This window comes from Tachypleus tridentatus, chromosome 9 (genome assembly GCF_004210375.1).
Source record: "Tachypleus tridentatus isolate NWPU-2018 chromosome 9, ASM421037v1, whole genome shotgun sequence".
NCBI classification, from domain to species: Eukaryota; Metazoa; Arthropoda; class Merostomata; order Xiphosura; family Limulidae; genus Tachypleus; species Tachypleus tridentatus.
The window spans coordinates 26,444,213-26,510,126 of NC_134833.1; the positions used below are offsets into that span (position 1 = coordinate 26,444,213).

Consider the following 65,914-nt stretch of genomic DNA (forward strand, 5'->3'; position numbering starts at 1 on the left):
AGTCAGAATATCATCGTCAACAAGGTATGTAAAACGTTCAAATATAAAAAAAAAAAAATGTAGTCGTCATTAAGATGATTTAAGATGAAAGGGAGGAAGCCAAACTGACACTGTCGACCTTTTCGTATTTGTGCATATTGTCAATTTTTTATGTTTCAAGACTTATCAGGTTGTGATGATATATGGCTTGAAAATAATTAATAAACGAATAAGTTATATTTATTACATTAGATTCAGAAAAATCCGAAAGTTAAATAAATATATTCTTTTTATAAAATTAAAACTACGACTTAGTATGAAGAAATATTCAATAGGCCTAATGGTCAGGTTTGGTTTGTTGTTTTATAGAATTTCGCGAAAAGCTACACGGGAGCTATCTGCGCTAGCCGTTCCTAATAATTTAGTGTAAAGAAGGTTTGTTTGTTTGTTTGGGCGCCCCCCGTTAGTACGGCGGTAATTCTACGGATTTGCATTGCTAAAATCAGGGATTCGATTTCCCTCAGTGGGCTCAGCAGATAGCCTGATGTGGCTTTGCAATAAGAAAACACACACAAACACATTGTTAGTTTGGAATTTCGCACAAAGCTACTCGAGGGCTATCTGTGCTAGCTGTCCCTAATTTAGCAGTGTAAGACTAGAGGGAAGGCAGCTAGTCATCACCACCCACCGCCAACTCTTGGGCTACTCTTTTACCAACGAATAGTGGGATTGACCAACATATTATAATGCTCCTCACAGGTTACAAATTGAGCACCCTAACCACCTGGTCATGCCAGGCCATACACTGTGAATTACTGTATTAATAATAAAGCCCCCACGGCTGGGAGGGCGAGCATGTTTGGTGCGACCGAGACTCGTACCCGCGACCCTCGGATTGGCTTAACCATCTGGCAATGCCGGGCCCCGACAAGAGAGAAAGCAAGTAATGCAAAAAACTGCTCAACAATATCATACGGTAAATCTATATTTTTATTCTTTAAGTTATGTTACATTTTGAAATGTAAATGATAACGTGATCAGTTCATAATAATGTACTATAGAATATCCTGTATGCAAAATCAAATTTGACATAAATATTATTCTTGCCTCTTTTCCCATCATTTCAAAAGTAAATGCTGACCTTTGCCTGTGTGCGAAACTTCACAAACACAGTGAGGAAAGTGGCCGCCATAAACAGAAGACCGACAAATAAATCTTATATATTGTGGCCCGTGGTGTTTGTTCGCAACATGCAAGTTTTCTTGTACTGTTGATGATCTCTTAATACTGCGGTGACAACATTCTATATCAGTGTCTTTTGACCTGATTTTATGGACAAATAATTTACATACAGACTAGAAAAATTTTGTATTCGAATAATCATGTCAGTGATAAAATTTAAATTTATTTTTTTTCTCTAAACAATGTCAGAGTAGTTCTTTACATTTTGAGATTGTATTATCAAATATAAAAAAGTATTTTGTGTTAACACGTTTAAAAGCTACCAAAGTCCTCTAATTAGGTTCTTAAAGTTTGTTTTCAAGTGTAGGGCTTTGTATTCTTGCCTCCCCTCTCCCATCAGGTTCTTAGCTGTGTACCCTGGCTTTTTTAATTGTCATGGCTACTAGAGGTTGATACCTATGCACCCTGTATCTTATATCAGATGCCTTTACATCAGTGGTTCTTAACCTTTTTCAGTGTTTGCACCCCTTTCAAATCAGTAATCATTTCTCGCACCCCCTGGAAACTTAAATATAAAAATATTAAGCATACTCTTATGTAAAAATATAGATTTGCTTTAATTATTCATGGGCATCCTCGCACCCCTTGGGAATCATCTTCGCACCCCTAGGGGTGCGGGCACCCCTGCTTTACATTGAATTTTTAGATAGATATATCTAAAACCAATATTAAAAAGCGCCAGGTGGTTTTTAAACAACGTCAGTGTCAGATAAATTTTGATTTGAAAAAACCGAAAAAAATTAATTGCGAGTGTGTGCACATAAAAATAATTTATTGAAACTTTTCAGTCCTGTTGTTAAAAACAGTTATCACAAGTGAAATATCTAGTAATTTCATCATTCCATCTTCAATATAAAATATATTTTTATCAGGCTATATTCGAGCAGTTTCTAAAATATTCATACAGTTCTGCATTTAGCAATGGCACCGTTATTAACTGAACATTGGAAAAGTGAATATATCCTGATCTACACGGGTAAATGTTACATATTACACCTCAAGTTATAACATAATGCATTTTTAATGGACAGGTAATGCAGAATCTGTTTTGAAATGAATGTGGGCTAGTGGTTATGTTAGTTAACTTGAGGAATATTCTTTTGTCTGAATATAAAGTGGTATAGCCATAAATTTGTGGGTATTAATTTTGTTGGCAAATTGATATTTAATTAATTTCTAAATTTGAATTAGTAATTAACTCAGCTTCAGGCTATTTGCAATTGTAAATAATATGTAATATAATAAATCGAAGGCTTGTCTGAAATAAATTATAATATGTAACAAACATCTACAATAAATATGATTATTATACTTGTAGGACTAATACTCTTTGATTTGACATCTTAAAGAACTTTACAGAACAGAATGTTTTTTCAAGTGTTATACCTGATTGATGTTCAATATCATTTCTCACTTATTTACCTTCTAGAAATGAATTATCAAAATATCATTTGAGATATAATAAAATATCCTTCTGTAATTCTACACTGGGTTAAAATTACTTTTTTTTCAAAATGTATAACAAAGCTGCAGTGGTAGATAGTAATATATAGAAATGTATCTTGTTTAAATGACTTTAAATCAACATACATGTGTAAACGGATACTTTAAAATTATAGATTTCACAACTTTTTCAGTGTTGAAATATAAGTTCCAAAACTGTACTCACAATCCACATTTTCTCTTTATATTTAAGTAATCACAAAATGAGAAATATTTCTACTCAGTGAAGCAATTGTAAAATAACTTCATACTAGAATGAGGCTGGATACATTCCACAAAACAGCAGAAAACATTACTCAGCCAACTCAAACTAAAGAGAGCGACACCTAGGGTTGAATTAGCACACCCTTGTCCAGATGTATCAGGTTTTTCATTAAAAAAAAAAAAAAAAAGTGTTAAATGTATACAAACATATACTATAAACGAGTGAAATATATTCTGTCTGTAAATACAAATTTAAGAAGCTGTTCAATGTAAGATGATCATTCAAAATAAATATCTATTCTTAAATTTCAAAATTTTCAAACTGGATCCTTAAATGAGGGATTGGTAGGGTTTAGGGGCATAAGGGTTCTATGTACTGATTTTCATGAAAAATTGCATGAACATGTATGGAAATGTTCAAACTGATAATCTACATTTAGCTCTTGTGAAATGTTTGTACCATGTCTTCTAATGGGATTCTTGGGTTTGACTGCAAGGAACAAACCACGGAAACTCAGATTTAAATTTCAAGTATGCTAACCACTCAGCCACACCCAATCTACAAGTCTCATTTTTTTGTTTTCTTAGTAGGTTTTGTGATTTTTTTGCTAATCACTCAATAAATGGAAAATTTCCTTGAATTCAATCAAAATAATGCACAAGTAATAAAAGCAAGTGTAACATAAATGCAGTTATTTCTTAATAAAACAGGTTAATTTAGGATAATGTTTTCACTATCAGTAGAAACTTGCACTTTCAAAAAATAAAATTAATAACTTTCAAAATCAGTATAAAAATATTTTAATTATTTTCAACAATAAGGAATATTTAAATATCTTGTTGAAATTAATGGAAACTCAAAAATTAAAATTTTTAAAAATTCTGACATATAAATGAAAATTATTTCAATATTGGATCTTCTAATTTAACTTCAGTATCAATTGAAATTTGTTTTTACAGGTGTTGTTGTGAGTTATTCACACTTGTAGAAATAAAACAATATGCAAGTCAACAGTGGAACATGAACCAAAAACATCTTTTTGGTATAACTAATACTGTATTTTACCTATGAATAATTAAACATACATAGAGGCATCTACTATTAAAGAAATTGAAACTTAATATTTTTGTTTGAATAACAAACGTTTTATTTCATTTAATCAAATAAGTAACTACACGAATTTTATATGATTTTTCAAGTCATACATCAATTAAGTAATTCTAGTAGGAAAATGGTTAACACACACAAACACAATAAGGATGGTATGACAAGGTTTGTTTGTTTTGAAAGTAGTGACTTATAGTATTTGAAAAAAAACTGCAGTTTAAACATTTTTGATATATGTCAATAAAATATTTTACTTTTTTAATACTGTTTCAATAATGTATGTTCCAGGTATATGTGATGGATTTTTGTTTCTATTATTACAGATACTTTGGGGTTTACTATATTAATCTACTACACTTAATTTTTCATAAAAATACAATTCTCAGTTATACGGATGAGACCTGAAGATACATTTTCTCTTTAAATTTTGTTTTTCCAAATTTCAAGCTGATGCATCATTGTGAAAATGTTTTGCTTTTCACAAATATATCAGATTATTTATTTGAAAAACTAAATCATGCAAATTAAGTATGTTACTGATAATTTTTATGATTTCAGTTTTACTATGATAAAAACATATTTCAGAAAATTTTCTTATCTTTATATTACAGTGGATTTCATTTTAAGGTATTTCTGAAAAAAAGCTAACAAATTGAAGCACTTAATCAGTATGTATAAGAATTTAGTACACCAAACTCATCACAAACTTGATTACAAATGAAAATTAATATTAAAATTTGTTGAGTAACATGGCTAGACTCTGCTAGGAACCTGCAGTCTGACTGCTAAATCAGTAAATGCTTGTCCATCTGGTTTCATTCCTCTCTTCTTCACAGACTCTAAACAACGAACCTGAAAGAAAGTTATAATTTACAATGTGTGAGTGTTTATTGTTAGTTTATCATTACTACAAAAGTTTGGAAGTATATAACATGCAGGTTGGTGTCACTGTTTTTAATACATATAAAGTTAACTTTACATAATATGTTTCTGTATTTATGGGTTTAGTACGATTAAAACAGTCTTACAGATGAACATTACTGGATTGGTAATAAGATAGTAATAAGTCATGAGATATATTTTTATGTTTTCATTTGAATGTTTACATTAAAAACCTCTAGACTATGATAAAATTAAGATAAACAAAGTTAATAATAATGGAGGTCTATGTAACATGGAAACAAATTTATGATATAAATATGAAGTTAGTGCAAGTCAGTGAAGAGATTACAGTGAGTTATTTCAGTGTTAGTAATGACAGTAATTGTATCTACTAAGTTTCTGAATTGATTAACTGAGGAAGGAAACTTATAAGTTGTTCATCTCACAATTTATATTGAAATAAAATATTTGAAGTTAGGCCTACACTTAGTTGTGATGTTTATGTTGAAAAGTTTATTTACAAAATTGGCCTACAAGTTAATATGGCTGTAGTAAACACTTATTGTAGGAATAATGTAATTAGTTATAATCAAGTGAACTATACTTGCATTAATTTTGTAATCTTAGTGAACCAATCAATGCAATAAAACAATATGTTACAACATTATATTTACTGGAGAAACAGAGTTAACTGTGTAGTTTTGAATGTCTCAGTATGATTATATTCTCTAGGATTTAAACTTGCAGCATAAATCTATGGTTTTCATTTTTGTAATTTCTAAAAATACAACTAAACTAAGCAAATAAATCCAATAAATCTCAATAATTCAAATTACTAAATTTGATATTTATATTTATATGATATTTATATCATATGTAATTTTGTAATGTAGGTTTCAGTTGTTTTTTCCATAGAACATCTTCCTATATATCAATTACTCATGCACATTTATATGTTACACATCATTCAGTTTGTATACATTTACAGATGTTTGTCCTTAAAAAATTCTTCTTAATTAGAACTTCTTTAGTTTAAATTAATGAATGTCAAGTTATGTGTGTGTAACTACAAATATAACTTACAGAATATTTCATATCAACAGTGCCGTGTTTGTGAACCACACCCCATAGATTCACAGCTAATGTAGCTAAAGAATTATCATTAAGATCTCCATGAGAGACAATTCTGTTGAAGAAATCCATAGCTAATGATGCTTGTCGTTTAAAGATCTGTAAAAATCAGAATCTTGATGTTACTTGTAACTAATAATAAAAATAAAACATATTAGTATATAGGGCTCTACAAATAACAGTCAGTCTAAACATATCCTTCAATTAAAAACAGTAAATTGGATAATACTGGTAAAACAGATGTTTAAAATATCAGGAGGAAAAATAATGTTATTCCTACATTTTATGTCTGGACATCTCCAGTCAATTATATTAAAAAAACAAGAGAAGAATAAATGTTGACAATTTTTACATTTTATGATGAATAAGCTTTAAGCAGTTTGTCTTTTATTATTCAGCACAAAGCTACACAATCTGTGCTTTGCTCACCATAGGTATCAAAACCCCAGTTTTTAGTGTTTCAAGTTCTCATACTTGTCACAAGGGGAATTTACTCATTAAAAGTTTTATTGTCTGCAAGTAGTTTGGGATTTCTTAACATTAAAACTAAATAATAACAGAAAGCAAAATATCATTATAATAATTGAATTGTAAGCATTACAACTTATTCAAAACCAAAAAATTAATAGTTCCTGTTTACAAAAAGAGATGCCACTGATAACACTAGAATTATTCACAGCAGTATTTTCAGGAATATTGTGATTTATATACGAATGGCCGATAATCCTGTGCAATGTACAAAAAAGATATAGGGAAGTAAGATCAGAATGTCAATTCCTGGGGTGGGAAAGCCTTAAGGGTTATAATTATTTCAGTGATTCACTAATTATAAGCTGACAAAATACACAAGGAAGACTTAGGGGCTACCTGGGTGGTCTGATATAAATTCCAATCACCTATGTCACTCCCTTTGGGTCATAAAGCATATATGCCAAATTGAATTACAGTAAGTCTTAGAGGTTCAATACACACATACAGACTTTTGTCTAATAATGGTTCAGATGAAGGTTTTTGTTTTTAAACTTAATTATTCATGTCTACTGTCATATATAATTTAATAACTTTCCATCTTTATAAGGCATGCTTTTGTAGTTCTTAATGAACAACAGATCCTAACACGTTCTTGATAAGTAACCCGGAAAAATCAAATCTGACTGTATTACAAAATTAGTGAATTCCTATCTTATACAATCAGCCACTTGAGAGTGAAGAGTTACTACCTTTACATAATATCGAACAAATAAAAACAATAAACAGCTATAATCCAGGATGTCCATGTTTTGAGAATGACTTTCATTGTACAATATGAAAAAATATTATTGAAAACATTTCTGTAAAGCTGAACTTTATTAAATTAAAACAGAAATGTTTATTGAAGTCACACAAATTGTATAAAATATCACCATATATTCAACTCCATCAAACAAATCATTTATAGGATCATAACAAACATACTTACCCCTTTATCACCAAGTAACTTCAAATGAGAAAGTATTTCATCAACCAAAGTTGAACCAATTTTGTTTACCATAGCTAAAAACTTTGGGTCACTTCCATACAAAGCATCATTAGAATCCACTGGAAAGTATGAAAAAATGTTTCCAATTTAATGTTTGTGTTTAGTTTTCCTGATTCAAGCACACACAAAATATTTATATCACTATCACATTCTTGCAGAGTGCAAGTTTTTACAGTTCTCCTTTAAACTTTTGGCTAACTTTAGACCAATGTTATGTTTTTTAATAGGTGTAACTTTTCCAGATGAGGATTTCACTACAAGAATAATAGGATGACGTGTGTACATTTCCTATACCCATTTTTGTCCTTCTGTTCCCATAACATTAACACCTGTCAGTGATCAAAAATCACAGCTCCCAAAAGAAGTTGTCCTTGTTTTTTTTAAATTGATATAGCTAGTAGAATAGTTCAGAATATAAGTTCTGCACATAGAAGTGAGTCAACTGGATCTGTTGGGCCAAAACCCAAACTTGGGCAAATTAGACATGCCACAACAGCAGCTTCCCAAACATGTTTCTTCTGAAAACAGTTGTTTCACCCATACGGTACTAACTATTCTGGTATACGTGTTATTCAGCCATCACCACTACTATGAGATCCAACATCATATCAATGTTGAATGTTTTGATTTATAAACTCATTGATTCGATGTACATGAAAGTAACCGTTACCTCTGGAAGCAAGACTTTGATGCTGAACATGTGTAGAAAGTTTTTAATGCCAAAACCAATATCCTGCACTTTGTTTTGGAAACAAACTGCTTTAATGGGCTCACTAGTGTTTAAGAAACTGCCAGTTAAAAGGTTAAAGAAAACTTCTAAGTTTATAGTTAAACTTGATATCAAATGTTTTGACAAATGTATTTAATCAATAGTAAAGTCACAATTTCTTAGTGTGATTGGTTAAGAGAACAGGGTAACGATACATATTTTGCATATCCACAAAAGCCTGTTTACTAACCTAACAATAATTACTACCTGAATATAAGAATTCATTATTCTCATTAGTATCTGTTATTCAACAGAATGAACCACTTGAACTACAAAAGCTTGAGGTTCTGAGTTAAATTAGACAGTTATACCCTTCTCAATATGGTAAATGTAGGATTCTTGTGTCATAGACGATAGTAGATTCAGCACATTTAGATAAACAATGACACGAGCATCACTATTGGAGTCCCATGTGTAATCTTGAACAACATTCAGTAATCCACGAATCAAATACAGTGGTTCTTGTTCTGGATGATCCTGAAACAAGAAAACAAACATTTGTGGTTAAAGTCTTGATTCAGTTGGTCCCAAAATAATAAAACTGATGTCTCTGGTCACGTCATCATTCCAAGTAGTCCTAAAACAATAAAACTGGTATCTTTCATCAAGTCATTGTTCTGAACAGTCCTAAGACAATAAACTGGTGTTTATAAAGTTATTGTTCTGAGTAGTCTTAAAACAATAAAGCTGATGTATCTGGTCAAGTCATAGTTCTCAGTAGTTGAAAAACAATAATATTGATATCCCCTAATCATATCCAATCTAATAAATACCAATTAGGTCTATATATGTATCAAATGTACAGCTCCTAATAACTGGTACTGTTTATGATAACAAAAATTTTAAGGCTGTATTACAATGAACAGTTTTGCTGACAATAAATGTACTACAAATTACTTCCACAAAAAAAATTATATTAATAGCTTATCTGTAAATAACTTACATTTAATGAAAACTTTCCATGTACAACAAATATTTAGTTAGAATTGTTTTGTAAAATGTATATATATATACTTACAGGTATCACCAAAAGAGCTGACAGAAAATTACTGATATAAGAAATAAGAAAGGATTCAGTTGAACGGTGTTTTCCATCAACTTCCACTGTCTTTGGAACTTCTGGAAGTAAGCTAATAGCAGCTTTAAAGAAAGCATCCGCTGAAATTTAAAGAAAACAGACACAGTTCTTTTCAACAGCAGCAGCAGAAAGTGTTATAGCAACAGATACCAGTAAGTAGTTTATTACATTAGACAAATATCTCATCAAAATAAAGTTAAAATAATTCTTAACATCTTTGTTTCTACAAAGACTTAATCACACTGTATGAAACATATTACTGCTCTATTACACTGTGTCAACAGCAAAAACTTCCTGAAAGTTCAACTCCACTGTACACAGTTATGGCAAAATGTTTGTACCTCTGTGTCATGAGTAGTTTTTTCCTCATAACATAAGAAGTATTATGATTAGGATAATGAAAGTATAGTATGTTATAAATATTATACTAACACACATCTTCATAAATTTTTATGTAAATTGAATGACAAGTAAACTGTTTATAAACAAATAACCAAACATAGGAGGGACAGAAAGTGTTTGTGCATCTACTTTAATGGTCAGTTATGTAGCCTTTCAGGTGAATTACTTGGTGCAATCTCTCCTCATGGCCCTCCATGATCGTTTGATGGTACTCAACTGGTATTTTCTTCCATTCTTCTTTACAGAAGGCCTCCAACTCTTGCAAGTTTTTCGGATGATGCTGATGAACCCTGGTCTTCAACTCATTCCAAACGTTTTCAATTGGGTTGAGATCGGGTGACTGCGATGGCCACTCCAGAATGCTTATACGGTTCCTCTGCAACCAGGATTGCACATATTTCGATGCGTGCTTTGGGTCATTGTTGTGCTGGAAGATCCAACAACACCCAAGCCACAAGTTCCGAGTATCATTCTTGATATAAGTGTCTAATATATCAACGTACTCTTATTTTTTCATGATTCCATTGATGCAGTGAAGGCTGCCTACACCAGAAGAGTTGAAGGAACCCCATAGCATGATCGAGCTACCTCCGTGTTTAACTGTAGGGACGGTGTTCTTTGGAAGATTTCGTTCCCCCTTCTTACGGAAAATATAGCAAACATCATTGTAGCCAAAAAGCTCGAATTTAGTCTCATCTGACCAAAGAATACTCTTCCAATAGGTAAAGGGTTTATTTACATGCTTTTTTGCATACCTCAATCGTGCTTCTAAATGAACAGGCTTTAAATATGGAGTTCTACGAGGACGGCATGCTTTCAACCCAGAAGAGCGTAACATGTTCGTAACTGTAGAGGTGCTTACTTCAACCCCAGTTTCTGTATGTCATTACGTGTTAAACGAGGGTTCATACTAACTTCTCTAAAGACCTTCCTCTTGGTTCTTTCTGGAATTTTGGTGGGGTGTCCAGAATGAGGGAGTTTAGCAGTTGATCCTGTAAGCTTAAACTTCACAATTATGCTTTGAACAGTAGATTTTGGCACATTAAGTTGTGTAGCAATACCAGAAAGAGACATACAAGACTTGTATTTTACAATAATTCAGTTTTTTAAATCACTGGACAGTTGTTTCCTGTTCACCATGATGACCCAGCAGATAATGACGGAGACGGTACTAAATTGCAGGTAGTAAATTTTTTGCTGGCTAAATTACAATAATTATGAACCTAGTGTCCAGTTCTAGAATGGTATAATGTACTTTATTCGCCAAACTAAATAAAATTTTTTGCAAGAATATCAATTTTTTCACAAGTTCTGAAATGTACGAACACTTTCTGCATCTCCTATGTTTGGTTATTTGTTTATAGACAGTTTATTTGTCGTTTAATTTACATACAAGTTTATGTAGATGTATGTTAGTATAATATTTATATTATACTTCTATTAGCCTATTCATGATACTTTTTAAGTTATGAGCAACAAACCGCTCAGGACGCAGGGGTACAAACACTTTCTGTTGTAACTCGTATGTTCATGGTTCACTATGAAATAATTATAGTTGATTCTAGCTCTAACAACATTTTATTGAATTACTTTAGTACTAGAACCTACAACAAGCCACAGTAAAACAACACCTTGCAAATGACTACCTCAATAATTTGGATATGACTTTCACTATCTTCATGTTCTTCAGTATACCAACCTAGTTTTACTGATTATTTATCAATGGTGACATCATTACACAAATGGATGATAAAAATATTTAAGTTGGTCTCAATAATCAATAATTTAACTTTTTAAGCAGAAATATGCACTATTATTTATTTGTTTGTAGTTGACCACAAAACTACATGAAGAATTTTATATGCAAAAAACGGCTCGTTTGGGCTGAGAAAACACTTTACATAGAAGAGCGAACAACGTTTCGACCTTCTTCGGTCATCGTCAGGTTCACAAAGAAAGAGGTAACTGACCGGAAGCTGACCACATGTTTGAAAGGGGTTGTGTGTCGAAATGTAGAGGGCGGTATTAGATGTTTGAATATATAATTTATTATATTAATATAGGTATAAAGGGCGTTCCTTTATATTGGTTTATTTTGGGTTTAAGTTGTTGTATAAGTAAGGCTTCTTTAATTTTACGTTTGTTTATGTTTGTTTCTTTATTTAATATTTGAGTGTTTTCTATGGTTATGTTGTGTTTATTTGACACACGAGACTTAACTGAACAAATTACTACTACAAATGAAAAAAGCCAACACAATTTCACAAACACTTTATTCCTACCTACGTAAAACCGACTCACGCACACCGCAAATATACGGCACCCCCAAACCTCATAAACCAGATTGTCCATTACGACCAATAATGTCCACATATGAATCGTTTAATTACAACCTTGGTAAATACATAGCATGGGCATTCTCCAAATATGTAACATCAGCCAGCTCATTTATCAAAGACTCTTTTAATTTCAAGTCTAATCTAAATCAACTTAATCATAAAGCCTTAATGGCCAGTTTCGATGTTATATCCCTCTTTACAGAAGTTCCAACCACTGAAGCCTGCAAGATAGCCTTAGAACTCTATATCCGAGACCCTAACCCAACTATAGAAATTCCCAGTAACCAGTTAGCAACCCTCATAGAATTCACCACGATAAAGACAAACTTCATGTTCAACAAACAAGCGGCCTAAGCATGGGCAACCCAGTATCACCAGTTCTAGCCAATATTTTATGACACAAGTTGAAACACAAGCAATTAACACAGCATTACATCCACCACTATACTGGTATAGATATGTAGATGACACGGTTATGGATTCAAATCTACAGAACACATACTTAATTTTTTCAATCACATTAACTCTATACATCCCAACATCAACTTCACATGTGAACAGGAAGAAAACAATCAAATATCATTTCTTAACCTCAAAATTACAAGAACTGATACACAATTTCAAACAGAAATCCACCGAAAAATCACCCATACTGGACTATACATTCCTTGGGACTCAGCACATGAAACAACACAAAACTCAACATACTAAGAAACCAAATAAACACAGCCATAAAACTATGCTCACCAGATAAAATTAACGATGAATTAGACAAAATAAAACAATACTTCACCAACATCAATAAGTTTCCTCCACAAACCGTGAAAACATTATACGCACACACCTAGACAGAAAGCAAAATCAACCAACTAAAGTAAATACAGCTCACGAATCAAAAAACCACGAAACCATATACTGCTGTATACCATATATTCCGACATCAGCAAACAAATAACCAACATTTGGCAAAAATTAGTAACAAAATATGACATTCCAATTAATACCAAATTTATTCAAAACCCGCACAAAACTGAGGTCTATACTATGTAAAAACTACACTGACAAACACCACACCAACATTATTTATAAAATACAATGTGATAACTGCCACGACTTCTATATTGAGAAACAAGTAGAAAAATGGAAACCAGATTCAAAGAACATAAAAGTCACCTTCACACGTTTTCGAACACTGCAAGTCAAATAAACACAACATAACCATAGAAAACACTCAAATATTAAATAAAGAAACAAACATAAACAAACGTAAAATTAAAGAAGCCTTACTTATACAACAACTTAAACCCAAAATAAACCAATATAAAGGAACGCCTTTATACCTATATTAATATAATAAATTATATATTCAAACATCTAATACCGCCCTCTACATTTCGACACACAGTTACACAACCCCTTTCAAACATGTGGTCAGCTTCCGGTCAGTTACCTCTTTCTTTGTGAACCTGACGATGACCGAAGAAGGTCGAAACGTTGTTAAACTCTTCTATGTAAAGTGTTTTCTCAGCCCAAACGAGCCGTTTTTTGCATATAAATTTCTCAATAAGTGGGTTTCTCGTCATCACTGATTACATGAAGAATTATCTGTGTTTTGCCCACAACTAGGGGGCAGTTTGCACTATTAAATTCATGATATAAATAAAGCCTGGTGAGCATATACATCTGCGAAAAGGAAACAATATCTGATGTGAAAACTACACAAATGTAAGGAAAATAATGTTTGGCATGAGAACTTGTGGTTTGCAGAATTTCCTGGTTCACCAAGTAATATTTTCAAAACACTCGTGCATTTTTCTACTTTCATTTAAAAAACTGGAAACTTCACAAAATATGGCACTGCACTTCATTTTATTATGATACAAAGTAACTGAAAAAAAAAAACTTTCTACTTACTACAGCAACATTTCAAAAATAAACAACACCATGAGAACAAACAGCTTCTAAATAATTTTTACAAAATATGGCAGTTGGGAGTATTTAATGACCATGTGTTTGTTTTTAAACTTTGTAACTTGAATATAAATTATTCTCATACACAGATACAAGGTTCAATTCCCTAGAAATCTGCTTAAAGAATTTTTGGTTTTATTTAACTCGTACATTAAAAATGCATGGCGTTTCATTTAGTTTATTATCTTGTATAGCATTTAGACTATAAAAGAAAACTACTGTGCAAAGTTTACTTCATTATAAGCCAAATTCTGAATAATGAATTATTCTTAATATATATTCATACAAATTAATATAGTTGTTACCATATTCTTATTTTAGATTCCAAAATATAAAATACTTGAATAAGGAAGCACATTAAGGTAATATAATAACAGGTTGGCAAACAATTTATAAGCATAAAAAAGAATTTTATTAATGGTAGAACATACTACATGTTTCAACAGAACATTGGTCTGTTTTCTTTTGGCAGAATGATATAAAATAAAGTTTACATCTAATTAAGTCTTTCATTCTGTGTCTGTTTTTAAGCACAACACTGCATAATCTGAGTTGAACCTTAATTTCAGTATTATGAGCCTCAGGCTTACCACTGTATCAATGAGAAGGTTTTGTTTGCAGATATAAGACCTTTGCATATGGAGGGATAGGATGAAAGCAACTGCCCAAGGAGCTGGGCAAATGAAACCTGGTTTTGCCATCAAGCCTGCAAGGCACCTTCAGGCTATATCATCATTTAAAAATAAAAAACAACAACATAGTTTTGGCTTTTTTTTTTGCATATAAATGCTTGACACATTAAGAATGATTGAAATAATAGTTTCAGCAATTATTAATATCTATTTATTTCTTTATTAACATTTTTACACTTATACTGTGAGCTAAAAATGTCTGCAGTTAATATTTTGCCTCATTTATCAGCTTGTTGCTGTCATAATTTAGGTTATTCCTCTTAATAAGTTTTTAAAATGCTAAAAAATGGAGAGAAAGAAATGAGGCCCAACAAGGATGTTTGCCCTCTCAATGTTCCTGCTTACATAAAATTACTACAAATAGCACATGCTCACCTATATAAACTTGGTTAAAAACAAATACAAAAATCAATTTCTAAACTCAATAACTTAGTTTTCGTATCGCTTATTTTTTGATAAGTAATTTTTAAGACTTTGTTTCCTTAATCTTTATTTTTTGCATTCTAATATAAAGCTATAAAACATAGCATTAACATTACAGGACTTGCTACACATGTAAATCTGCTCTCTTGAAATTTGTAATCTTTCTTTAAAAATGTTTCTTTTTCTCTGGTTCATCAGTATAGAAACACTTAGCCTACAATTCGAAAAATACCATTTAGAAACGTGTATTGGATACACCTGGGAATAACTTAAAACCTTAGCCTGTAGTTATTTTTAAAGCTATTCCTCAATAGTAGTTATTTCTATGCTTTTATGACTTTGTAGCATGTGATGAGATAAGAGGCTTTAATAAAAAATCTTCAGAGAGAGAGAAATAAAATCATGATAAAATAAAAACTCTTATTATTTGAGATAGGAAGGAAAATTATTTCAACAAAAATTCATAAATGCATTATTTACAGAGTTCTGCAGAAATGTTTCATATGTTTTACATTTTTCTTCGAAAATTACACTGAATGAAAGTTACAAAATTATAAATTTACAACATTTTTTAAACAAAAAATCTTGAGTAAACTTAGTGTTATCATTTTCACCTAATTTTGACATTTAACATGGAGGTGTCCACTCAGTATCTGAAAAGCACACCAACTGTGACAGGGTTAATCTCTAGATAGAAATGTATGATCACCCTACACCAGGTTTTGTGAATTGTCACATACAGCTTTTTACAATACATTTTACAGTAGTTACATACCTTGTGACAGACACTGATTTAACAAAGCAACCTGACCCGAGATCAAGTACATATCTAATCGACTGATGGCGTCTGTCAAAGAAGGAATGGTGATGAATGAATAAGCAGCACAAGCCTGGGTGGAAGAAAATGTAAAACCTTAAATTATTTCATGGCTACTTTTTAGTACAAGTAATTTATGTGTATATTTGTTATATATTTATTTCCTTTTCTAATGTCTTGTGTAATTTAAGAAGTTTTTCAAACTGCTAAAAACAAAGATTAGTTTAATTACTTATGAATACTTCATATTTGTTTTAGTGAGTGCATTAGAGAGCCATTTAGGCATAAAATATTAAAATGCTTTAAATGTGTATTTGACTGCTTGTTTATTTTTGGAATTTTGTGCAAAGCTACATGAGGGCAATCTGTGCTAGCCATCCCTAATTTAGGAGTGGCAGCTAGTCATCACCACCCACCACCAACTCTTGGGGTACTCTTTTACCAGTGAATAGTGGGAATAACTGTCACATTATAATGTCCCCATGGCTGAAAGGGGAAGTATGTTTGGTGTACAAGGATTTGAACTCACAACTCCCAGATTATGAGTCTTGCATCCTAACCACCTGGCCATGCTGGGCCTATTTGAACACACTATATGATTTACACTAACAATGGTTGGATTACAAACATTCAACAATGTGTTGTTTAAGCTACAAACAAATGGCTTTAAACAAGGAGTAACTGAATTAAATACAATATAAAAAAATGTGTTCCTTAAACTGAAAATAATTTATTGCTTAAAGATAATTCTTGTATACAGGTAGTTTTCAGTGTAATACATTAACTTACCAATTTTTTTTTTCATTACATAAGGTTATTTTAATTTTTGTAAAATAAATGCTATTTACCTCAACAATCAAAAGCCTTGTTTCTTTGTTGAATTACATGGGAAGCTACACAAATCATCTTTGATTTTGAAGTGATAGACAAGAAGATATTACCATTGGTTACCAACTCTTGTCATACTAAACAATGCAAATTAACCATCAATTTTATTATGCAAACACTGCCCCTTAGAGTAAAGTTCATGTTTATTATTTCTTATGGTAACATGACATAAAACATAGGTCCACAGTCCCTCAAGCTAATTATTGGACTGTCCACAGTCCCAACTAAGGTCTCAGAGATGAAAATAAAATAAAAATCTTATAGAAAAGCTTCATGAAACAACATTACTGATTCTTCCCTGAAAACGTCTGGGGATATGTTGGTTAAACTCCTAAGAGTTGCTTTGTGTAAACATATAAAAAATAGAAGTCAATCTTGGTTATTAGTGATTTTAGTATAGTTCAGATATATATCAGTAGAGTAATAATGAAAATGAACAGATAGTATTGCAGTATGTTATGTACCAAATATGCTTTTCTGGAACTAGTAAACACAACAACACTACAAAATCTTTGCAAGTTTCTCAGTTTCCATTTTCACAAGTAAACCAGGTAATTATTGTTTCAGAACACCAAAAACTTGATGAGTGGTAATTATATGAACTACCTGCCATACAAATGATACTTGATGAGTAGTAATTATATGAACTACCTGCCATACAAATGATACTTGATGAGTAGTAATTATATGAACTACCTGCCATACAAATGATACTTGATGAGTAGTAATTATATGAACTACCTGCCATACAAATGATACTTGATGAGTGGTAATTATATGAACTACCTGCCATACAAATGATACTTGATGAGTGGTAATTATATGAACTACCTGCCATACAAATGATACTTGATGAGTAGTAATTATATGAACTACCTGCCATACAAATGATACTTGATGAGTGGTAATTATATGAACTACCTGCCATACAAATGATACTTGATGAGTAGTAATTATATGAACTACCTGCCATACAAATGATACTTGATGAGTAGTAATTATATGAACTACCTGCCATACAAATGATACTTGATGAGTAGTAATTATATGAACTACCTGCCATACAAATGATACTTGATGAGTGGTAATTATATGAACTACCTGCCATACAAATGATACTTGATGAGTGGTAATTATATGAACTACCTGCCATACAAATGATACTTGATGAGTAGTAATTATATGAACTACCTGCCATACAAATGATACTTGATGAGTAGTAATTATATGAACTACCTGCCATACAAATGATACTTGATGAGTAGTAATTATATGAACTACCTCCCATACAAATGCTAATAATTTCAAAAAGGAAAGCAAATTATACCTAAAATGAAGATACTTTTGGAAGGTTTACAAGTTTCTTAAATTATTACCATGGTATTTCAAATCTGTGAAATTGTAAGTTGTAACTTTGCCAAAACAAAATTTAAGATATCATTTGTTTATAATGCACATAAATTTTCAAAATTTTTTTTTCCTCCTTCTGCTTGGATAAAAGCTCACACTATTTAGAGGAAATATAGTATTAGCAGTGCCTACCACATAAATAAAAACTGCAAGGTTCATTATCATAACAGTCATTTTCATAAGAATTCTTGAATCATTAATGTGTTGTTGTTTATACCCCCTCTATGAGGGTGGATTAATAAAGAGAAAAAACTATAACTAGTGGAACTTTTTTTTTTAACAAAAACTTTAAGATTCCACTGGGCTTCCAGTATACTATTCAAAAATTGTTGAACAACTAATCTAATGTATTTTAATGTGTTAAAAACAATGAATTATAGATTTAAAAAAATAGTTGTTTTGAGCCCAGTTACCAAAACAGTGTATATTATTTGTTATTCAATAATACAGTCGACATAAGATGAATAAAAACAATTATTATGAACTACCAATTATGGTTTCTAATTATGCAAAAGTAAAATCTAATTAACTTGTTCTTTTGTACTTTAAACTTTTTTGTAAAGTTTATACTTTCAAGGAATCTGCTGGAATTTTGCTATATATCTCATTCATTATAATAATGAAGGAGGCTAATTCATTTTGAAAAATGATCGATCAAATACAAATTTAGTTCACACTGAATTGTTCAGAACAATTTCAAGCACTTTCTAGCACTCAATGTTTTCAAGCACTTATTCAGAAGTTAAAATCCACAAAATCAATTGGATTTCACTGAAATTTTGTAAAATTTCAATTTATTTGTTCATCATATGAATAAAGAAAATAAAAAGGAAAGAAAAACAACTTTATTGTATGCAACTTTGCAATATGCTTTAAAGTTAAATATATTGATACATACTATGATTATAATATTTTCAAGAACTTTTGCAAAAAAAAAAAAAAAAGGCCCCTTTTCAAGCACTTAGAGTCGATGGATTCCATTCTCAATTTCAAGGATGTACAAGGATACATATGTACCCTATGGAAAGAACTGAATCTAATTTTGGTACTAGAATGAATAGAATAAACCAGCTGTATCCTAAACAATAAAATTTATCTTTTTGCAATGAAAAAATAGCCAACACAATCCGTTATGCCAAAAATGGTAAAGATTAATGTCTTTGATGAAAGAGGGTTAATTAGTGAATACTTAACTTCAAAAACACACACATGTATACACATATATGCAAAAGTATTTTCCACAGCAAAACATTAAAAACATGCATCAACAAAAATACACATGTGATGATTTTGTAGAATGAAGTTTTAATGAACAAAAATGGATTTCTAAATGTCGTACATTATATAAAAATGTAACTAATTATCGAGTAAAAAGTACTTAAGGTATACATTTTAAAATGAAAAACATTCTACCTTTACAAAACCAGCCGTTTTCCTCGTGTGGTGGCCTTTTATGATTTGTCTTGTTTTCATTGCCAAATGATTGACACACTGAAAAGTAAGTGTATAAGCAAAACTCCAATAATTTCACAAGTTTTTTTTATCTCTTTAAACAATGCTATACCATTAATAAAACAGACTTTCACAGTGAGGTTTAACAAGAAACATTTCCTTCATTTCATGAATTTCCATCTCTTTTAATTATGATACAATGACACAACAAATAGAATATTCTGTAATTAAAAATACCATTTTTAATGAATAACAAATTCTGTAATAATGTGTGTATTATACTGTTGCAAAAAAAAACTTGCATGGTCATAACAGTTGGAAGTTTGATATTGACGAAACATTCATAAAATTTCTAAAACAAACTGGGCTACCTTAATAACTAGCCAGAACCTAAATAAAACATGCTTGAGAAAGTTTATTGAAACAAACTTAAAAAAAAAAAGTTATCTAGAGGCTTGATACAATACTTTTTTTCCCTGGACTTCCAACAAGTATTTGAGAAATTGAAAAGAGCAAATATTAGTTTTGAATTAAAGAATAACAAGAACAAAAAAGATATTCAAGTTGAAACAAGTAAATTGGTAACAGTGAGTTCTATCAGCACAAAAGAGACACGGTGAAATTTATCATGAAAGTGCAATAATAGTTTTAATTATTGTTTTTACAAAATTAATTGAGCAAATGAGTTTCTGTGCAAACATATTTAACAACTATCAACTCCTTACAGATCTATCCTGTAAAAGCTAGAATATAACATCACATGCAATTAAATCATTTTAGTCTAGCCTAAGGAGCCCATAGTTTACACCTCTAATTATTTGGGTATCACAGTATATGACTGTGTTTTTTTCTTTTCTTAAGCATTCAGTTGTAAAAATAAACAGAAATGTTATGTTTAAACAGTCCATTTACCCTATCTGGACCAAAGAGGGATGTTACTCATACTCTCTGATTTGTTCATTTTCACAGTGGAAAATATTTAATTAAACTGCAAGAAATTTAGTACAAATTTTCTAAATAGTAATCTAGCTTTGGCTTTAAACAATCAAATAAAAAAGATTTATTGGTTATACAAGTCCTCACATCTCAAAATGGCATCACTGCTACCTTAGCCTGTGAGGCATCACAATTTTTGACATCAATATTTTTAGTTAGGATTAATTTATATCTAAAAAATATATATATTATTTTATATTATTGTTTGAATATTATTAACGTCTCTGTGGTGTGGGCTTAAGTTTTACAAGCTTCATATCAGAAACCCTTGTTTACTCATGTGGGATATCTAAGTAGACAGTATGACAACAAACTATTGCTAAAACCACTTTATTCTATACAGATATAGAGAGATTAGAATATTTTCTATCCACGGGTTTTAGCCAGTGGTTCTCTTTTCAAAGTTAAGTTTCATTAGTAATTGTTCACATTACGTGGCATGGCATTGTGAAATGGTGGAGGAGCAGTATTAACATACCACTAACAGAGAAAGATAATAACATGAACAGTAAAACTTGAGTTATTATAATTTCAAGGTAAGCCAGTTTACTAAAAAGTATAATCTGTATTTGGAAAAAAATCTGCACACAAATGTAAGGCCACTTTTTGTCTTTGTGAATTATATATTAATAAGATATATACTTCACAATATTTTTCAGTATAAACAGAGTTAGAATAATATTTATTACTCAAATTTCAAAGATTAATCTCATAGTTAGATATCTGTCCAATAAAAAACTGGATGAAACTAGCATACTGTAAAATAACATTAGCATTTTTATTTGTGAAACTAATTATACTCAGTATCAAATAGTTCTATCCTACAAATTGCTATGGAACTGTAAAACAAGATTTAACTTGAAGAAATTAAACTAAAAATAAGTCATGGAAGGTATAAATCTAATTTATGAACTAATCAAGAGATATATTACAAAATATTTTATTTTTAAATTGGTTTGGTAATTCACCACATGATCAAAACTGCTAAATATTCCCTGAATTATCTACAAGCAAAAAAACTGTGTCGAGAAACAAAAAACACAAGAGCAAACTGAACAACAACAACAACAACAACAAAGTCACAGACAACTAAATGTTCAAATAAAAATATCAATAAAGACAAAAAAGTCACCTGGACAAGTTGAACAAGTATAGGATCCAAATTACTAAATGTTGCTCTGGCCTCTACATAGAAGCTCAACTGTTGTTCAAAGTCCCTTCCATAATCAATCTGTCGTACAAAACGACAAATCAGTGTAGAAACCTGCCTCTTTTCATCATCAAGGGTTAAGGCACTGGAAACAGTATTATGAACTGTATATTTTTAAAAATAGTGTTAAAAAGTAAAAACCCGAATGTATAATTCTTTACAACATTCCAAAATATCACAATGTATTTCAAGTCAAATTCAAAAATGCTGTCAACACCACTCTGAACAGCAAATTATCAAAAAACATTTCCTTCACTGAAAAACACAAATTATATTAACCTCTATTATATTACAATTACCTCTGTATTATATTGTATTAACCTCTACTATATTACATTAATCTATTTATTATATTATGTAATACACCATGTTCACAGAATGTTTATGTTAAAAGTTAACAATTTCTTATATATGAAAAAATAACCTCATAAAATAATTCACTATACCTAAACTGTGATAAAGAAATTATCTAAAATGGAAGTACAACCATAATAGCACCAAATATAACTTCGCAAGAGATAACTACATTCAAAACTACATTCATTGCCCAACAGGATAGTTATTTTCAAAGCAAATTTTGATAACTGGTTAAGACAGTACAATTTTTCATTTTAATTTTTATCATTCACAAATGAAGTAGCTATTGGTTTCCCTTATTAAAACTTATACCAATATCACAGCTACACTTTAATATACTTAAGCTTGATCAATTAAAGTTACTTACTTCACTGAATCATGCATCGTTTTACAAATAAACATCAAAGCATTGATGACGACAGGATCATTTGTAGGCTCCCTCACAGTCCTATATAAAATATTTATACCTTAGACCAAGAAAAGTAAAGAAGTCTCAATAAACTTAAGTATTTCTATAAATAAAATATTTATTTTCCTTCTTTCCTAAAACATGAAAATAGTGGCTATTTTTCCAGCACCAATAACACATCATGAAGTGTATTAATGAAATGAAAGGTCTGGAAAAGACATGCTAAACAACAATTAGAACCAAATCTTTATTTTTGGGGTAGAAACTGTCATATTTCCCATTTATTTCAAAAGTATACAATTTGAAATTAAAAAAAAGTAAATGACAAGCTTTACCAGATAATAACAACAAAACTTAACACAGTTTAATTAAAAAGTAATGACATATTTGAAACTCAGCACAGTTGCCATACGTCATAATGAAAAAATAAGCTAACCTAACAAACGTCTCCATGACCATTTTACAAACATCCACTTTTACAGATTCCTTCTGCAGCATGTCAAGGAAGGGAAGAAAATGATCCATAGAAAAAAGCATCGCAAAATCATGCATGTGGGAAAGTATCCTATCAAACACGGTCACCAGTTGAGAGTAATGACTTTCAAAAGCCCGATCAGGATTCATGTGCTTTATGATGTCTCCAAGGAAGGTGTTTACTTCACGTTTCTGTAGTGATGCAGGAGAATGTTGATAAAATAACTATTCACTGACAACTATTTTGGAAAAAAATGTTTAAGTGTACTAGTCAAGATACTGCTGATATTGAAGGTACTATTATAAAAATGTTTAAGTATACTAGTCAAGATACTGCTGATATTGAAGGTACTATTATAAAAGGGGTGATGCACATTATTATGAGCAGATAGTAAATGAGCATTTAATCCTATGACCAGTTGAACTTTCATTTACAATACTAAGGTTTTCTTGTTGTTAAGTAACAATCTGCACAGTGGGCTATCCGTGACCTATCAGTCATGGTTATCAAAACTCCACTTTTAGAGTTATAAATTGTTAGTCTTAGCACTGTGTGACAAAGGGGTGATTATAAGGTGATAATAGTGAAATAGCTGCCAGATTCATTTCTGTGATTCTTTATCCACTGTTAAGTCGGGGGCTACCCGAGTTCCTCCACTAAATTTCATTGAAACTTATTCAGGCAGTTTCTCACAAGTTATAGTTATTATACAATACAAGCAAAGAACACAGAGAGAGAGAAAGAGACAGACAGATATATAGATTGGTTTTGTTTCTATTTCTTCCTGCCATATCTGAGTGTAAAAGTCTACTTTCTTTATATTAAATTAGTAAAAAATACTGAATATACAATACACATACATTTAAAACCATCAGCACAACACAAGATCTAGGCCTTCTTTATACTTTGCATTTGTAATGGGTTACATTCACTAAAATGTTTACAAAATAATTATTTATCCATCATTAATGAGAAGTACTCAGCTGAAACATCAACTCATTTTGAAAAATAATGTTTACTGATGCTTAATGCCTAAAAACATTTTGACACTGACATTTCATATTTGCTTTGACCCTTAACTGGTCTTAATGTTATTGGACATAGAGTAATATGAGAGACAGACCAAGGCTGAAACACAGCTACAGGAAGTACCAATTATTTTCAGTTTGCTAGTAATAATGTTTGAAGTTACTGCTAAACATAAAATCTTAAGCTCTGTTCAGTCCAGAAAAAACAAATACAAGCTGCACAGAAATCACGGTTTGAGGATAATGTTGCCTGTAAACTCACAAAATATAATTATCTACTACAGTAAGCTTCAGTGCTAGTAAATCGTTCATATTCATCACATACACATTTTAAAAAATGAAGCTTTGGAATGAAAACCAAAAATTATCAGTAATTGAAAATACTTAGGCAACTAATCCATAAAGAAACTCATGGACTCTCTTTCTTTTTTTTAATATAATGACTCAATCTATTGTATTAAAACACTGTTTTCATATGTGACTACTGTTGTTCATAATCTTAGAGAGAAAATTTAATATTTAGTTAAATGTTTGTCTCATACTCACTGAAAAGTGTTTGACTGGATATTCTATCCATACTTCAGCACAGCTCATGTAGTCCTACATAAGGAACATATTAAACAATGGTACAGTTAGTACACAACAGTCAATTTAATTTGAGTGAACCATTCATGTTTTTCATGTTGTTAAAAATTTTGTTCATTTAAAAACAAAAGCATGATTACTGTTAATCGCACAAGTAACCTGTGGGCTACATATTAGTTTTTAAAAATACCAATTGTGTTATGTGCAAGTAATAAGCTTTTTTTTTTATTTGTTCTTAAGACTGAAACTTCAATTTTCCATTCTGTTGTTCTTGTTCAATATGTAGTGTGATTCACCAGTTGCCCAATAAGTGCATCTGTAAGCAATCCCAATTATTCTTTGGTCAAAGTGAGAATAAAAATGTGAACACTTTTGACTCTATCCGTATTTGATTAGATTACAATTGTGACTTAATTAATTGTTTGTTTGCATATTCTGAGGCACATAGTTTTCACTTTCAGTGTGTCTCATATTGTCACCATAATCTTCAACATGTGACATAACCACAAGGAAATGAAATACATTATTAATGAGATACAAGCTTTACTTTCTAAGTTTAAGCATAACATATTTAATAACAGTCCTTTTTGTATGTTACACGAATATACCTGATTCAATATGAAATAGTCAGATGAGTATAACAAACAATAGTTTCTTTCTAAATAAGTAGTTGTTTTTTTTCTGTATACAGTGTGTAGCATCAGAAGGAAATTAAATCACGTCTTACAAATTAAAATATATGAACAAATGTTTACAACCTGGCAATGTTTTATTTAAATCAAAGTGAAAAGTAATTTGTCTTTCAAAAGTTGTCTTTGTCAGTGGCTCGCAGGGTATACACAAGTGCAGATAAAACATGCCTAAAGTTTTCTTAGAGCACTTTTCTCCTCAGGTGTGAGATATATAATGGAATGGGTTATTCACATGAAAGTATGGTACACAACATCTGGAGATGCTAAAAGATATTCATTTTGAATAAATGCCACATATTTTTGAAATAAAATGTGATTTTTTTTTACAGAGTTTTCATCTAGGGACACCTATATTTTCATGTATTTTTGAAGTTAAATGCTGCTTAATGTGTTGGGAAGCTGAATACACCACTGAAATGAAACATACAAAGTAAAGTAATACAGACAATTTGCCAGGTTAACTTATATGATGTCTTGGATTACCTTCTTGTTCCTTCTTCAGGTCACCATCATGAGGTGATTATTTTCATAGTTTTCCATGGGTAAAGATATTTCCATTTTGTACTCACTTGTTATTGATCAGCAGCTCTGGACCTTTTGCCCAGTTTCCTGAACCTAATGTGAGAAACTGAACCCAATGTGAAATTATTTTTTTAGATATTGCCACTATTACTGGTACAGTTTCAGATCCGGTGAAACATCTACAAAAAAACTAAAACTAATCTCCATGAATACTCTTCTTATACCTGAACTGTGTGTCAGGATGAAATACTACATTCCAACACAGAGATTACTGGAAGTGCTATTTATTCCAAACAAGACCACATCTGTTTTGTTGTCAGCTGTGACAGTGAAAATGAACAAGTACTTGAATGTTCATTAGATATAGCAGTGCAATCTGATGGAAAGATAACTTTAGTCAACTGTAGAAGTAGAGCCTTCCAATTGAAAATTAGTATGGGCAATGATATGATGGCTGTTCTACCTCATCTGGTCATTACACCAGACTACAAACATAAGTGAAAGATTTTGTTCCAGAGATTTATTAATGTGCACTGCTTAGTACCTCATCATGAAGAAGTCTAAAAACTGTTCATATTTATTGTAGGCAGCAGCACAGAACAACATTGTCTTTTCAAGAACATTCAATGATAATTGCAACTTAAATGAACTACCACGCTGCAGCACAATCACTTGGTCAAACTGAAAAGAAAACCATATTTCTCAACATAATTACTGTTGTGAAACCTACATTAGAATCGATTGTGCAAGAAGATAATTTTGACCATGAATCTGCTGGTGATGTTTCATTCCTCTTGAAATCTACAGACTTTGAATTCTATTTCTACGAGTTAACTTTTAAAACATGTAATACAACTTTCAAATGTCTGTAATTTTAAAATATGAACTCTGCAACAGTAATATCTCCAACTCAACCATTAATTCCAGAAATTAAAGGCATAAAAAATAACAAAAAGCATTTACAGAAAGGTTGAAACAGCTAAAACGAAGGCAGAGAAAATCTTTATGTTGCAAAACTTCATGTAAGCAACATTATCTATGACTTATGGTTTCCAAATAAAAGATATGTTTGACCAGTTGTAAAAGCCATCCAGCTTTTCAAACTAAAGAAACTTCATCAGATATTGTCTGCATATGGTGAAGAAAGATCTTACAAAAATGTATCCAAACATGGGCTATCCTTACAGCCCTGCCAGTCACATCTTGAACTTGTGAACTTTCTTCCATATTGAAGCTTGTCAAGAGCAAACTCCATAGCACCACTGCAAATCAGTCTCAATAATTTTATGGTGCTATCAGACTAAGTGTGGTTGTTCAAGTTAGATACTATTCATGATTATTATGGAATCATTCTGCTATAGATCACTGATGAAAATAGATGTGCCTTTGTCCCTTGAATAATACTTTCACTGAGCATATTGTGTGCACATGGTGTATGTATTATTAGTGCACATATTACATTCAAGTACTATACGTACAGCATTATGTGTACTATGCATCATATTTTGTGTATTATACATTCTTAGACATACACATGTGAAATAATATTTTGGATTACACTGTCATGATTGTTATTACATAACTTGTCACTTTGTACAAAAACCTACAACTGCTACACACGTATAAGTTTATAGAAACTAGAAATTTTAAGTAAACATACTGGTTTATCAATATCCACAAGACATATTATTCAATATTTTAGTTCAACAGCCAAAATAACTGTGTAATAAAAACAATTATTGTTAAAATAAAAAACAAAACATAAATGGTACACATAAAACATACTTTTAAAATACTTTATAATTCAAAAAATTCTTATTTAGAACACACACAATAAGATTAAATTGTCAATTTTTACAGAAGTAAAAAATATCCCTTCAATAAACAGTGTAAAATAAAATGCTTGTCTTTTTTACTTGACTGATTTAAAATAGTTAATCAACACATAAAAGGTAAGTTTCATGGAAAACTAAACGAACTCTACAAAAAGAAAAAAAAAACAAATATTTGTCAAACTCACAGCAAAATACAATAGTAAAATAAACTATGTTACAAAAAATAAGACCAAAGTTATGTATCACATTTATTTTTTACAATAAAAATGTAAAACTTAAGCTCCAAATTTGTAAAATTCAACATTTTGAAAAAAATCAAAATATATATACTTTTTTTACCTTTTCATTGTTTTTATATTTGTTGTAATAAAAAGAAACTTTGAAAAAAATCTCTACCCCCCCATTATTTTAAAATGTATTTCTGAGGTACCAGGAACGATGGCTAAATGTATTTCTGAGGTACCAGGAATGATGGCTAAATGTATTTCTGAGGTACCAGGAACGATGGCTAAATGTATTTTCTGAGGTACCAGGAACAATGGCTAAATGTATTTTCCGAGGTACCAGGAACGATGGCTAAATGTATTTTCCGAGGTACCAGGAATGATGGCTAAATGTATTTTCTGAGGTACCAGGAATGATGGCTAAATGTATTTCTGAGGTACCGGGAATGATGGCTAAATGTATTTTTAATCTTCTCCTCAAATACAAAGAAAAAAATAGCTTTTGTACAACTTACAGCTGGATTTTTAAGTTTAGTTACAACTTTCCACACTTCATTTAGCATCTGCAGACGTTGATCGTCTGGTGGGTCAGCAACTACAAGGCACAGGCCAAGAGTACGATACAAGAGATGCTACCAGAAAAGAACATTTCATAATGCATTAATATTCAATATAATCATAATTAGATATAAAATATATAAAATTTTGTGAGTCTCTCTGCCTGTTTATTAGAAAATTAGGTGATGAAATTCTAGTTTTTTTCTTCCTACACACTTAAGTTCTTAATGTAGCAATGTGGTTTGTATCCACTGTGTGAAAAATTTTTAGTTTTATCAAGATTAGATATTTTATAGTGATAAAAGACACTAAATCTATCACTAAAAACAGGTTTCTATTAACAAATTAAATCTCACAATTATAAATATTAAGGATGTAATAACCAGGTTAGATTCAACATATCACCTCTCTGGATCCTTTTTGATGTCTGTAGGCTTTCCAGAAACATTACTAACAAAACAATTCTCTTATTAGTATATTCATGGATACAAAGACTATGAATTTGATGCCCTTTGAAAAGATTGCCTCTTACTAACAAATTGAACTTTCAATAATTATTCCTACAGAAAAAAAACTGTTATTTATTATTATTTTATTTTTCAAAGTATATCTCAGCTATTTTGAAAGTTAAGAAGACCAAAGAAAAAAATTCTCTACAAATCTGGGGAATGATTAGCTAAGACTAGAAAGCTCCATCCAATTAGATTTCAGTTATTTCCTTTAAGCTCCTATAATATTTACTTCTATTATTATAGAATTATATTACTCAAAGTTTTTGCTCTTTAAAGATAAAAATATTTTTATAAATGTAAAGGAGAATGAGATTCAATTAGTTTTAACAGCACTAACTTGGAATCAAAATAATAAGCATAATAATATTAAGTTTCATAAAAAACTTACCTTTTTCTTCTCATAATCAAGTGCTTATTAATGATAATGATAACAAATGCAATTTAATTTCCTGAATTTATTTTTGTCTGGACTAATTCGACCAATATATTCAAAGCAAATTTAAAACTTAAAAAGAAATCAACTTACTTTTGGAAATCCAGCTTCATCACATTCTTTCATCATTTCTACAAAATCTAGAGCTCTCTTAGCAATGAATTCTGGTTTGAAAGCAGTCATGATAGAGTTGAGAAGGAGGGCACTTCAAATATAAGAAACTGATTTGTAATTTCCTATTTTGTAGCTTGGTGCACTTATTATAGTTAATTCAAAAGAACAATATGATTGTAAAGAAAACAAAAACATTTTAAAGGAAATATACTATTTACATTTCTTTTGTTATTAGAAGATAACAAAAGAACCTACCTTCAAAAAGGAAGCTTAAAACTACAAACATAATAAAATAAAATTATGGACATATGTTTTTATTCTCCACATGACAGAATCTATCAGACTTTGTTTTTTATTAATAAAAACAAAAATTTGATCAAGTTGACCATTTTACCAGAACTAAAAATAAGTCCAGTAAAACTGTTTCTAAGAACAGAAACAAAATAAATCTTTCAAAGTGCTATCTTCTTTGATAGCTTTGTCAAATTGAATCTTTCTGGAATAAAAAAATGTGAAGATGAAATGTAAGTTTACAAAGAATTAACATTTCTGAACATTAATTAATCTAAACAAAACTATTTTGTGATGATGAGAAACCCACTTGAAGTAAAAAATGTATCTCAGGGCAGATGGTATGGGCACTAACACTTTTACAAATAAAGCAGAGAACAACATTTCGACGTTCTTAGGTCATCTTTAGGTAACCTGAAGATAACAGGTTGAAATATTGTTCTCTGCTTTACTAGTAAAAGTGTTAGTGCCCATACCATCTGCCCTGAGATACATTTAAATAAAAGTATGTCACTCGTAAACAGACATTTATTATGAAAAATAGACACAGTTAGACAAGTCCCTCTGAAAAAAGTTTGAGTAAAATTCTTTTGAACAGAAAATGTAGTGAGAAAATAAAAAGGTTTTAGTAGAGTGAATTTTCTACAGATGGAGAAATATGGCCATTTTAATTTTTTGAAACCTAAATAGGTTTAAGCCACTTTCTGAAACTTAAACAGTGTTTTGTCCAAGTTGAACTTTATCTGTAGTTATTACAGAAGATGATTCATGCTGCATTCTCTCAGAAAGCTGAAAACAGGATAGGGAAGGCTGTACTATGTTATCTATAACATGGTCTAGGCTTCTCTCATTCTGGAAACATAAAGAAACAATTTTGTTCTGATCTGATTGGACTTTTAACTACAAAGGATAGTAGTACTTTTTTAAAGGTTAAAAAGAATGGTTAAACAAGATTGTTTCTCTTTCACAAACATCTATTAACTTTCACAAACATCTATTAAATACAATAACTTAATGAAACATGTATACTTATTGAGTACTTACACGTTGTTCTATAGCTTCCTCTCACATTAAACTGCTATGGTTCATAACAAACATTTAAAAAACCCTCACTTGTCAAAACATGTATCTCCTCAAAAAATGTATATTGTAATAATGTCACTTCCACTGACATCATGTAGCATCTAATTGGAAACCCACAAGTCTCTTGTTCACTTTGATGTCAAAATTAGGAATCATCAATGGAAGCAAAAGGAAAAAAAAATGAATTATAAAACTAAGTACTTTAGCACAAATTGTATCATAAAATGTATTTACTTTCCATTTACCATCACCCTAGAATACATACAATAAATAAAAGGAAAAAGGAATAAAACAGAAAGAACAAGACAAAGAATAAGCTGAAAACAAAGCTTAAAAATAAACATACAGTGGTAGTTTAAAATATATAAGTAAAAACGGCTGGTACGGGTAGAGAAAAACTCTATGTAGAGGACTGAACATTTCGACCTTCTTCGATCATTGTTTTTACATATATATTTTTCTCTCCAAGTGGGTTTTCTTGTTGTCACAGGCTACAGTGGTAATTGTTTTAACACATTTGGAAATAATAAAAAGTCAAGACAAAGAATAAGCTTAGAACAAAGAAGATCACTGCTTGAAAATAAACCTACAGTGGTAGTTGTTTAAACACCTTTGCAAAGAAGAATAAAAATTAAAAATAAATCCTTCTTCTACAAAGATTTTACAACTGGAAATACTAAACATTGGGTGCTGTGAAACAGAACCAGAACAAAACAGACTTAACATATTTTACCTAACTAAGAAAATCTATGAGTTCCATATAACATTTCAATTAGAACAAAGCCTCATTATAATATTCTACTTAATACTAGTTTTCTCGCAAATCTAACCTGTTGCACTGAGATCGACATTTTAGAAGCACTTCTTTTAAGACTGATTCTGAGGCTCTGTAGGCTACACAATGAAGTATCCAATCAAGTGCTGGAGAGTACAGGGTTAAGTAAGTTGGAAAGTCAATCTTCTGTTCCACCAAGGTCCTCTGGACAACAGGACTCTGAAGCTTAAAAAAATGAGAAAACTGTAAATTGAACTCTCTCTTAAACACTGACTCAATCTACCTAGTAACCTTGAACACAAATACAGACAACTGAACTTGAATTGCTAATGTCCTTACTTAGATGACAAGAAAAAGTCACTTTGACAAATCAACTTAATATCATGGAATGTCTTTTGATAACCAACCAGCCAGATGTATTTTTTATGAAATGATAAGAAGGTGCAAACGATTATGGTGACAAAAACAAAATATTCATTTAAAGCAAACTAATCAACTGGACATTGGGGTTTAAATATCAGTAAGCAATCTTAAAATACTTTTCTTTCAATCAGTATCATGTGTTAACCAGTTCCACACAAAGCTAAAATAACACTAAATCAAAAACTGAATTTTATTTGATGATTAAATATATACTAATTTTTTTGCACAAAAGGATGTGAAACTGAAAAATTATCTAATTTGGTTAAAGAACTTACTCAAGTGTAATCTATACAGACTGTTCCTATAAAGCTGCAGAGTGCTGCATTTAACAAACATGTGTGCAGGGCCAGATTATTTATGAGGCACAAAAGGCCTAGGGCCTACAAAGTTCCAAACCAGAATTTTGTAATTTATGTATCTATAATTTATCTAACTTTAGCTTTAACTTATACAGCTGGTGCAGCCTACGAACATATCATCATCTTGATCCATTACTACATGTATGTATATGTATATGTGAATAAATAAATACATTTACAGCATAACCCAACCAAGTCAATACTAGAACATCCACTAAACGTAAATCACCAACAGCCTTTAGACTGATGACAAAAAATGTCACACCAATACTTTCTCAAAATAGCAAGTACTACTTTTTGTGAAATACGAAACTGAATACAAAGACAACTTTGACTGCCCTCATTATTATTAGACAACCATACGCTACATTACATTGTATTATCAGATAACCATACGCTACATTACATTATATTATCAGATAACCATACGCTACATTACATTATATTATCAGATAACCATACATTACATTACATTATATTATCAGATAACCATACATTACATTACATTATCAGATAACCATACATTACATTACATTATATTATCAGATAGCCATACATTACATTACATTATATTATCAGATAGCCATACATTACATTACATTATATTATCAGATAAGCATACATTACATTATATTATCAGATAACCATACATTACATTATATTATCAGATAACCATACATTACATTATATTATCAGATAACCATACATTACATTATATTATCAGATAGTCATACATTACATTACATTATATTATCAGATAACCATACATTACATTACATTATCAGATAACCATACATTACATTACATTATCAGATAACCATACATTACATTATATTATCAGATAACCATACATTACATTATATTATCAGATAACCATACATTACATTACATTATCAGATAACCATACATTACATTATATTATCAGATAACCATACATTACATTATATTATCAGATAACCATACATTACATTATATTATCAGATAACCATACATTACATTATATTATCAGATAACCATACATTACCTTCTCTACACCAGTTAAGAAAAATAAGAAAAAAAGCCAATGTAGTAATGATTTCAGTTATAAAGTTTTCTTACATGTCTTGGCAACACTACTGACAAATATCTGCAGAATTATTCTGCACTTTTTCTATTACATATATTCTTGATATGAAACATAAAATCAAGGGTGATCTTGTATGTTAGCAAAGTTCGTTCTAATTCTTTAGTGACAAACAACAATACAAATACATTATGATCAGACCTTAAACAGTAAGGATTTTAACAAAGATTGAGATGACTTTGAGATACTCTATAACAAAACTGAAAAAAAAAGAGTTAGGCTGTATAAAAATGTATCTCAGAACGGCTTGTATGGGTATTAATACTTTTACTAATAAAGCAGTAAAGCAGAGAACAACATTTCGACCTTCCTAGGTCATCTTGTTGTTCTCTCCTTATCAATAAAAGTGTTAATACCCATACCAGCCGTTCCGAGATACATTTTTACTTCAAGTGGGTTTCTTGTCATCAAGAACAAGCTGCACAGGTTCTCCTTATCTGAATAAACAAATATAATGATATCATATCTTATGGAATTATTTCTTTAAATAGATTCATACATTTTAATGGTAACAATAAAGCTTCACCAAAACAGTACAATTATTCTGTGCTCAACAGCATCAAGCAGTGAACACAGTTGTAGTAATGAGTAATACCGAATCACTTGACACTAGAATAAATACAGCATCAAGCAGTGAACACAGTTGTAGTAATGAGTAATACCGAATCACTTGACACTAGAATAAATACAGCATCAAGCAGTGAACACAGTTGTAGTAATGAGTAATACCGAATCACTTGACACTAGAATAAATACAGCATCAAGCAGTGAGCACAGTTGTAGTAATGAGTAATACCAAATCACTTGACACTAGAATAAATACAGCATCAAGCAGTGAACACAGTTGTGGTAATGAGTAATACCGAATCACTTGACACTAGAATAAATATTAGAATTCATAACAGTAGATAATTTCCAAAATTTGATACATTTCAAATCAGATCACTAATTAACTTTACTTTTAAACATTAAAAATACTGTAATGCCCTATCTATCTATGTCACATATTGGATACTTTGTGTTAAGAAGAACCAAACATACAGCTGTCTGATTAAAATGACAGGATGTAGTATATGAAAGCCTAGGTGTAATGGTTTATTGCAGGAGAACTGAGAAAATGAAACAAGAGAGGAAGTTGACATGAAATATAAACACTTTATTTTCAAAGAAATTCACAAAAAAAAAAAGTGACAACATGGGATGATCACCTGGTGGGAGAAAATTTGGTTGTGGGGAGTGGAACAGAACACACTGACTTAAGATTAAAGTATTAACTAAAATATATGAAAGAAGACACATTTATTAAAATATGGAACTAAACAGTTCTTGAAAGAGAACTGAAAACTAATGGTGGTGATTAATTAGAGGAATATAACATACACATAACTGACAGGATGAATAAAGAAATCATAAAGCAAATTTCGAAGTGAGCCCAACTCTTCCAAAACAAAAATAATTCTGATTGAGAACACCAATACTGCTCTCATAATCCACATTCTCTTTGTAGCCAACCAATCACAACCTTGGATCACAAATATCTAGAAACATCCCTGCTATATATGAAGCTCTAAATTAGTTCCATACCCACAAGACAATAAATCTTCCTATACAACATAATACCTAGGACTTAATTAGTAAGCAATCTTCATTATATTAACTAAGTGTTAAATGAGAACTACTGACAAAATCTTAAGGGAAAGTAGCTCCATGTACTACAAGATAACTGTCTTATAAGACAGTGGACAGCTTCCTTGACCTAATCCTTCTAGAGAATGTGACACCTAGGACTGAATTATCACAACCTTGACCAGTTACCACATGTAACTTACAAGTTATAGACAAAATATTTATCAATTTTATAAATATTAAATATGTATTATAGGAGAATATATGTTGTATCTGTACACCACAAATATACAGTTTTATTATCTAATTTAAATTATTTTTAGGTACCTGATTATAACTTGACAAAAAATCCCATAAGTTTTCCAGAACATGCTCCTGAACTTCTGGTGCTACTGACATTCCAACCTGAAATATAAAGTGTCCATTTTTCTTAAACACTTATAAAAGCAACAATAATATGAGTTATATTGTTTTCTTTAACTAATAAGGTAAACGTAAAATATGGGAAACATTTGAATTTCATGAAATGATGTTTACCCTTTATACATGCAAATTAAGCAAAAGACAGATCATGAATGAAACTTGCTTTTAGCATTAAACATATTTCTGTTACAAATATTACAATGCAGATGATATAAACAGGAAAAAAAACTAACATCATTTAACATAAAATTTCTACAATGATTAAATCACAGAAAAAAATCACAATATTAAAAAAAGTAGAGACAAACATATCTTACAACTAATAAACTCATTTTGGATAATAAAAACACCAGTTTTATAAATATATGATATTAAATGAGGAATGTTATAAGCAAAAATCTGTATCAAAAATTTAATTATTTCTGAAATAACAACAAATATATTTTTGTCAGTCACATCACACTCTTTAATAGCTAATTCACCAGAAAACAAAATACTGTGTTATTATATGTACACATTTGCAGAAATAAATGCTCATAATTTACTCATAGTACTTGGTTTTTGATTACACAACATATAAGTAAAGTTTATTTTCTATGTAATAAAATAATAGAAAAATAAAATAAATCAAACTCACTCTACATAGATAGCAACGAGCAAAAGCTGCCACCAGTGGGTCACCTATTCCTCTGATCATTTTTGTCAGGCGCATTAAAGCACGAGAATATTCACTAGATGTAAAAACAAGAAAATATTATACTTCAATACTATTAAAATAATTCTGTCTATGCTTTAGTGTGTGACTAAATTTACTTTGTTTTTATGATATTTTAACAGAATACTGTTTTTTATTTAAAATACACAGATATTTCATCAGATATTCTAATGTTCATAAGAAACTAAAGCAAAAGGAAGATCTAAAATAATTAATTAAAAAAATAATTAATAAAGCAAACCTGTCTGGTTTGGTTTGTTTTGAATTTTGCACAAAGTTATATGAGGGCTATCTGCACTAGCTGTTCCTAATTTAGCAGTGTAAAACTAGAGGGAAGACAGCTAATCATCACCACCCACTGCCAACTCTTGAGCTACTATTTTACCAATGAATAGTGGGATTGACCATCACATTATAATGCCCCCACAGCTGAAAGAGCAAGCATGTTTGGTGTGATGGGGATTCAAATCAGCAACCCTCAGATTACAAGTCAAGTGCCTTAACCACTTGGCCATGTCAGGCCAAACCTGTCTGGATATAAAATAGTATCATCCAATTTTTTAAATAAAAGCATAGTTTTAATCCTTTTACCAAAAATCCCACATGATTATTTAGATCAGTACATTAAAAACAGTCATATTGTTTATTAACATTTTGAGATTTACCATTAATTACTTTACATAAAACAACAACAACAAAACCATCTGGTTATTAAACCAATCACACAAAATATTTTCTATTCACATCTTCCACATTTAAAGATTTTGTTGCAAATAAGTATTCTTTTTTAATTTCATTAATTATTAATTTTTTGTTTTTTTTTCATCTACACCTGCTGTGTGAAAAATAAAAAAAACATGAATGTTTTAACACATCATAATGTCTCACTTGTTAAATACATCCTTACTGTACATCATATTACCCTTTTCTCCCTCAGGTTTTCAAATTTACATTTTGTTTCACAAGTTGTGACCAGGTTTTTAATTTTGCCACTCCTTCACTTTAAGTAATTAAAACAAATGCATTCATTTGCTACAGTACTAAAAACACCCTCACTGAAAAAACCCTCAAAAACCACCTTGAGAAAATTAGAAATAAATAATTATAAATAGTACACTTGATTTCCAAAATATTTATATTTTATTTTAATACTTAATGGTTAAAGATTTCCATACTGTCACAGATAAAATGTTATCACCATACGGGAAATATAAACACAAGTTGTATAGTTTTAAAAAACATGTTAAATGTTGGTGTACTGTAACAATACAAATACACACCCATGAGTCAAAAAGCTGTAAGACTTCAAGATAGCTGTTTCAACATAGAACCTTGGGATAAGTTCCCGAATAGAGGCAATTTTGAAAAACCAATTTCGACAAGTTTCTTTAGCAGACTCTGGGACCTGATCTGGAGTGAAGTTTTCTAAAAAAATAATAATAATTATTCAACAAAACTTCACTTCATAATTATTAATTAAATTTTGTAAATAAATTTACTCACTGAACATAATAATTAAAAAGAAACTTCTTTATTTCTTTAATATTATTTGCTCATTATTTAATAAAACTATACATTATACACATTTTAAATATATTCTAAAAACAATGATTAAAATGAAACAAAAACTTTAGTAAACCCAGCACAAGGAAATTTTTTTTAATTTTCTGGTCAATTATACTATAATGGAACTCTTGCTCATATGATATTAGAAAAACTTTATTATGCGATGTGCAATCTACATCTTTGCAAAATTTTTATCCTGTGTCCATGCAGATTTGCAACAGAGGTCAAGATTCTTCTGTTTCATCTCTGTTTACCATTATAGGAAAATTTTTCTCCATTCTCAGAGTGCTGATATGACGTCACAAATACGTCACAAGCAGATTTAATGCCCTGGTGCCATCTATATAAATATAATAGTACTGTCTATTGTACGTCCACATAAATACTTGGAAGGTTGTGGATGAATTTTTGTCAAAACTGGTATGGAGATTCATTAGGTTCATGGGAAAAAAACTGAAATTCTCAATTTTTACATTTTGCAGTTTGTTTATGAGTGTTTTTGTGGATTTTTTTTCAACCCTGTTGATGGATCTTCACTAAATTTGGCATGAAAGTTTGTTGGGTCCATGAGAAGATACATGCAAATTTATGGTTTAACATTTTGTTTTGATGTTTTTATGGGCGTTTTCTTGTTTTTTTTTGTAATTATATATAAAGGAAACAACTTCCCATGTCCTCAGATAACCTTTCATTAATCATAAATTTATATAACTTCCATCCTGGGTACGGGAACCCCAGCTGGTGATCATAATTTTTCAAATTTGCAAAGCTGAAAGATCCCAGTCTTCCACTATCTTCTGCAACATCAGATTGCTTTTAGGTTAGCAGTACCATTTAATAACAAGAGCTCCTTACTGTAGAGGCAAAGTACTGATAGATTTTCAATGTATTTTATTTCATTAAAATAATATGTGACAGAATCCTGACAAAATGTTTCAGTGTGTCTTGGCTCTAGAACTTTCTTTTAAAACTAATTAAAATTAAATATTTTACTTTAATTTCATGAAGTAATTTTAAATAAAGAGTTGCAATGTTAAGATGCAAGATGTTTGACCTACTCTAATGTGCAAAGTCTGGTTTTAATTGGAACTTTTAGGGGTATGTAGTAAAGGTCTGGTAGTAAAGGAGACAAGTACTAATCTACATTCTGAGCTAATAATTTACTACATGGTTCTTACTCTGGTGACTTGCTGGTGACATTCAGTCCCAGTGACAGTCATAAAAATTATACATAAAAAGAAATTAATACAAATATGGGAAAAACAATAAGAAATCAATTTGTGATTTAGAAGAACAAAATCTTTGCAAGTAATTATATGTATATACATAACCAATATAACAAGCACATAATGCTACTACAAAGCACCATAGTTTTACTTTGAGAAATACTGTATACATGTACTGTTCCTACAAACACTTAAATATGCTTGTAATGATGCTTTATTAAAGGTTACATCATTCTGTTATTAAAGTACTATTCATATGGCAATATTTGTTGTGGATACTAACATTACTTTATGTAAATTTATTGGGTTACTTAAAAATGTAAAAGTAATATACTTCTGATCTGCTTACTCAACTTTTTTTCCAACTTAAAAATAGTTGAAGATTCTGATTCTGATTTACTAGAAGTAACAGGTTCTGTAAATCTTTTTATCCCCTTCTTCACTCAGGAAGGTACATTCACAATAACTACGTAAAGTAACCGTTACCATGATCTAGTAATATCCCCTTTCACTCAAGAAAATACATTCACATTCTGTTATTGTGAAGCTATAGAATACTTACAAGAGCAGTTTGCACAAATTCAAATGGTGGTGGAATCTGTTGGTTATAAACACACTGATTTAAAAGAAAAATCAATTTTTTGTAAAGTTCTTCAAAATCTGTACAAATGCAATGCAGTTTATGTGTTTATATATGCACACATTTCTACACTGCATAATCAATAAAAGGTACAAGAATTATTTTTTTCATTATGGTATTAAATTTAAATGTGTAAAGAGCATTACCTGGCAAGGGTACAGGGTACTTGCTACCTGGTTTGTGATATTCAGCCTTCGAGTGAATTCTTTGGTACACTAATGATCCTGTAGGTTTAGAGCATATTCAGAATACTTAGTGACAGGAAAAACTATGCAAGCCATCGTAAAATAGAAAACCATTTGAAGTAAAGAAAATCGATTAGCACATTATAAAATTTAATCTTCTCCCTAAAAATATTGTTTGTATGAAACTGAATTTTAACTCTCATAAAAGTGTCAAATATTACAAGATTATATCAAAACCTTTTCAGGGACTGAAACTGGACTGTATACACAATGCTGTAAGGTCCCAACACTTCTTCATATAATATTCTGTTAAGTAATATATATATGGAATTTATATGTAATTTTCACAAACAAAAACAGACAGACAGATATTTATAAATTATATCTTCTCATACAGTTTGTCATAAACGTTTCTCAAATTTGAGGTAAAAAAACCATTCATGTATACTTATTAATTGCAAGCTCCCCACTAAACATTATACAGTTCTGTGTACACCACCTTCATCTATGAAACTCAAAATACAAAAAGTGTAATTACAAAACTCTTGGATGTTGTATTGTTTTTTTAGCAATCTTCACTTTTTAACTGCCATCAGAGATTTTAAAAAGAGATAGAGGTGTTAAGTTGGTTTAATACTTTTCATAATTTAAGACTGATTAATCCTAGTTATAAAGATGTAGATGTCTGTACTTTAACGATGATACTAAGGAAATCTACAATAACAAAAGTTTCCATTTTTCTCCCAAGGAGAACTTCTAAGACAAATCTTTTATGAATTATTACTGAAGTATCTTGGAGTGGCAAGTGAATCACAAACATTTTAATAAAACTTTACAATCACATAAAAATTTTTTTGTCAGATCTTTCATTAACCTACACTAGGGTTATCTGTTTTAACTGTCCCTACTTTTGAACTGATTAGGCTAGAGAAAAGGCAGCTATTAAACACTGCCCACCACCAAATCTTTGAGTATTCTTGTCAGACCAAATCTAACCATCAATCTTATAACCTACCAACATCTAAATGCAGGGTTTAAGTTGTTGTTTTTTTTATTTAATGGGATGTAAACCTCATCTTCACAAACTGGCATGATTGTCACTGCATCTTACTTGACCCAGTATAGAAATAAAAAAAATAATACCTAAGAATATTTTGCACAATATGTTTCAACTTAACCAAAATATTTTCTCTCAGGTATTAATGAAAAGTAATTTGTCCTTACACAAAGAAAACACTTACTTTACCATAGTTAATAAACATAGTTCTCTGTGTATTTATGTTTAGTACAGTAGCGTAAGGTTAACAGAACAATTCCAAACTCTACTTGCTCTGTACAGATATTCATTTAAATAACCTAGTATCTATAACATTCTAGAAACTTCTTTATATACTTATACAAGAACTATTTCTACTTTTCATATCACTAAAAACATCATTCCTAACAATGAAATAGAACAAGAGAAAAACAAATGATACACATAAAACTTATTAGTAAAATTATGGTTCTCTATTATGGTCAAGTTCAATCTGTTTGTTTACATTAGTGATAATTAAAATACTGTTTTCTTTGTGAATGCTAAATCGTGTGGAACATAAAAACAAAACTAAAAAATAACCATATTGAATAGCAAAGAAAATTAAACTAAAAACAAAAAAAATAACAAGTAACTGATTTATATAACCCATCACAAACTTATTTCTCTTAATACAACATATGGAGAATGTCAGGAAAATAAAACTTACCGAAGTTATCTAATATATCTGTGACGAGAACAAATTTGCTAGGATAAAACTGAGTAACCGAGGTGTCCACAAGAAGTTTGGCACACTGCAAAACAAAAAACAAATTTAAATACCATCCCAATCAACCTTATGCTATATTTGTCCAAATGTTTCACAAAATATACAGACAGTAATAAGGAAGAAAACTACTAACTATTGTACAACAATTGCAAAAATATATAATTAAAACCATGACAAATTACATTCATGTTAACTTTGAGTACAGTAGTATGCATTTCTCAGCAATATACAATGTGTAATTACAGTATTCCATATCTATTTAACTTTATTAGCCATTAAGATTCCTACACATAACATAACACAATATCTCCACTCAAATTATTTATTACTTACATCTATCTTTACATAGTATATAATATCTGCATAACATTAAAAGATCTATTGAAACTCATCAGTTCCAACATAATGTATGGAAAACAAAGGAGCTATTTGATCCTTCAAAGGCAGTTTTACACCTAAATTTGAAAAAAAAAGTAAAAATTTCAACATATCCTATATTTTTCAGAAAATTATTAACTCCACTTTAAAGATCTGGTAAACTGTGATCTCCTATTACTGCCACTTGTAACTCGTTCCCAATTATCCTCTCCTATTACTGCCACTTGTAACTCGTTCCCAATTATCCTGTTATGAAAATCAAATATTTTAGCTGGAGCCAAGAGTTTTTTTTTTTTTTTAACCTCAAACTTCCAACCTCTTGTTTTCAGTATACACAAAGAAATATTTGATTTCCTAACCCTAACGATTCTCTATGTAATCTTGCAAACTTCTATAAGATAATTGCTTTTCTTTCTTTTTTAAAATTAGTATAAATTAACTGATCTTAATTTATCCCTATAAATTAATCCTTCTATCTGTGAAATAATCCAAGTAGCTCTTTTCTGAACCCTTCTGAAGAAGATAGAGAGACCAAAAGTTACACATTATTCCAAGTGAGGCCTAACTAATAATTTGTACAACACTATTTTGAATAATTCCCAATAATCAAAGCCAGTTAAACTTCAAATATTGTTAACATCATTAAATTGCACATAGCACAACATTTCCATAAGATCTACAAACCACAAAATGTTTAAAAGATTCAATTATTTCACACTTAGTTACAATGCAACCCTGGTTGAAAAAAAAACCTCTTAAATGTAATAAAACATTTTTTTTAAACTAATAGTCTGTTAAAATATTCTCAAACCATAACACTGAAAATCAGAGACAATTCTTTAAATTGTCTGTATACTAACTTAGAGGTTATTACAAAATAATGTAAAGATGATACAGTGTCTTGGTGTTTTATTTATCTCAATAAATAAATGTGGGTTACCTGGATAGCAATTTTGAGAGATCTAACTCTTTGGTCTTGATCCCAGGACTGTTTCAAAGCTTGGTTGAGTTCTTCAATCCGATGAACATATTCTTGCTGAGATAGGTTTAACATTTCTCTCACTGATCCCTAATGTTTCATTACAGATAATGGTAAAACAAAATATTTATTATGCAATATAGAATATCATGTAAATATTTTCATTTTAATCCAAATTATATACAACTTTCACACAATTAGAACAGTAAGTTCATTCACGATCTTCTGAAAGTACATAAGAGTTCATTGAAACACTGATAGTAAATATATGTCCTGTTCATAGCCTTTTGGTATAAAGTAGAAAAGCACAATAGAATTGAAGTTGTTGATATTAATGAAATAATACTTGTACTCTATAAATTGCAAACATGACCATATGTAACCTATAAAACCAAAGGTTACCAAAACTGTTCTGTTTTAAAAGTAACAAATATTTTTATTTTTTGCTTTTTAAGTTCATGTCATACCATGTGGTAGCCTACAGAATGCATAATTTTTTGTGATTGATGGCATGCATGCATTTTACTGATGTCATGACAGTAAAAATTGCAATGTTAAGCATCCTATATGTGGTGTTATTTTAGTATCTACTGAGTAACAGAAAACAAACGACTGTACAGTGGTGCCAGTGTTTAAAACATTTCTAGAGTTTTAAAACAAATGCATCACAACTTATTAAATATGAAAACATGAAATTTCTTTTGTCATTTCTTGCTAAAATCACATAAATAAAACACCTAAATACATTAAAGGCAATTTTTCAGATTGAAAGAACAAATGCCATGGTAATGCATCAACAAATAATTCAATGAATTTAACAGAAAAACCATTATGTGTAAGGTATTAATGTGGGTGTACCTAAAAATTTTAATACACTTGGGTAGTTCTAATCAACAAAGGGTATGCCTCAATTTCAGCCACCTATGATAATACACTAGGTAACTCTAGTCAAAAAAGGGTGTACCCATAATTCAGCAACATTTGATAATACCCTAGGTACCTCTAGTCAACAAAGGATGTACCCAGGATTCAGCAACATCTAATAATACCCTAGGTACTCTAGTCATCAAAGGATGTACCCAGGATTCAGCAATCTAATATTATGGGCAAATCCAGTCAAATGTCGTTGCAGCTGGGATTTAGATACCTTTAACAAATACCCTTGACAGATCCAATCAAATATGCACATACACAGGCATTAGCTACCTTGGGTAGCTCCAACAAACAGTGAACATTCTCCAGGACATAGTTAACTTTAATAAGGGGTTTGTTCCAGGATTCAATTACCTTTGATAATAACCAGGATACCTATGACCAACAGTGAATGTAGCCCAAGATTAATCTACCTTTAATAATACCCTGGATAGATCCAGTTGACAGTTTGTCCCAAGAAACAATTAACTTTCATTATACTGCAAGAATACATGGCACATTACAGAATGAACAGAAGATTATATAATATTATTCATGGAAAAGTTAATAGAAACAACTTACAATGTAAGCACTATCTTGAAAATGTTCAATAATGATCTAATATAACCTTTACATGAAAGATGTACTTTTAAAAACTGATACACAAATTTATCAAATATGTCCTTGTAACAATTTGTTTTACCTTCACTTTCAATGGTAAGATTTTCAAGATTATCAAATGTATATTAAATTAGCTTTAGCAGGGTTTCTATGAACAAGGTAACTTACCTATTAATAGAAAAGTAAATTAAGAAAATATTTCATTTATCAAAACTTTAACTTGAGTGTTCTTTTAATACCATAACTCTTGCAAGTAATTCAACTGTATACTTAAGATTAACAACCAGAATACCATAATAGTACAAATCAGCTGCAAAACTGAAACTCTCGTGGGTTTGTTGTTTTTTTCAACCTAGATACAAATTTCAAACAATCATAATTTGTACACACAACAGTTTCAGGTACAAGAAATCAAAGCTTTTATTTGAAACTATATTACTGTATATATTAAGAAAAGGAAGGAAGGAGCAGTTATAAGAATGATTAAAACTTGCCTCTTCAAAGTCATCAAGTTGTTCTAGTCGGGTCTTGACCTTATCTGTCATTGAACTCTGTGTTTTAACTACAACTAAAGTACAGAATGTGTAAGGAAACATGATAACGTATATTTTTATAACCAAAACAAAACATAATTACTTTAATAATAAGTAACAGTACAATAAATATTACATAAGATACTGACAGAAAAAGTTGAAATAGACACTGCAAAAATTCAAGTATGAAATTTTTAACCTATAAAGTAGTAAGTTTGGTCTGTTTTGCATTTTGTGAAAAGTTACTCCAGAGACATATGCACTAACCATTCCTAGTTAAGCAGTGACATACTAGAATGAAAACAACTAGTCATCACCAACCACCATCAACTTATGGACTATTCTTTTACTAATGGACATCACATCATAATCCTTCCACAGCTGAAAGAGCAGCATGCTTGGTAAAAAGGAGATTCAAACCCAAACCCATAAAGCGGCACAAAAAACCAACCTGCTTATACAAATTTCTAAGCTCCAATGAAGTCTGGTCTTGAATATAATGACTGTAAAACTAAATTTCATATTTTCAAGGAAACTAATTTTTCAGCAGAAGCCTAAACTAATTAGATAGTCAAACTTATTAGTTACCAAAACTAAGCCATCATCATGTTGTCTACTAAAACTGGTACTTTTACGAAATTGTTAACTCAACAAAATAAGTTTCCTACCAATTCAAAAAGATAAAAAATGATATTCACACTGGAATTAAATGTCAGATTTCCCCTTTTTAATGTAATTTTTTTATGCAGCACGTATAATGATTTTCTTTTACCCTCAAATTAAATTTAGCTTTATCCAAATTCTTCAATGAGAATTAACAAAAGAAAATATAATGATACATCAATCTGAGCCATGTAAAGTTCAAAACATGCTACTTATACAAATCAGGTTTTATTTCCTGTTTTGGACTGAAAAAAAGAAACCAAAAAACATATTCTTATTACACAGATATTCTAATGACTGTTTTATGTAACAAGATCTATATTTCACAATTCTTTAACCACTAAATGTGACCAATAAGTTATAGCACCATCCAATAAACATGTCCATTAGAGTAACTGTTAAATACTGTGGTGGAAAATTAAACAAAGTTGTGGTGATGATTAATGTATAATGCAAGTTTGAAAGCCATCGATCATCTACATAAATAAATGTTTCATCGAAATAGTGTGTGTGCAATTAAAAAGTATTATCACATTGTTAAAAATTGGCTCCTAGCTCAAATTTATTGAACCAAGAAATCAAAACAATGTTCTAAAACATGAATTAAAAATTTATTTCATAAAACAAGAAACTGACATATTTCAGGAACTCCTGTAATTTTAGTCTCAAAAGCAATAGGCTCTTGAAATTCACTTTCATTTTTTTTTAAATGAGAAATCCAGAGTTCTATATGCTTACAAAGTTCAATTAATAACTCATAAATATATATTCAAAATGGATATTTTATCTTGATACAGAAATATGCTGTTTGCATAGAAATTATAATCTCTCAACAATACAATTCTTGAGGTTTTGTTTCCTTCACTTTCTCAGATCTTATTAGTAGGAACCTTTAGAGCCATCTTTTCATAGCCTTAAAACATGTGATGTGAACAATCACCTATGAAGCTCTGATTTCAAATTATCTACAGGCTGTTAGATAGAGGAGATAAATTATTTCGATCAGTACGTATGGAACTGATGTAAAGAAGTAATTTATGGTCTTGTGAGAAAGTGACAAGACTTGGCTTCTACGGAGAAGATCAATGCAATCTTTCAGCTAATAAAACCACAGCAAAAATATATGTACCATGAATAAATGTTTAAAACAATGGGTAATAATTAACAAAGGTAAAATAGTCAACTGAACTTTTATTACAAAATCAGTTCAAATATTCTTTTCATAAAGTTTATCATCAGACCAAACATGGCCTTGCAGTTCTGGTTACAGGGTCACTCTCTGAAACCAGGTTATATGATAAAAAACAAAACATTGATGAAGATGAGAAAAAACAATCAAAAATTTTTGTCATAAATATGACTCAGTTTTCATCTGACTAAGTCTTTATTTTTTTCTACATAACACAATAACAAAAATACAGAACAAAATTTTCATTTACTTTGACATGTATCTTACGATGAGCTTTGACTGATAACTTACCACTGCATATTTCATGTCACTTTTGTGGATGAAACCATGGTAGTAAATGAATGATTGGCAAAGTAAAATGTATAAATGCCGTGTTCTTCTTAGTTATGTAATTAAAAATGTCCTGTTCAATCATACCAATGTGCTTAATTGGCTGTGTTCTTCTTAGTTATGTAATTAAAAATGTCCTGTTCAATCATACCAATGTGCTTAATTCGCTGTGTTCTTCTTAGTTATGTAATTAAAAATGTCCTGTTCAATCATACCAATGTGCTTAATTCGCTGTGTTCTTCTTAGTTATGTAATTAAAAATGTCCTGTTCAATCATACCAATGTGCTTAATTCATTGTGTTCTTCTTAGTTATGTAATTAAAATGTCCTGTTCAATCATACCAATGTGCTTAATTGGCTGTGTTCTTCTTAGTTATGTAATTAAAAATGTCCTGTTCAATCATACCAATGTGCTTAATTCGCTGTGTTCTTCTTAGTTATGTAATTAAAAATGTCCTGTTCAATCATACCAATGTGCTTAATTGGCTGTGTTCTTCTTAGTTATGTAATTAAAAATGTCCTGTTCAATCATACCAATGTGCTTAATTGGCTGTGTTCTTCTTAGTTATGTAATTTAAAATGTCCTGTTCAATCATACCAATGCTTGTGTGTTCTTCTTAGTTATGTAATTAAAAATGTCCTGTTCAATCATACCAATGTGCTTAATTGGCTGTGTTCTTCTTAGTTATGTAATTAAAAATGTCCTGTTCAGTCATACCAATGTGCTTAATTGGCTGTGTTCTTCTTAGTTATGTAATTAAAAATGTCCTGTTCAATCATACCAATGTGCTTAATTGGCTGTGTTCTTCTTAGTTATGTAATTAAAAATGTCCTGTTCAATCATACCAATGTGCTTAATTCGCTGTGTTCTTCTTAGTTATGTAATTAAAAATGTCCTGTTCAATCATACCAATGTGCTTAATTGGCTGTGTTCTTCTTAGTTATGTAATTAAAAATGTCCTGTTCAATCATACCAATGTGCTTAATTGGCTGTGTTCTTCTTAGTTATGTAATTAAAATGTCCTGTTCAATCATACCAATGTGCTTAATTGGCTGTGTTCTTCTTAGTTATGTAATTAAAAATGTCCTGTTCAATCATACCAATGTGCTTAACTGTGTTTTGTGGATTTTCTCTCACCCATTTATATTCTTGCATTAGGGTTGGATTCTGTGCGTGTGAAGGGCGGGAGAAACAAATGTTAACATTTTCTTAGCCAGAAAAATGTATTTCAGATAGGTTCTCACCTCTTCACACATAGGCCTGATTACAAAACTAATATTATGTAATTTAAAATACATTCTTTGTTCTTTATATGATACATGACAATCACAGAAAGATCATAAACAAAGCTTGAGTAAATGCTCCGTAGAAACCGATTCATATTCAAATTGTTTGACAACAATCAGAGATAATTTATTATATGGCAAAGAGGAAGGCATTATCAGAGTTATTATACAAGATATGTGTGTTTCTTATACCAAAGCCACATCAAGTTATCTGCCAAGTCCACCAAGGGGAATTGAACCCCTGATTTTAGAGTTGTATATTTAAAGACTTACCACTGTACCAGCAGGGGACTATAAGATATGTCACAAAATGTTCAATAAAAGTGGGAATGCATTTAATATTAAACTTGAGAGTGAATAGGGGTGGATGCTATCACATTTGAAAAAAAAAAAATCCCATTTTTTTTATTCTTCCATCTTCTTTGTTATTTGTCTTAAATAGTGGTTTTGGATGGTTTGAATTTTGCTGTTTAATATCAATGTTGAATAATATTGTATGGTCCACTCACAACTTTATGTAAGGTTTTAATTTTGATTAACAAAATTAATGACATTCTGATAGAAGCATTCTTCGTCTCCATACCACTCCCACATAAACCAAACTGGCTAAAGATGAGTCACAAACGTGGAGAAAAAATACTTGGTTGGAAAAACAACAACAATTAAACATCCACTTTGTCCCAATACAAATATTGCTAAAACTGCATAGGTCTATACATGGAAATTGAGTAACTAGTAACTAAACAACTTGGTTCAATTGTCAGGAATAACACAGAATATTTGGAACAATATACTACAATCATACATTAAAACAAGGTATATTGCTATGTTTACAGCAAATGTTTGTGAACCTTACAATATAATTGATTTTCCCATTTTTTTTCTAACAATGTGTTTGTTTATAATTGTTTATTTGCAACTGGTGTATGCACATCAACTGTGCATTTACATAATTATTCCCAGTATTACATTTATCTCACCTTTTTCACCCCCAGAGAGAAAACTGGTAGTAATAGAGAGTTTCTCTGAAGTAGTATACTTATTAAGAATAGCATTTCGTTTAGATGTCCAGGGCTCAAAGTTTTCTTCATGTTTGCTCTTTTTACTACTAAAAAATTCCTAAATAGTGAGAAAATAAAGCTGAGAGTTTAAAAAATATAATTTTTTAAAATATTAATCAAACAAATTTTTACCACTAAGGGTTGAAATGACAATACTTTTACATCACTGTAATTATTGGTCTACCACTAACTTGTTTGACAGCTACATTGTTCATTCTAATAGTATATTCTGATAAAGTATATTGTTCATGTTCTCAATATATTCTAATATCCATACTGTTCATGCAAGCATATATTCTGAGATGTACACTGTTTATGTTAACAGTGTAATCTGGTAACTATATTATTTACATTAATATCACTTCTGATACCTACATGAACAACAATTAAAGGTTAAAATATAAGCAAATGATACTAGAACTTTACTATTTTGCATCAAATATCAACTGAAGGCTTGTGATTAATATCAAGTGAATAACTTAGTGTTTTAAGACATTAAAACAACTGAAAAAAATTAACTTCATACAACACTTGTTTTAATTTAGCACTCAAGTCTAGTTAACACTTCGGATTACTGCATACACAAAACAATGATTATTGTAAACACACACATGGACATTTTTCTAATCAACTTAGTAAATACTGTCAACAAACTATTCATATACAGAGGCAACATATATCCATTTGTAGGGCTCATACTTAAATTTCTTTAGGAAGTCAGCCAGACCTTCAAAACGTACAGTTGTATATGCCTACAAGTAGTTTTTGGGACCAATCATACAGCTCATAGTAAAATGTATACTATAGTGAAAGTTATCTGCTCCATTCTTGGTTTCTCATAAGTTCTACTCCATTAAGAACTGTTTAGATTAAATTAAGTGGAATTGAATTTTTAATGGCTCTTCTAATTTTAAGAGGCCACATGGGCTACCTAGCAGACACTTTTTACACACACACTGGAATTTTGAGTGGACATTGACTTCAGGCTTCCACTAATTTCAAACTCTGCAGTTATGTATGTCATAACACATTTTATGAAGAAAACCGTCTTCAATAAATAAGATCCACAATTATTTCTGACACAAAACCTTTAATTTACTTAATTCACTTTATTAGTTAAAACTATAATTTAATATCATAATCATCATGGGTTAAGTCGCACCAAAGTGAAAGTGTTCTTAATTTAATACCCTTTAACTCATTTCCTTTTATATTTTACTTTAATATTACAGATGGTTGAGTACATTATATTAAAATGACTTTTAATGTGCACATCAGCAAGTCACAAGACAACTACAGCTGATATAATATTGCAGGGGAACAGTAAGCAACAGAATTACATTTTCACACTGTTTTATATTTAGTAGGTAGTGTGATGCCACTGAAACTTAAGAAGGGTATACAACAGTCCTTTCTGATGCAAATTATACATACATTCAAATGATAAAAATGTGATTAGATTGAAGGTTAAGACAAAAATATTCCTTGTACTTAATGTCATTAGAAAACAAAGGAATACAGATCACAATAGTATTAAAACTAGCAGTGCCATGATATTGTGGTGACTGTAAAAATTCATGCCTTACAAAATAAATGTTTGGGTCCCACTGCATTATCGAAAGTTCAGCAGTTCAATAAACTGAAATTTACTATATTAGTATATTTTGAAACAGTAAAATTTCTCTTCTACAGTTGTGCATTCTCAACTTAAAGGTAGAACTATAGTTTCTCACAGTTAAAACTAGAAAAGATGAAGCACAATAGTATATGAAAATCTTCTAAAATAGGCAGAAATATAAAATCAAATTTAGACTACATCAGGATATCCTTTTGAAATATTTTCATTACATTTCTAACAGCTATAAATTTCAATATTTGTTTACATAAATGAATGCCTAACATTGTCATGAAATAAAGCAGTAAATTTCTGAAAGGGCTAATGGATCAGATATTTAGTCAGAATGTTTTTTGTTTTTTTTTTAAAACTGAATTTATGTTTCAGTTAAAGAATGTTATGATCAAACAAAATCACATTCAGGATGAATATTTATTTACAAAATAACAAACCTTTTCATTGAAGCTAGCTTCTGATGCCATTTGACTCAGAGGATCAGTTGTCACAGCAAACTGAGAAAGTGGATCAAGACCCTCCAAGGCTGCACTTAAAGGATGAAGAGGGTCAACACCTCCCCAACTGGTGGTGGTGCTACTGGATGTTTTTCGAGGGGTCCCTGGGGTTGAAGAAGATGTACTACTTGCTGCACTACCAGGCCACCGTTTGACCTTTCCCTCTTGTAGCTAAAACCATCCACAGTACAATTTAAAGAAATATGGAGCCAAAACTTGTCCTATACATACAAACATTTAAGATACCCAAAAAATTAAATACTTCGAGACTCGTATATTTTCAGCTATTTCTTAGTTAAACTTACTTGACATTTGGAAACTCATAGTAAACAAATTACTGAAAAACTGAAATTTTGTTTTTTTGAAATCTCCCAGGTGTTTTCAACAAAGTGAATAAAGTTATAGAACAAATGTTAAACTGGATTTGCATCATGACTAAAACAGACATAAAAATTTCTAATATATACATAAGTGACTTGGTTTATTTTGCTTGTTTGAAACAGTCAAAACAAGTATGAGCAAATAAAATAACCAATATGTCTCATGATCAGGTTAACATTCTTATATGATTTCAAAAGCAGACCTATAAAACTAATAACCTTCAACTGCATACATTTGATTTCAAAGGAATAATATTGCCTAATTTTCTATTACCACCCAACTTCAAGTTTAGTAAACCCCTTTTCATGTATCTAATCCTGATCTCCAAAACACTAATCCAGTTTACTCTTATGCTCCTTCTGTTTTGCAGCTTCTATCACATGTGAGAGAAAGCTATTCCACGGATCAACTAATCTCTTCAAAATGTAATGCTGTCTTTTCTGGAAAGGTGTGTGACTTTTCCATAACTTAAAGTTGTCTCCTAGATTTACTGATTACAATGTTTTCAAAATGTTGTCTGTATTCATCTATTCCAAACCTCTAACAATTTACAAAACCTAATTATGTCCAGCAAAGACATATCAAGAGATTTCAACCTATCCTCTTCAAACCTAGTAATCCTGGTACCTCTTCCATGAATTCTCTCCAGCAATGCAACTTTCTTCCTTGTATAGAAAATATAAAACCAGCACTACAGTGAGCTGAAATTTGGATTTTAATATATATTTTAATAGTATAATTTTAAAATAGTGAACATAAGTAACCAATAATGAAAACAAGATTCCAAATGCTGTCTAAGCAAAACATTACTGAAGCAACTGATGACCTCCTACATTTTCTGTCTTCAACATTTCTGAGAATAAAACATTAAATCCTATTAGGCTTATAACTAGCTTACATAAATTGTTAAGATGGCAGCTTTAGTGATTTTGTAATAGATTTGTCAAGTTGTTGATCTTTCCTTGTTAATTTCATCTACAATTTTCCCTGCAAGATTGTAAGAATGATTACTATTGTGATAACCGATACATATAACCTTACTTTTATTAATATCAAGATGCACCTATGAGGTATTAGCACAGCTCCTCAAACAACCCAAACCTCTCTCTGTGCAAAACTGAATCATTTTTAAAAGATTAAATATCTTACAATTTAATAAAATTTGATTATTCTTTCATCAATGTATTAATGAAAGTGAGAAATAGCATATAATCCAAAGGTATAGTAATATTAATCTACTGTGATTTTTTGCATTTATGACAACTTTCTGCTTTCTACCACTCAACCAACACTTAATCCATAAAACATACTTTGTTCCCCAACAAATGCAACCATCTTATGAATTGCCTCATGTAACACCATACCCAAAAATTTCTTAAAGTCCAAAATACACTAAATCCAATGAAATGTCCATGTTCAGCTGCAAAGTTCATAAGATGTAACCTTTTTTAAAATCCATACCAACTGTCTATAAATATTCTTTATTACAGCCTCTAATAAATTCATAACCACTGATACAGATTAGTTTAACTTGCCTTTCATTGCATTAGTCACATTTCCAGCTGAATCACCATTTAAAACTGAGAAAACATACTTTTTTTTTTTTTATACACACTTGTTGTACAAGTATACATATGAAAAGAGTTTAACAGTAAAAAAAGTTAAAGAAATCAGTGACACCGAATGTCTGTTATCACAGGACATTAATTTTATATATTTTTCAAGTGATTATGTTATGGGAAAAGAAGAATAAGGAAAGTAATTGAAAACAGAATCTAGCTTTTTACATCTTGATGTAGAAGTGATATCTTTTATAACTAACTATATTTTAAGATTATAAGATGAAGTTAATTCCCAAAATTAATATTATTTTCACCTGAAATAATTCTAAACATTCATTATTACATGTTAAGACAGTGGTTTCCAAGATTTTTAAATCCACAGAACTCTTCTGGCATCATAACAATTAATGGTTTTACTCAAGATAAGTTATTATAAAAATCAAAGTCTTCAGTCAAGTTACCATAATAGTTAATGGCTTAAGTGGATGATCCACAACTTCCTCTGCTATTAAATGTCCAGTTTTCTTCTCTAAGTCATAGTTTCTTGGATGTGCTACCCTAAATTTAGAAAATCAGAAATTTCAAATTCTTTAGATAAACTGTTACTATTTAAAATCATTTAACTTTAATTTTTCAATATTAATGTTTTACTGTAATACCATGAACTGGTATTCAAATGCAAAAAACAATATAGTTTCATAAAAGTGCATTCTTAAAAAAATTATAAATACTTTGTGTGTAATCCTTAAAACTGAGCATTACATGTAATTCAATGAACAAACTACACTGTTGAAGATAACAAAACTGCAGAAGATTCATCACAACAAACATTAACAAACACATTAAAATGCAACTGTTATGAAAACTAATAAAATACAAAACTACTGCTAACTTTGATAATTATAATTTTACCTTTTTGCTTTAAAGTAATACTGATCTTATGTTGAGATCTAATTTACAACAACCTTGTATTGCTACTAATTCTTGTTTGTTTCTGATACAACATTAAAACGAGTTATGTATCAGAAAGTAATGTCCCATGCATAAAAAGAAATAAAATGTACAGCCTATGACATACATGTAATCATTGCCAATCCACATTTGCAAAGTTAAAATGTATTACCTACAACATTTAAGTCTGTAATTTTATGCAAGACTACACTATCTGTGCATAGCTGCTCCAGTTGTGAACTCATAAACTAGAGGGAAGGCAGATAATCAATAATATCCATTACTAACTCTTGTCTGACTGAATAGCCAATTTCATCTGTCACTATATTAGTATTACTGTCATATTTCAGTAAAAATACATTCAATGCCCAAAAACAAAAGTATGGAGCATGCCAACCAGTAAACCATACCTAACTGGCCAAATCTATCATAATTATTCTTATAATCTCTACTGTATCATCTCATTTTTAACTAATATTTGAATTCTACAATTATTTTGGTATTATACATAGAGAAAGAGTCATACACCTTATACATGTGATATATTAAGTATATTCCTTTCTAAGGTCCATAACTTTTTTTTAAGTTTTAGTCTTAACACAAATAAAAAGAGAAATAATGTTATTAGTAAAAATTAAATAATCTTACCAGGTGTAAGACATACTTCACTACTTAATACTTTGAGGCTTCACACAGATGTTAATTTACACCAGTATATACCGTAGTAAACAAGACTTCGACAGATTAATTTTATTATATTTATAATATATATATATACACGCAAGTTCAAACGAACTTCAGTTGTAACTGAAATGTTATAATAGAACTTCAATGTATTTATACTTCACAGAACTAAAAATATTAATATATTTTATTACACCTAACGTGTTACCAATTCCAATCTCAAAACCCTTATAAATTTTAACTCCAATCCACGTGAATTGGCCGCAAGCCCGCTTAACAATAATACTGTGGTTTAAATAAAGTAGTAAAACTGTATTCCAATATGCTATAATCAAGTTTAACGCGCGCAACACCCTTCCACGACCAAATAAATCATTAATTGATCACATGTTTACATCTAACACCATAGTTCGACTACAATCTTATACTCCAGTATCTACGACTGACAATCTGTAAACTACGCCTCCATTTATCTTTAGTGCCATCTGGGATTTTCTTTTGTAAACTTTCTAAACAAAAGATGAGGAAAAATGCAAACCACACACAAGCATAAGCATGTATATTTTGTAGGCCCGGCATGGCCTAGCGCGTAAGGCGTGCGACTCGTAATCCGAGGGTTTGTGCGAAATTTCCAAACAAACAAACAAACATGTATATTTTGTATGAAAAAGTGTTTACAATATAGGAGGTCTGTTCAAAAAATACGTGGACTGACGTCATAAAACAAAATGTACTTTATTTAGAAGTTACAGGTCTGGGACCCCTTCAAAGTACTCTCCTCCCCAACGCACACACTTATCCCAACGGTGTTTCCACTTGTTGAAACAGTCCTGGTACGCTTCTTTTGTAATGTCCTCCAGCTCCGTCGCATTTGCCTTAATCTCGGGAATTGTCTCAAATCTTCTTCCTTTCAAGGGTCTTTTGAGTTTGGGGAACAAGAAAAAATTGCAAGGAGCAAGGTCAGGTGAGTAGGGGGGTGGGGGTGGGGAAGAACAGTGATCGAGTGTTTGGCCAAAAACTCACGAGTTCTGAGGGCTGAATTTCGCAGCAACGCGGTGCATCTTCAATTTTTTCGGTCAAAATCTCGTAACAAGATCCAACTGATATCCCACACTCTTCAGCAAGCTCCCTGACAGTCAGACGTCGATTTGCCCGCACCAGGGTGTTGATTTTGTCGACGTGTGGGTCGTCAGTTGACGTGGAAAGACGTCCAGGACGCTCATCATCTTCAATGGACTGTCGACCATCCTTAAAACGTTCATGCCACTTGAAACATGCCGTACGCTTCATAGCAACATCACCGTAAGCATAGCAAAAGTTTCAGTCGCAGATTTTCCAAGTTTAACACAAAATTTCATAGCAAGTCTTTGATCATTCAGGTCATTCATTCTGAAATCCGCCAAACGAAAAAATCGCACTTCACTTAAAACCGCGTAGCTAATACACAAATGAAGATATCTGCAATCGGGAAATGGCGTCGTAATCAGCTGATCTGTGCAAACCTAGCGACACCAAGCGGATTCCCCTGGAACCAACTGGAGCCGCGCAATTCAAACAGTCCGCGTATTTTTTGAACACCCCTCGTATTTTAGAAGCAATTCTAAAGTTTCTCAGAACCTTGTATATTCTATAGTATTTTCAATATAAAATCTAACAAAATTTCTATGTAAAATTTGGTTTATGAGTCATGTAACTGATCGCGCTAGAATAAAATCAAGAAATTGCTTACATATACTCGTAATCTGAGGGTCGCGGGTTCGAATTCTCGTAACACCAAACATGCTAGCCCTTTCAGCTATGGGGCGTTATAATGTTTCGGTCAATCCTACTATTCGTTGGTAAAAGAGTAGCCTAACAGTTGGCAGTGGGTGGTGATGACAAGCTGCCTTCCCTTTAGTCTTACACTGCTAAATTAGGGACGGCTGGCGAAGATAGTCCTCGTGTAGCTTTGCACGAAATTCAAAAACAAACAAACAAAGCATGCATATAACTCTTGTCACAAAAGGCTTAAACAGTTTTGTAGATAATGGTACTAAAAACAGAAGCTTGACAGATGTTATTTCTGAACAACTAATAGCGAACATCCGTTGTCAAACAAACAAGAACACATACCATGTTTGTGTTAATGTAAATAATAAACATTATTTAGTTTCTGTAGTGCATATTGGTATATAGAAGACATATTAATTCTAGAAATAAACGATATTATAACATCAAAATGTTTTTATTCAATTAGACATTCAACATTTCGCTTTATAGCTTCTTCAGGAGTCTTCACTAAAACATAAAATACTTTGGTATCATGAGATCGTTTTTTTTGTTATTTTTTCCTAGTATAAATGAGGCCCGGCATGGCCAAGCGCGTTAAGGAGTGCGACTCGTAATCTGAGGGTGGCGGGTTCGCATCCCCGTCACGCCAAACATGCTCGCTCTTTCAGCCGTGGGGGCGTTATATTGTGACGGTCAATCCCACTATTCGTTGGTAAAAGAGTAGCTCAAGAGTTGGCGGTGGGTGGTGATGACTAGCTGCCTTCCCTCTAGTCTTACACTGCTAAATTAGGGACGGCTAGCACAGATAGCCCTCGAGTGGCTTTGTGCGAAATTTAAAAACAAACAAACTTATCTCCTCAAGTAAACATTATATATATATATTCTTTCAATTTAAAATATTTTTATTCTATTTTTCTGCCTTTACATTAATATTTTTTGTCTTTTTAGTCTTCTGACAACAAATTTTCATCAGAAAACAATAGGTGTTTCAATCTTTTCCTGGGTGTTCTGATTATTTTTGTATTTATCGTTATTACTATCTAGATGGCAGCAAATTTCAGTGCTTCAATAACTAAAATGTCAGAAAGTGAAGTTAATACTGAATTTCTTCCATTAATATATGATATAATAAGAAGGTAATTTTGTATCAGCTTTTGATTAATTTAAATTTGTATAATAATATTTGAATAATTTAATTATTATAAGAAGACATAATGTGAAATTGTAAAAAGAAGAATTTTCAGCATGTGAACTGCATAATGCTTAATCACTACATTCTACTTCTAGTCGTTAGTACTATCTTGTGTTTTCTATCAGTAATGGTATTACTAGTATACGCCGGTCAAATAGTACGTACAAGAAAATATTATCAAAAAATATTCAGCAAGTGTCTGCATCCCAGGTTTATGGTGTTACTTAATATTAATAAAATATTAAAATCACATAGATTAGAATAAATGTATTACTTTGTATAACTACAAATAAATATGATGATACTTCTGCTCCAAAGAAAATTAAGGGACATTAAATTATGAGTACAACAATATATATTTTGTAATAAACCAAAATTTCCAAATTGCAGCAACACCTTATTAAATTTTATCTTTAGAATTCAACTTTTTATTATAACTGTAAAGATCATTTTTTTCTTGACCTGAAGATGACCTAGGAAGGTCGAAATGTTCTCTCCTTATCAGTAAAAATGTTAATACTTGTACTAGCCATTCTGAGATATATGTAAAGATCATTAGAAAATTAGGTCACCTTCTTCAAGATCATAGTTTTGATGTAATAATATAGTACAGGATCCATTGGTTTGTGTGCGGTATTCAAATGTATTTCTTAAATATTTTTGTAAATCTAATAATAACTTCTTCAAGTAGTATAATTTTACAGTGAGCCATTTGAACCAATATTTTATAATCAGACTGATTACTTCTGGTACATCATTGCCAGGTTATTTCATTGGTAACAGTCACAACTATTCACTGACCTTGTTATTTATTTTGCTTAAACATCTAACATTTATGAATTTATTCACATTATGGTTATTTTTAAGTTTGATTGCTATATATGTTGTGAAAATAAACTCAATTTTCAGGACATCATTAGTTTCCCTCTAAAACTTCTATAACAGTATAAAATGTTGGCTGCCACTAGTGCTGATAACTTATTAGCTTATGGAATAAGAACAAGAATAATAAGTTACTTCACATTATTTAAAGTAACTTATAGTAATAAATCAGTGTTTTTGTTTTTTCCAAATTTTAAATGTGTCTCCTTTCATCCTAATATGTGTAAAATAAGTTAGAACTTAACCTATCGATATAAAATAACTTACTGATCACCAGATATCTTAGTTAGTTAGTTATCACCATTAGATTCCATCTAGGAACATAGGGCTGCAATCGCTTGCAGATTTTTCAACAAGTATTTAAGTGAGTAGGTTGTTAGCCCACTGCACCGAGCCGTCCCTAATTTAGCAGTGTAAGACTAGAGGGAAGGCAGCTAGTCATCACCACCCACTGCCAACTCTTGAGCTACTCTTTTTACCAACGAATAGTGGAATTGACCGTCACTTATAATACCCCCACGGCTGGGTGGGCGAGCATGTTTGGCAGGCGCGAACCCGCGACCCTCGGATTACGAGTCGCACGCCTTATGCGCTAGGCATTGCTAGGCCCCCAGATATCTTAACCACATCTTAATATTTTCCAGTAAGTCAGAATCCTTTAGGTGAGGAGATTGTCAGCAGTATTCCAAGTGAGGCCTAACTAGATTTGTTTGATATTAATTATGCCCCTTGACTTGTAAACAGTATGTTTGTAAATACAAAATTAAACTGTAATACCTTTACCACTAGCAACAGAATGCTTCTTTAGTGATTTGATTGATTTTTCTACCTCTATGTCAAAATCCATTTCTTCAGTCACATTTTTGAGTGGCTATAATAAACATGTGATCTAAAGTGTGATCACACACATTTGTATTGCTTTGCACTGTAATTAATTAAAAATTATTTTCCAAATATACATCCAACTTATAAATCGATCCACATCATTCTGTACTGCCTTAATGATATTCTCTAGTTCACTTCTTTCTTAGAGTAATGAGATAGTTATGCAGAGTACAAAAAGGCAGAAAATGTTTCTTGTAGTAAGTCTGACTTTGACTTTACCAGACTGTTTAAAATTTTTCCCACTGTAGAATTAAGATAACTGGCTATAACTTCTAAGACATATTACTACTTCCTTTAAAAACAGAAGTAACATGAGCAATCCTTAGCCACATACATACCCATTATCTGTTGACCTATCAAAAGTTACAGAATTAGGTTAAATATGTGATCTGTGACATTCTCTAAAACCCATGGGAAAAGCTTTGGTTTGGTCCTGGTGTTTTATCTATTTTAGATCTCTGTATTTTTATTTATTGCAAGTATTCTAGATTTTCCCATTTATTTCTTTAATAAGTCAGTTGCTACTCTGTGTTATTATTTTCCATGGTTTTTAGGAACATTACTATGTTGACTTAAAAGCAATTTTCTTTTTGGAATTATACAAATCCTTTTAAATGTTGATCCAAGTTCACTAACAAAAATCTCATGGCCTTAGAATTGAAGTTTTGTAAATTAGGAACTAAAACTTTATTTTATCTTTATATATTCAGCAAAGCATCAAATCTTATAGTGCAATAATCACTCTTTGCCAAATGTTCTTTACTTCAGATTAAACTATGTATAAATGTAACACTCAAAGCTCCTGTCAACTAATGCTATCAGTTGCTTGAATCAAAGGTTTAATGTACATATTTAGTTACATATAACCATGGGCTAATTTAAATAACTTACTATCAGATTAAATTCTCAGGAGCTACAAAATAATAATAGAAACAGTGATTTCAACTCTTGAAGTAAATAAATCCTTATGCACTCAAACAAGATGGTGTATAAACATGTTAATAAATAGAATTAATATTGCAGTTAATGGAAATTAACAATACAGTAAAATGAATTTTTTTAATTTTATCTTTTATCAGGTGGTTTATTATAAAACAAATATATATTTTTGTTCACAAAAAAATCATCTGGCTATAAAAATGTTTTGTAGTGAATCCTTTTTTTTTTACTTTATTACTTTCAATACAGCATTGAAAGAGATTCTCATGATGGAGGTCAGAAAAGAGAGATTTATGACAGCACACAGAAAATGCAGGAATTGAAGCAGAAACTTCAGCAGTGTAGAGAACAGATTCAGAAACTTCCTGGGATTGAATATAGCAGAGAAGAACAGTTAAAAAGGCTGGAATCTCTCAGAAAACAGTTAGCATTAAAACAAGAACTGCTGCTCAAGTACAAAAATATGTGTCACTTTGATATTCCAAAGTTATGAACTTGTGTACAAAAAAAATTCAGTAAGGTCGTCTAGTTTATAAAAGCTGGAAAGTTCAAGAGTGTGGTAGATCTAATTTCCTAATGTACATTTCACATGGGTGTATGTGCTGGTTTTTCATTTCATTGTGTTAAAAAGTTTTGTATTCATCTTCTGTAGTATGTTCCCACATGAATGTTTTATGAAAGGACTTTGATATGTAAAAAAATATATGAAATATCAGCTTTTCTAAGATGAATCTGTTTAGATAATTACACTGCAAGGTCTTAATTTTTACACTTGGACAAATTTCTACTTCATTGTCCAATAAACTCTTGAAATTCATAATCAGAAAATTTTACTGACTCAGAATGAGAATTTATATTATGTCCTTAGGTGTTGAAAAATTGTATACAACAACAATAAACATGTTACACATTAGAAGAAATAAACAGGAAGGTTTCATGAGGTGTTGCAAAAAAATAAAGTTTGTGTTATTTCAATGTAATAAGGTATGGATGCATAAATATACTATAAGTCTGTAATAGATGTTAGAATTCAACCCATGCTCTCCATTTTCATTCTTGTTCTGTGGGATCTGGTGGAAATGGCAGAAATCTTGAGTTTCCCAGGAATTGTACATTTTTACTATCAAGTCTATCAACTGGAGACTTAAGAATCCTTTCAATCTTTTGAGACCAGTGATATTTCTTCTGTATTGAGAACTAAGTGTTTAAAATGCTATAATCTTTATTAGTAGTTGTTTTTAGTTTTCGAATACATCTTTAATGCTTTAAAGGAACATTTTCTTTATGTTGCTCACAGTTGGAGGTTCCATTTGAAGAGTGTCTTCCAGTGCTTAACTCTGCTGTGTTTGTATAATGTTTATGTGATGATACATCTTTGCTATGAAAAACAAAACAATTTCTGCAGACTGTGTAAAAACATACTAATCAAAATGTATTCTTTTAGATTTGAACAAAAATCCAAGTACTATACAAGTCTGAAAATACTAGGAACTGTGATGATAAAACAGATTCATGACCTGCATTCATTTAAACTTGATTTAAAATATATATACATATTAAGAAAAAACAATGACATTTGAGATATTCAAGCTATGGAGTTTTTGTTAATGGTAGCCTAGTTTTAGCACGTCAAGCAATGGATCCGAAATTCTGTGTTTTGTGTTCTTTTGCTGACAAAGAAGAATATATTGTGCTCTGCCACTTTGGGGCTGTAGGAGGTGTGTAAAATTAGTGACAGTCATCTATTAAGTAACCCAAGAACTAGAGGTGTCAACTAGTGGGCTACCCTTTAGTCTACAAGAAATAACAAGGAAGTTATACCTGGTAATATGACTTGCTGAAGAATAAAGTCTACACATTTCAAGGCTCATTAGCTGCATACTATGTGAATATACACTTTTTACTTCTTTTTGGAATATAATTGAATTCAAGACAGCTTGTATATAAATCAAGGTTATGTCCCAGGAATGTGACATCCCTTACTGCAAATTGAGAGAAACTGGTGTTAGTTTTTTTCCCCTGTATATGACATGTTTTCCAGTATGGAATAATTTTAAATACATTTCAACTTTACCAGCTTTCAACAACTTCAACTGCAAGATAACAAAATTTTGTCTTAAGGATGAAACACTTTGTTTAGAACTTTCAAATAAACTTCCAAATATTTTTTCTTAAGAAGAGATGCATTACAAACTCTTGTCTTTTCAACTTTAACCTGGATTATGCTGTATACAAAAATTTTTTTGCTATGCAGTCTTGTATTCAGTCTCTTTCTTTGTCTCAAACTCAGTTCAGTTAGAGATAGCAAAGATTTTGCTCTGCAATACAATTTTTATGTTGACAACTTGCTATCTTGCAGTTCCTACCCATCTATTCTTAAAATCAGCTGAGCTGAAAATACTATATTTCAATTTGTTTAATGAGAAATATGAATATTCACGTAATCTCTGAAGAAAAACCAATAACTCTGAAAGAACAGACAAATGCACATTCTTCACACCAAATCCTTCCTGTGGCTCACATATTGGTAAACTTGAGGACTTATAATGGTAAAATGCAATAGGAAAAGCATATATAGCCCATAGTGTAACCTTGTCTAAAGGACAAAATGTAAACCTTTAGTGGAAAATAATTTATGCTAATAATTACCATTGAAGCATGTATAAAGATCTTGCACTGATGCCAAAAAGAATTCATGATATTCCTTAGGCAGGTTTGATAGTTTAAATGGAAGTTTTTTTACACCTCTGCAGACCTGTACAAGATGACAGTACCAGCCATTTCGTTTACTTCTGACATTAAAAAAGAAATATGTTCCACCAGGTTGTAGTGATTTGATTGGAAGTTCGTAACATTTTTATTGTAGTTTACTCTGCCACATTAGATGTCAAGTATGTACATTTATCTTGGATAAAAATAAATTTACATGGTACCTAACATATTTCTAGCAAAGCAAAGATGTCTGGATCTGCAAAAGCAGGAAGTTCACGGATCTTTTATGAGTATATGTTCCCCAAAAGATGAAAGGTTGGGCCACAGAGAAGGAGACAAAGCACAGACTTGAACAAAGAATTAAATATTAATTGAGGTCTTCACAGTTTAAAGAAACAACAAAGTACTATTATACATTGCCTTAACGTAATGTTTAAGGAGAGAAAGGAACTTATTTATCTCAGCTGTCCCTTTCTCTAAACTAAAATTATTAAATAGAACAAAAAAAAATTCAAAGCCATTTTGTGTCATTCATACAGTTATCAAGCTTTTGTTTAAAATCAATTAAATTTATTGCCTCTGCAATATCCACAAGCAACCCATTCCAAAGGCCAACCATCTTGTGAGGAAAATAAAATTACCTTAGCTGAGGATGAATCCCCACCCTGCCAAAATATATATTTTAGTGTCCCTTAGTCCTACCATTAAGTATGAAAAAAGGTGATCCATCAACACTATCAATTCTTTTAGTAATCTTAAACACTTCAGTCAGACTCTCTCTTACTCTTTTTTTTTTTTAAGAAAAAATAATTTGAAAGATCTAAACCTCTCTTACCATGGCAATACCTTGATCCCAAGCATTATTTTAGGAGCCCTCCTCTGAACCATTTCCAACAATTCAGTGTACTACCTGAAGTAAGGATCCCAAGACTTAACACAGTACTTAAAATGTAGCCTAACCATTGATGACTTGTGTGGTGAAATTATAACTTTTTGTTTTCAATATTTCTGTAGATTAAACCGAAAAGCCTATTTGCCCTAATACTAGCAACAGCATACTGCTTGGATGTCTTGAAACACTGATCAACCGTTACATCAAGATCACTGTCTTTCATAATACAGTCAAGATTATTCCCATTCAAATTATGATAAATCACATGCATTATCTTGCATTTATCATAATTAAAACCATTTTGCATTTTATCCAACTCAACAAATGATCTCATTCTTTTCATAAAGCAGAAGTTCACAGCCAGCAGTATTCTAGAGTCTTGACTATAATATTATCAGTGAATCTAAGTAATCTGTTGACCATTTCTTGATCTATGCTACTGCTGAAAATAAAGAACAAAGGTCCTAATATTGAACCCTGAGGTACTCCACTTATGACATTAACCCAGTTTGACTGAACTCCATTTGTAACAACCCTCTGCTTTCTTCCATCCAATCATTTTCGATCCAAATTGTTAACTTATTCCCAAACTTGTAGTTGTAACTTTTTTTTTACAACCCTTTTATGTAGCACCTTCTTAAATGCTTTCTGAAAATCCAGATCTACACTGTTACCCTTATCTACAAAAGATTTGTAAGGCAGGATTTTCTCTTTGTAAGTGAAACCATTTTGACTATTCAATAAAATTCTAAACTTTGTTAAATAACATCACAAAGTGTCTTTTATCATAACTGATGTAAAACTAATAGGCCTCTAATTACTGGGACGATTTTATCATCTATCTCAAAAAGGAGAGTAACATTAACTAATTTCCAATTCTCTAGTACCTACTTACTATTGAGGGACTGAAAAAAATAGTAGCAAGTGGCTCACATATCCAATTTTTAGCTTCCTCAAAACTCTTCAGAAATTATCTGGCCCAGCA

The 65,914-nt window shown here is 30.8% G+C and overlaps 2 protein-coding genes across 3 annotated transcripts; one reads left to right on the top strand and one right to left on the bottom strand.

Moving 5' to 3' along the window:
* Positions 1-4,052: 4,052 nt before the first annotated feature.
* Positions 4,053-56,243, bottom strand: LOC143224902 (VPS35 endosomal protein-sorting factor-like). 2 transcript variants are annotated; one of them, XM_076453360.1, is made up of 25 exons: positions 55,622-56,243; positions 54,484-54,580; positions 52,020-52,250; positions 49,872-50,010; positions 45,384-45,457; positions 43,318-43,446; positions 41,940-42,024; positions 40,156-40,233; positions 37,858-38,002; positions 36,500-36,593; positions 35,767-35,844; positions 31,964-32,127; positions 29,739-29,850; positions 28,658-28,774; positions 24,831-24,884; positions 23,218-23,447; positions 22,740-22,820; positions 21,938-22,100; positions 19,771-19,848; positions 16,018-16,132; positions 9,356-9,495; positions 8,649-8,814; positions 7,509-7,627; positions 6,002-6,148; positions 4,053-4,888 (listed from the first exon to the last, which is right to left on the bottom strand). In XM_076453360.1, exons 1-25 carry the CDS (start codon positions 55,633-55,635, stop codon positions 4,790-4,792), a joined length of 2,949 nt encoding a protein of 982 aa, XP_076309475.1. In that variant the 5' UTR covers positions 55,636-56,243; the 3' UTR covers positions 4,053-4,789. The 2 variants fall into 2 exon arrangements, with proteins under 2 accessions (XP_076309475.1, XP_076309474.1); XM_076453359.1 differs by having other exon boundaries at positions 31,964-32,133.
* Positions 56,244-58,406: 2,163 nt separating this feature from the next.
* MED9 (mediator complex subunit 9) lies at positions 58,407-64,264 on the top strand. The gene is made up of 2 exons (XM_076453366.1): positions 58,407-58,563; positions 61,575-64,264. Exons 1-2 carry the CDS (start codon positions 58,472-58,474, stop codon positions 61,816-61,818), a joined length of 336 nt encoding a protein of 111 aa, XP_076309481.1. The 5' UTR covers positions 58,407-58,471; the 3' UTR covers positions 61,819-64,264.
* Positions 64,265-65,914: the final 1,650 nt, after the last annotated feature.

Excerpts from the sequence above, each read along its gene's own strand:
- LOC143224902 (XM_076453359.1), bottom strand. Across the intron at positions 22,101-22,739 it reads ACGATGCATGATTCAGTGAA|TGCCTTAACCCTTGATGATG; the intron begins GTAAGTAACTTT and ends TACTGTTTCCAG. Across the intron at positions 8,815-9,355 it reads CAGCTCTTTTGGTGATACCT|GATCATCCAGAACAAGAACC; the intron begins GTAAGTATATAT and ends TTCTTGTTTCAG.
- MED9 (XM_076453366.1), top strand. The coding sequence starts at position 58,472 with ATGGCAGCAAATTTCAGTGCTTCAATAACTAAAATGTCAGAAAGTGAA. Across the intron at positions 58,564-61,574 it reads ATATATGATATAATAAGAAG|CATTGAAAGAGATTCTCATG; the intron begins GTAATTTTGTAT and ends CTTTCAATACAG.